This window comes from Dasypus novemcinctus, chromosome 5 (genome assembly GCF_030445035.2).
Source record: "Dasypus novemcinctus isolate mDasNov1 chromosome 5, mDasNov1.1.hap2, whole genome shotgun sequence".
NCBI lineage: Eukaryota > Metazoa > Chordata > Mammalia > Cingulata > Dasypodidae > Dasypus > Dasypus novemcinctus.
Window position 1 is genome coordinate 131,733,488 of NC_080677.1, and position 70,488 is coordinate 131,803,975.

The 70,488-nt window shown below is 47.6% G+C and overlaps 2 protein-coding genes across 7 annotated transcripts; one reads left to right on the top strand and one right to left on the bottom strand.

Annotated features, from left to right (window-relative positions):
• The first annotated feature begins 1,726 nt into the window (after window positions 1-1,726).
• On the top strand, window positions 1,727-10,110 carry CHPF2 (chondroitin polymerizing factor 2). 2 transcript variants are annotated; one of them, XM_058298007.2, is made up of 5 exons: window positions 2,008-3,890; window positions 4,358-4,922; window positions 5,034-5,102; window positions 5,555-5,737; window positions 6,519-10,110. In XM_058298007.2, exons 1-5 carry the CDS (start codon window positions 3,610-3,612, stop codon window positions 7,824-7,826), a joined length of 2,406 nt encoding a protein of 801 aa, XP_058153990.1. In that variant the 5' UTR covers window positions 2,008-3,609; the 3' UTR covers window positions 7,827-10,110. The 2 variants fall into 2 exon arrangements, with proteins under 2 accessions (XP_004458351.3, XP_058153990.1); XM_004458294.5 differs by lacking the exon at window positions 5,034-5,102 and having other exon boundaries at window positions 1,727-3,890.
• Window positions 8,125-41,514, bottom strand: SMARCD3 (SWI/SNF related BAF chromatin remodeling complex subunit D3). 5 transcript variants are annotated; one of them, XM_058298009.2, is made up of 14 exons: window positions 41,424-41,514; window positions 39,240-39,380; window positions 14,619-14,830; window positions 12,753-12,795; window positions 11,852-11,974; window positions 11,612-11,734; window positions 11,255-11,350; window positions 11,007-11,108; window positions 10,592-10,753; window positions 9,576-9,673; window positions 9,259-9,394; window positions 8,785-8,907; window positions 8,555-8,656; window positions 8,125-8,307 (listed from the first exon to the last, which is right to left on the bottom strand). In XM_058298009.2, exons 2-14 carry the CDS (start codon window positions 39,276-39,278, stop codon window positions 8,254-8,256), a joined length of 1,413 nt encoding a protein of 470 aa, XP_058153992.1. In that variant the 5' UTR covers window positions 39,279-39,380; window positions 41,424-41,514; the 3' UTR covers window positions 8,125-8,253. The 5 variants fall into 5 exon arrangements, with proteins under 5 accessions (XP_058153992.1, XP_012380514.1, XP_071071452.1 ...); XM_012525060.3 differs by having other exon boundaries at window positions 11,576-11,734; window positions 41,424-41,509; XM_071215351.1 differs by lacking the exons at window positions 39,240-39,380; window positions 41,424-41,514 and adding an exon at window positions 20,768-20,853 and having other exon boundaries at window positions 11,576-11,734.
• Between the last annotated feature and the right edge of the window lie 28,974 nt (window positions 41,515-70,488).

The window sequence follows — 70,488 nt, forward strand, 5'->3', positions numbered from 1 at the left end:
TTGCTGAAGGGAGGTCAAATTGCATTATAAAGGAAGATGAGACCAAAACACAGAATAACACCCCCTTTACTATTTTGAAATAAAATTCATAGTTATGACCTAACTATGCACATAATTTTAAAAAAAAATTATAGTGTCTTAACCATAACAGAAAGGAGAAATAAAAGAAAATCCTTTATAATAAAATAATGGTATTTCAGTATATAAATGCTTGGTTGTAATCATCCTAGAAAACATGATTACTAACATGCTTGTACCTATATGTAGGATCACCTTGAATGTGAAAGTTCAAATGCAGATTGATATAAATCTGTTAGATTTAGTGACTCAAACACCATGAATGACATTCCTGTCAGCTACATAGTTTTCTAAAATGGTGAAAAACTTTTAGTAAATTCCTGAATAAAACAAAATACAATCTTCTTTCCATCTACATGGTATTTCCATTTCCTTGAAAATTCAGCACATATTAAACCCCTGTAAAATTACTGTTATGTTTATATATAAAACACAGGTTCTAAGATCAGATGATGATAAGTAGTTTTTTTCACCTACATGAATGTTCCCTAGGACAATCAAAAGTTGCGTAGGATCAGGACCATTGTACTATCTTGCAGTGTGTAAGACAGTAGTGTCCTTGGCTCCCCCCCCACCCCCCACCCCCGCCCCAGTCATTTGGCAACAAAATTGTCCCTTTATGTTTCCAAATTGCCTCCTAGGGATGGTGCCATGCTGATTGGGAACTCACTGTTGCAATTCTAAGAACCTGCCTGCCCTCCACTGCCCTCCAGTCTCATCTCTGGCTTTCTTCCTCTCTCACCATATTCTAGCCGCCCTGGCCTTCTTCTCTAGTCCAACATCTTTCTTCTTTCAGTGACTTCGTGTACTCTTTCCTTTGCCTGAAAAACTCTTCTCTCCAGTTTTTGCTTGGACAACTCTTACTGAACCCTTAGCTCTCTGCTTTTACTTCCTCAGACATTCCCAAATTCCAAATCCAATTTATTTTTATTTTTAAACATTTATTTTTCTACCCCACCCCACCCCACCCCACCCCACCCCACCCCATCCCGGCTGCCTGTTCTTCTTTGTCTACTTCTGTTGTTGTCAACTGCATGGGAATCTGTGTTTCTTTCTGTTCCGTCATCTTGTTGTGTCAGCTCTCCGTGTGGATAGCGCCATTCTTAGGCAGGCTGCACTTTCTTTCGCGCTGGGCGGCTCTCCTTATGGGGTGCACTCCTTGCGTGGGGCTCCCCTACGTGGGGGACACCCCTGCGTGGCCGGCACTCCTTGTGCACATCAGCACTGCGCATGGGCCAGCTCCACACGGGTCAAGGAGGCCTGGGGTTTGAACCACGGACCTCCCTTGTGGTAGACGGACGCCCTAACCACTGGGCCAAGTCCGCTTCCCTCCAAAATCCAATTTAATTCTTCCTGTTATGCTTTCCCATTGGGTTCTGTACTTTTTCTATAATGATATTTATCACAATTTGTGATTATGACATTTATAGTTTTGGTATGTGTGTGTTTAATAGTCCCTGAGAGAAGGGACCATGTCTGTAGTGTCCACCACTTGTTGATCCAGTATTCATTAAGATACCTCCAAATTAGTAGAAGAACAAGCATTTCTTAAATAAATGAATGAACGAATTATGGGATTCCCGAGTGGATCGGGATAAGTCCTCCAAGACGCAGAAGCGTGTTTATTAACGGGTATTTTTTTTTCCAGAGAAGACCAGTGAAGTGGAAGATCTACGGCACCTTTGAGTTCAGTCTGTGTTCACTCGGATTAGCCTTTGTAGAATACACGTTTATTACCGTGAGGCCAGCACCAACCACGTCGCTCCGAAGCAGGAACACAAGCCTGAGAATGAACGCGAGCGACCCAACACCGCGGCAGGCGTCTTCCAGACGGAGCCGAGACGCGTTCCCGCGTGGGGGAGGAGGAACCATAGAGGAGGAACCTGAGGAGCGAGCGGCCGGATGCGGTCACCATAGAGACCAGTGACTGACAGGGAACGGAAGAGGAAGGAGCGGGCTGGGGGTTGTGAGGTGGCAGCAGCTGCAGCGGCGGAGCCGGCCCTTCAGCCGAGCTTTGGGGTCTGTTCCCCCTTCCCCGTCCTTACTTCTGCAAGGGGAGTCAGGGGCGCTGCTTCTGAGAGCAGGAGTTTCCCATTTCTCCATCCCCACGTCCCCAGCTCCTCCCCAGGACCGGGCTTGCCGAGACAGCCGCACCCCGGCCGGAACCGGGCTGTTCTTTATCCTTCCTCGGTGCGCACCTGGCCCTGGATGCAGGGTCCTCTCTTTGGGGCTTCGGGTGGTCACCTCATTGTCCAAGTGTCCACCGGCTCAGGCTCCCCCGCTAGTTCAGTAAGACCTGTTGCTCCCCGCCTCAGGTCTGAGAGCCGGGGTCTTTTCCCTCTCCCTATACCTTTCAACGAAGCGCGATCTTAATTCCTCCCGCCCGCCGCCCTTCCTCTAAAGGCTTGTCGTACCCATTCTTGCTCTCAAATCAGAACATTCTGAGCTTAATTCTCCCTTCCTTCTTCTCTACACCTTCCTGATGTGATTTTATTTCTGTTTTGAAACTAACAGCTAAAACTAGCTTTTGGCCTTATTTCTAGGACTAGAATTTCTTTAATCGCTGAGGGGTAGCCCAGGCTATTGCTGTTCCCCTGGCAATATATCTAATATATATCTAATATATCTAAAAACTGAGCTGAGCTTTTGTTTGCCTTATACAGAATTCCCATCCCCCCCCCTTTTTTTTTTTTGGTGCCTCGGGCCCTTTCTGGTAAGACCAGATACCAGGAAGAATTACTGTAATTTGTCTGCTCCCTCTCAGAGAAAGGTGGGGCAATACCAACCTCGCCGCATCTGGAATTTGGGCAAGAACCACCATGCAAAATGGCTCCAATAGCCATTGTGCTTTTCTGAGAGGATATGAGTGCTGAGTCACCATATTTGTCTACCTCATTTGGGTGGGCAGAACTTCTGCCTGCTTTGCTGGTGGCTCTTGACCACTCCTAACTTGGAGGAGGGGCTTACCCTAGCTGTTGTGACCCTTTTGTTGGGCCAGCCTTCAGCAGTCAGTCAGCTATTCCTTTAAAACAGAGAATTGTACCTGAGCCAGGTGTTCGTTAGTTAGGAAAGGCAGACTGAGGCAAGTTTCTCTGGTTGGTGGCTGTTGTTTTGTTGGATCACGTGCTTTTCCCTAACTTGTTCTTTATCAGTGGCTGCTATCTCTTAGATCCACATAGTGGATCTACATCTGTATAGTCCTTCTTTTGGGGTTAAGTCTGGCAGTATTGAGTTTTGTTTCCTCCCCTTTCCCCTGGAAGACAGAACCCTTATCCCAGTAGTGAGAGAAATTGATTATAATGCTTATTACTATTAAGGCTGAGAGTTAGATCCAATACCTTGACAGCTGCCAGGCAGAGGGCATAGTGAAGACAGGACAGTCAAGCACCCTGGGGAATGCTAGGCCTGGAAGCATACATGCCTTGCTCTGTTGTTGACCTCATTGACCCAAGGTTCTCTGGTTAAACTACTTCTGGCCAGGCACCCAGCAGCTCCATTGATCCTTGAGGCTGTGCCTTCTGGGGCACCCACATGGCAGGGCAGGCCATCATGCGACTGAGCTCCCTTTTGGCTCTGCTGCGGCCAGCGCTGCCCCTCATCCTAGGGCTGTCTCTGGGATGCAGCCTGAGCCTCTTGCGGGTTTCCTGGATCCAGGGTGAGGGAGAAGATCCCTGTGTAGAGGCTGTGGGAGAGCTGGGAGGGCCACAGAATCCAGACTCAAGAACTCGGCTGGACCAAAGTGATGAAGACTTCAAACCCCGGATTGTCCCCTACTACAGAGATCCCAACAAGCCCTACAAGAAGGTGCTCAGGTGAGAGCTATGTGTGTGTACAGACCCCAGACACTGGACCTCACTTTAGGGCTGCTGTAAGTCACTTGCCTCTGCTTTTCCATTGATCGCCATCCTGTTAGGCTTCTTGAGATAATCTCCTGTCTTATTACCCGTCATGGTTTTTTGCTTTTTTTTTCTCCTCCTCTTCAGGTCCAAGGAGGTCTCACCCATTGGTGTTAAATTAGTATTCAGTGTTCTTAAACAGGGCAGGAATTGCATCTAACCTATCTACTCCATACTTAGAAGATCTCCCCTCCCCAAAATATTTACAGTATTAGATACTCATTGGACACTTACTCCAATAGCCAATTAATATGCATGAGGAGGTGTCTCCCTTCTCTTTTCCCAACTCTTACTCACTCATTGCTAGGGGTATGTATATATAGAACAAGCTAGGTTCCTAAAGATTAGGGATTTGACCCCCCGATACTCTGGTATCTCCACAGGACTCGGTACATCCAGACAGAGCTGGGCTCTCGTGAACGGTTGCTTGTGGCTGTCCTGACTTCTCGAACCACGCTGTCCACTCTGGCCGTGGCAGTGAACCGCACAGTGGCCCACCACTTCCCTCGGCTACTCTATTTTACTGGGCAGCGAGGGGCCCGGGCTCCAGCAGGGATGCAGGTGGTATCTCATGGGGACGAGCGGCCGGCTTGGCTCATGTCAGAGACTCTACGCCATCTTCACACACACTTTGGGGCTGACTATGACTGGTTCTTCATAATGCAGGATGACACATATGTGCAGGCCCCCCGCCTGGCAGCCCTTGCCGGCCACCTCAGTATCAACCAAGACCTGTACTTGGGCCGGGCTGAGGAGTTCATTGGTGCTGGGGAGCAGGCCCGGTACTGTCATGGTGGCTTCGGCTACCTGTTATCACGGAGTCTCCTGCTTCGATTGCGGCCACATCTGGATGGCTGCCGAGGAGACATTCTCAGTGCCCGTCCTGATGAGTGGCTCGGCCGCTGTCTCATCGACTCTCTGGGGATTGGCTGTGTCTCCCAGCACCAGGTAACAAGCCTTTTAAGTTAATTCCAGTCCCCCTACAAGTTAATAGTGACTGAGTGCTTGATCTCCAGGCTGGGTGCTGCTGGCTCATTTCTATCATTTTACCCTTTCTAGCCACTGGTCTGTCCCTTTGGCAGTCCCTTGCTCACCTTTGACAGTAATAGAGCCCTGGAGTCTTCAAAGGTAACATCTTGTCAGGGAATCTCTGGCCAAGACAAATTTATGCCCCTCATCACCAGTCCTCTGCCCCCACCCCAATATACTACATGACTGTTATGAAAAATCTGGGAGTTTCCTACAAATCGCCACTACTCCCGAAGAGGCAAAGACCCAAGTGTGGTCTAGACCAGAGTATTGGGAGTACTTTCTGTCTTGTGGCTTTTATTCCCTTGAGTAACTGGGATTCTTTGGGGGAAAGGAGTAGCATTAGTTGCCTCCTTACTTTCTCCTGTCTGAAATCCTGTCTGAAATAGTGGAAGTAACAACTGAGGTTAAGGGTAACGCTAGAATGAGCTCCTACTTCCCTCTATTCTAAAGTAGCAGTAATAGGTGTGAATGGTTGTGTGTGGCTAAGGGCGGTTTGTGACCAGCAGATCTCAGCATGTGGCATTCATTAGTCTGATTGGTCCCTCTAGGGGCAGCAGTATCGCTCATTTGAACTGGCCAAAAATAGGGACCCCGAGAAGGAGGGGAGCTCAGCTTTCCTGAGTGCCTTTGCAGTGCACCCTGTCTCCGAGGGAACTCTCATGTACCGGCTACACAAACGCTTCAGTGCTCTGGAGTTGGATCGGGCTTACAGTGAAATAGAACAACTGCAGGTGAGCTAAAGTAGAGCAGGTAGGCCAGAGAATCAGAGGGAGGTTGACATGTCCAGGCTTACAGTGAATAGGCAGCTGAGCAAGTGGGGAGGCTGTGCTAGGCTTAGTCTAATGGAGGAATAGAAAGGATGATCATCCCTAAATTTAAAACTACTGGGAGAGAAGGATTTCTTGCATGTCTAGGTCAATAATACGATGAGCTCCTGGAATGATTTGAATGCATTTAAAGATGTTTGCAGGTGAACTTCGAGAATCAGAAGGCTCAGTACAGGTTTAGACAGAAGAGTTTTGGCTCCTCTCCAATAATTTCTCTCCACCGAGGAAGCAAAAATCCCAAAGTTCTTGAATTTCTAGAACTACCCTAAAAAGGCCCAAGGGGAGAAGGTAGAAGAATTCTCTGATTTAGTGAGGGATTTGTCAGAGGTGGAGTATAGGTGAAAACAAGTTTCTGATATGGGAGATATGAATACTTGGAATATGGGAGAGAAAACCTGTTGAGCTTTATATTTCAGGATATTTTTACTTTTGTGAAAGCACTTTTTTCACTTTTCCTTCTCACAGCAGTCATGTAAGGTGGGTATGATTTCTATTCTCCATTTTACAGATAAAAAATATAAATACAGGGAATTGAATGATTAGGTAAGGGGCACCTCATAAATGTTGGCGGAGTTAGGACAAAACTCAGCTTTTCAGGCTCTAAGCCTAGTAAACTCAGAGCCAGGAAACTAGAGCTGGGTAGGGATCCTAGATGGTGCCCTAACTGTATTCTCTCCCAACCTAGGCTCAGATCCGGAACCTGACAATGCTGACCCCTGAGGGGGAGGCAGGTCTGAGCTGGCCAGTTGGGCTGCCGGCTCCTTTCACACCGCACTCTCGTTTTGAGGTGCTGGGCTGGGACTACTTCACAGAGCAGCACACATTCTCCTGTGTAGATGGTGCTCCCAAGTGCCCACTGCAAGGGGCCAGCAGAGCAGATGTGGGTGATGCTGTGGAGACTGCTTTGGAGCAGCTGAACCGGCGCTATCAGCCCCGCCTGCGCTTCCAGAAACAGCGGCTACTCAACGGCTACCGGCGCTTCGATCCAGCCCGGGGCATGGAGTATACCCTGGACTTGCTGTTGGAAGCTGTGACTCAGCGGGGACACCGACGGGCACTGGCCCGCAGGGTCAGCCTGCTGCGGCCACTGAGTCGTGTGGAAATCTTACCTATGCCCTATGTCACTGAGGCTACTCGGGTGCAGCTGGTATTGCCACTTCTTGTGGCCGAAGCTGCTGCAGCCCCTGGTTTCCTTGAGGCCTTTGCAACCAGTGTTCTGGAGCCACGTGAACACGCACTGCTTACCCTATTGCTAGTTTATGGGCCACGGGATGGTGGCCGAGGGGCCCCAGATCCATTTCTCAGGGTGAAGGCTGCAGCAGCTGAGTTAGAACGGCGGTACCCTGGGACGAGGCTGGCCTGGCTCGCTGTGCGAGCTGAGGCCCCTTCCCAGGTTCGGCTCATGGATGTGATCTCGAAAAAGCATCCAGTGGACACCCTTTTCTTCCTTACAACTGTGTGGACGAGGCCTGGGCCCGAAGTCCTCAACCGCTGCCGCATGAATGCCATCTCAGGCTGGCAAGCCTTCTTTCCAGTCCATTTCCAGGAATTCAACCCTGCCTTATCACCACAGAGATCACCCCCAGGGCCCCCTGGGGCTGGCCCTGACCCTCCGTCCTCTCCTGGTGCTGACCCTTCCCGGGGTGCTTCTGTCGGGGGCAGATTTGACAGACAGGCTTCTGCTGAGGGCTGCTTCTACAATGCAGACTACCTAGCGGCACGAGCTCGGCTGGCTGGTGAACTGGCAGGCCAGGAAGAGGAGGAAGCCCTGGAGGGGCTGGAGGTGATGGATGTTTTCCTCCGGTTCTCAGGGCTCCACCTCTTTCGAGCCGTAGAGCCAGGGCTGGTGCAGAAGTTCTCACTGCGGGACTGTAGCCCACGGCTCAGCGAGGAACTCTACCACCGTTGCCGCCTCAGCAACCTGGAGGGGCTGGGGGGCCGTGCCCAACTTGCCATGACTCTCTTTGAGCAGGAGCAAGCCAACAGCACTTAGCATTGCTCTAGGGCCGTATACCTCTTCATAGTCCCCTTTTCTGCCTTCACCCCAGGAGGGCAAGGCATGATGAATGGACAGGTGGAAAGCTTGTTGCTGTATTTTTTTAAATAAGAAAATGTTATTAAAAGTGTCTTATGCCAAATGGTTTTTAGGTCTAGGGAAAATGGAGTATGGAGAAGAATATCAGGAAGGAGTGTGGAGTTTTTCAGGGGGACCCACTGCCTCCCCCTTCCCTCTTGCCCTCTTTCCCTCCCTCCCTTCTTCTCTACACAGTTTCCAATAACCACACGGCTGCTATTAGATGAATGACCTTTAATCCAGTCCCGCAGCCTCACCCCAAAGGTGTAAGAGGAGTGATGGCAAGGCCCTGGGGTACAGGGCCCAAGCCCAGAAGGTCCACAGTGGTGCTTGTTCAAAGGGGCTCCTAAGTATTGCGCACAACCAGCGACTGCTCCAGTTCCTGCCTGCGCTGCTGGATCTTTAGAGAAAAAGCAGGAACAGGGTTACAGTATTCCTGGTGGGCGATCAGGACAACCCTCAGCCCCCCTGACTACTCTCCTTGCTTTGGAAAAGCACCTGGGGGCAGGGAGAATTGCTACATGGCTGAGGTGGGTATAGTGGAGGAGTTTCACCATGTGAACTTGGCAAGGGCAGCCAACAGCTGAAAAGGGAGGCTTTTCCTGGAGTGGAAAGGGGAGGGGTGAAGTGCAAGGGACTCTCCATACCTTGCAGTAGAAGTAGCGGCTAACAGCTTCCTGGGACCAGGGCTGGTGGTAGAACTCAGCCCGGCGTTCCTCTTCAGGGTTGCCTGCTACATCTGTCATCACCTGGGAGGGAGCAGTGGGGATCATTCCTAAGCCCAGAACGACCCCACCCGACACCAGTGTTCAGCATTTACTATCTTTCCAAATGTGCTTGTCTTCCACTCCAGTAATCCCTGAGTCTCCCTCTTCACCTTGAGGTCCCGGCTCTGGGAGCGGAGCAGGTCTTGGACATAGCCTTTGGGGTCTCTGGAGAAGCTTAGCATGAAGTCCCTCTGGATCTTGAGCTGGTTTATGGACTCAATCGTCTCATGGATCTACAGGTAGAAAGACAGATGCTGTCAACCTGGCCTTGGTGATGATGGGAGAGGAGGGTAAAAGGAAGATGGTGGGAAGTAGAGGGAGGAGGGAATTCACTCCTGTTCATTTGAAGGGCAGTCCCTCAGCTCCTGATTCCTTAAAGTCCCAGGGAAGAAGCAGAGTGGGGGTGGACAGGGCTAAACTTGTAATGAGATTGAACTCCATGCAGCAATGGAAGGGCCATTTGTCCCTTTTTTTTCTCCATAAGTCCATGTTGTGGTCTAAGTCTGTATTTTGTCCTTTCTGGGTTAACCGCCCACTCCAGCTCTGGGTTAATACCTGATGCCATCTCCGGGCTCTGGCCTCACCTTACTGTCTAGAGCGCTGATCTCCTGCTGATTAGCTGTGGATAGGAGGAAGCTGCTCATCTGCCCCTTCAGCGGCTCTTCCACCTCCACATCAATGTCATAACACGCTGTTTTCTTCTGGTCTGATGGGTCCACGCTGCCGGGGAAGTCCAGTCTTGGTGTCCACCATGCCCCCAAAGAGGCCGAGGACACAAGGGCTGGGGTATATCCACAAGGGAGGGGAGGAGAGATGGAAGTGGGAGGATGTGGGAGGGCAGGGAAGGCAAGGTGGGAATAAGATAATTCCCTGTCTGAGAAGCAAGTTGGGGTCATCTCACCTGATAACGTGGTTGATGACAATTGGGTCAGGGGGTAATAGCAGAGCTGTGAGGCGCTGGGGAATCTCAGAAAACTTCAGCCGGGGACAGTCAAAAATCTGAAACAGAAGAATGGGGGAGAGAAGACATAGTACCCTTTCATGCTTGAAGAGAGCAAAACTTCTCTTCTAGATTCTTCCATTCTAGAAGGGCTGCAAGAAGCTAGAACTAAGGCCACTTCCTCAGTGCTCATAGGGATGGGACTGGGATGGGTGGTGGTGGAATGCTAACAAGGAAGGTCAGTATAGTGCAGTGTTGAGAGTTTGGGCCATGTGCCTGCCTACTTAGGTATAAATCCTGCTTCCATCACTTACTGCATAACTTTGAGCAAGTTTATAACATCGTAGGCCTCAGTTTCCTCATCTCTAGAGTGGAGATAATAATAGTACCTATCTCACAGGGTTGTTGTGAGAATTAAATGAATTAATATATGTAAAGTGCTTGGAGCAGTGCCTGGTCCATGTTAAGTGCTCAATAAATGTCACTGCTATTTTTATTTTTCATGTTTACCTGCTGTGCTGCTTTTTAAATGCATTAATAATAACCTCACTTTGGTAGAATTCTGTCAAATCGCTGTCACAGCAATTTGAATTTCCTAACTGCGCAATGGGTTAGATGGGACAGGTATTTCCACTCTATTTCACAGATAAGGAAAAAGACTCAAGTAGCTAAGTAACTTATCAAAAGTTTAGACCCAGGACTAGAACCCAGCTACTGGCTTTGTAGAGTTCTGGATCTTCCTAACTTGGGAAGGGTTTATTATAGAGTTGGCTAAAATGAATTGGCTGCAGCATAGGACTAATTCATGATAAATCCTGGACGAGAACCCTGGTCTCGTGACTGCAAGACTATGAATATGGACTGTTTCTGATAAACAGAAACCTGGAATGGATGAGTGGTCATTACCTTATTAGAGGTCATTCCCCTGCTGGATAACTGCCTGCTTCCCAGATCCCTGGATTCAGGAGAGAGGTTACCTGCTGGAAATACTTGTCCCCATTGATGTATTCCTTGTCGTGGGAGTCCTGCAGCCTGTTGGTCTTCACATACTGCCACAGGGCCTGGACAATGGCTGAGCGGCTCTGCGTGTGCAACCCCAGCAGCCGGGCCAGGCGGGGGTCCAGTTTGAACTGAGGAGGCTGGGAAAGATGACCATGAAAATTAGATAGAGGGAGTAGAAAAAGCTCAGGGCCAAGCAGCTTGGGAATAAGGGATATGTTGCCTGGGCTCCTTGGGATCATCCTTCTGGTGTAGAGAGGACAGTGGGGTTTCTTGGGGACTAGGCCCATCCTGTATAAGGAAAAAGGTTGGGGTGGGGGCCAAGGGCTGGCTATGCCTGGGCATGGGCAGGCCTGGAATAGCATTTGCAGGGTGGTGAGGGCAGGCACAGACCTGGTAGTCCAACATGAGGAGCAGGGTGCAGCGCACACTCAAGTCCCCTGGCCGCTTCACCTGGAATCCATCTGTCTCCTGGGTTGTGGGTGTCCGGTGCCACTGTCCCGGTGATAAGAGTTGGGTCACTATCATAGACCCATCTGTATTTGTGGGGTCTGGGGCTTGTCTCTGACCTAAAATTGTGGGTCCCTTAAGGGACTTGGGCCTGTGGAAGGGTGGCGAGTCAAGGGCAGAAGGAGTCTTACCTCAACTAGGTGGTTGTCAGGGCCATAAAGGTCTTTGTCCAGCTCAATGACCAAACTCTTGAAGAAGGAAGAAAACTTCCGCTTCTGCTTGCTGGGCTGTGAGAAAGGAATAGGGACCGTGGGGGCAGAACAGGGACCATGGGGGCAGAATGAGGCAAAGTTGAGAGTGGGGTGGGGCTGGTAGGATGGGGCAGCATGGATAGATACAATCCTCTTCACCCACAGCTGTCTCTCTAGGCCCACCCACCACTGGCTAGGGCTGACACCCTAAGCCTTAGTATAAATGTTTTGTTCTGTCTCTCAACTCAGCCCCATACCCACCCCAGGACACCTGGAGAGACCTGGGCCAGGACGTACGTCATCCAGGAGTTTCCCCTCTACCCGAAGCTCCCAGGAAGCAATGCTGCCATCAGAATCCTCAGCATCAGGCTTCGCAGGGTTAAAAGTATTGGAGATATAAAGACGTAGCTTCCGCTTTTGCTGTAGAAATAAAGAGAATAGTACAGAGCAAAGACTGTGTGCTCTCCCAGAGCAACCCTGCTTCCCCATTCTGGGAATCGTACATAAAGCCCTATACCTATCCCCAAACTACAGCACCTTCATTGGCCTCTTCAGAGCCTCCTGGATGTCCACCCGCTTCCGCATGATGGTTTGATCCAGTTTCCTCTCAAATGCTAGGAGGTCCATGTATGCCTGGGACTCAGGGACCAGCTCCCGAATCTGAAGTAGGAGCAAGAAGAAGGAATCAGGGCCTCAACAAATCTTGTAACATGGAATGTGGGAGTATCAGTCAATCCTAGAGTGTCATGCGATCCCAGGATACAAAGAATGTGGAGGGGAGTTGTCCAATTTCAGGGCAAGGACTTTTGAGACCCATATCCATTCATCCATCAGCCTCAATGGGCAGAGATAAAAATTGCTCTCTAGGGGAGGAGGTAGCAACTGGGGAGCCTCATCTTGTTATGCCCTTGCCCTAGAGCTGCTGGGCTTCCCTGGGTCTCTGCAAAGTGGTTAGGGGCTCTGGAGTCCCTGAGATGATTGGTGGTTGCTTGCCTCTACCCTGGCATCTCACCCAGCACCTGCACCTGATGTCCGAACCATATACTCCCTACCCAGCTCGCCTGGGTCCAGTTAATGATGTCCATTGCCTCTGGTCAGCTTCTGTTCCTTTCACTCCACTTACCAGCATCTGATCCCCCAGCTTCTGTCCTCTTTGTTTCACGCTTTTGTCTTAGGACCACTGGAATTTGATCCACCGAACCCCAGGCCAAGGATTCTAGCCCTTGGGGCTCCCTTCCTTCCCCCCGCCCCACCCCCCTCTCCCTCTAGCCTGGGGAGCCTCACTTCTTAATTAGCTTTTTAAACAAAAAGTGAAAGTGACGGTGACGCTGAAGCTTTGCTCCTGAGGGGGGAGGGGAGGGGCAGCACAGGGGGAAGAGAGGAGGCGGAGCAGCGAAGGGTGGGGGGTGGGCTGGGGGCTGCTGTGAAAGGCACTCACCCTTTGAGGGAGGATTTTGTCAGCCATCTTCCTCCTCTTGGCACTGTACATTTTTTAAAGAAAAAACCAGGTTACCATGGTGACAGATCTGGGAGTAACGAGGCCACCTGCTAAATTATCCCGACATCTCCGCCAGCCTGGCTGAGGTTCCCACAGCCCGCTCGTCTGCCCGCCCAAGGGGCTACGATGGTGTGTGTGGAACTGGCACTCTGTCCTCCCGTGGGAAGCATCCATTCTCTGGCCTGGAAGCCCCTTTCCATCTCACCACATCCACAGGACTGGAGAAATTTAGATTTGGGTGGGGGTAGGGGTGGGGGAGGTGCCAAAAGATAGGAGCTGCAATGTTTGAGGGAAGCTGGGGAGGATTTGGGGAACAGAGGAAGGAGAGAGAACAGGTTCTGAGGACTTTTTTTTTTGCTAAGCAGGGGCAAACATTCTAGTTCCAAGATGGACTGAGGCAACCATCCCTGGTTCCCAGTCCCTGGAGCTGAAGGTGATGGTGTGAAGCCGGTGAGGACTTGCAGCCCTGCCACCCTGGGCTCCGTAGGGGGACACTGATGGGCAGAGGAGCATTCATTCATGTGGACCACCTGCTAACATGGCAAGGGACACACCACTCAGGGATCCAGAGTCTGTGTGTGTGTGTGGATGCGACTGAGGACTAGGAACTAAAGAACAAAGGCCAAATGGGCTGGACCTGGGTGAGAAGCTGGGATTTGGACTCTTCTGGACTCCCTAGCTGCTTCGGACCCCCGAAAAGGAAACCGTGACAGGTCGAGATTAGAGATTAGAACACAGGCTAGAGGATGGCTCCATACTGCCCCCATGTGGTGTTCTCCACCACAGCACCATCCCTGCTCAGAATTCTATTCCAAGGCTAGGCAAACAGCTTTCATTAAAGGTGTGATTTGTTTAAAACAAATTATCTATGTGAAATGCTACATTTATACAAGATAGTTCAGGGAATTAGTATTTACTGCACCAAAGGACGATTCACTTTGCACAAGAATTCATCGTGGAATTCCTATAAATGGTGTTTCCTTGATGTGTAAAAAATATTTTATAATGAGGTAAAATGCAGACTATACCTTTTATAGGAATCCATCTGTTGTGCAAATGGAAGCATGTGTGCTTGGCTAAATACTGAAATCCAGAGGGAAATCTTTCTCACCAGGCGCCAGCATGGACTTTTGGGGTACCACCAGGTGGCTCAGAAAAGGAGATGGGCTGGCCCAGGTGGCTTAGGGCAGATCTGGCGCAGAGGACCGAATAATAGTACTTCTTCAACCTCTCAGTGCATACAAATCACCTGAGAGCAGTGCTGGGTAGAAGATGCTGCTGGACCACCCACCCACCGGGCCAATTCCCAGGCTCCGCCCCTGGATTTAGAAGCTATGGCCTGGGGGCATTTTTAACAGTCAAGCTTGGGGATTCTGAGAAGGGTCGCCTGGAGAAACACGCTTGGAGACACACAGTCCTAAAACTTCTGCCCTCACTCCTCCTGCCAGCCCGGCCCCACCCTAAAGACGGAAGCATCCCCCAGAACCTGAGGAAAGGAATGGAGGGAGGGACTGCGGGGGGAGGGGGGGGGCAAGGAGAAGGGCAAGGGGCGCATGCAGGAAAGGGGTATTGGCTGCCAACGGCTGCAGCCTCAGACGACTGTAGGAACACAAAGGAACCAGACCAGTGCCCGCTCAGCCTCTCGTTTAAGCCCACCTCCCCCGAGGGCACCCCATCCAGGATTACTCATTCCTTGTTCATCATTCTTCCTCACCCTTGGAATTCCCGCTCCTCCACCTCGTCGCTGCGGGTCCTGACTTCCTGCCCCTTCACACCCCCCTCGGCCGCTGGGCCCCCCTCACTCACCTGCGGCTCCGCGCGGGGGCGGTGGGCACCGGCTGGCCCTGGCTCTGTGCCTGGCTCTGCCCGGGCGGGGGCGCTGCTCGCTTGCGGGCGGGCTCCATGCCCGCGGGGGCCAGGCCGGGTCGTACAGCAGGGCTGCCCATGTACGGGGAACCCGGGGGGCCCATGGGCGCCCCCTGGTGGGGCATCCGGGCTCCAGACGGCATCCCGGGGCGCTAGCGGGGGGCCGGGGGAGGGGGGGTAAAGCAGAAACAGGCACCCGCCGGTCAGACCAAGGCCCCGGCTCCAGACGCGGTGAACCGGCGGCTCCTCCCGCAAGACCCCCCGCTTGTGACCCTGATCCCGCCGGGTGTGAGTGATCGGTGGGAGGGGCAGGGGCGTCGGGATCTGCGCGGCACGGGCGGAGGTGGCTTTGCGTCTCGCTCGGGAGGCTAACTGAAGCCAGGCAGATGCACCCGGCATCACCTTGCCCCGGATTTGGGGCAAGCACAGCAAAAATCAATATTAACGGCGCCTTTCAACCTTTTCAAAGCATTTTCACATCCACATGCTCCTCTGTAAGGTAGACCGAGTAAGTACTTTCAGCCCCACTTGATAGATGAGGCAACTGTGGCTCAAGGAGAAAAGCGGCCTCACCAAGGTCATCCTAGCAAGGGCAGTACCTGAACCAGTTTCCTGATGGCACCAGGGCTTTTTGCTCTCTACTGCTTTATTCTGCTTAGGGGCTGAGCTCCCTGCTCTGACTACTTTCTATTCTCTCCTTCCCATCCTTCATTTCCTGGGCTTTTCTGCATTGCACTCTTCTCATCTCAATGCATTCATCTCTCCTGGCCTGTGCCTTTGACCCTAAACCCCACTCCGTTTAGGCTGACTCCAAGGCTCTACACCCAGGTACCACAGCTTCCCTAACTTCGCCCACCCCCAGAATTTGCTCCCAAGAAGTCCGGATGTAGGGCAGGTGGCACCCTTGGCCGGGAGAAGATGGGGCTGAGGTCAGACCCTGCCAGAATTCTGGGACTGGGAGGAGGGGAGAGAGCTGGGGCTAGGCGTGGAGCTGCCAAGCAGCCAAGGGGTAGGTCAACGTGGCAGCTTTGTCTTCCGTCTCTCTCCCCTCCCATCCACTGAGCTCACCAGAGATGGCCCTAACCTGACAGACCACCTCCACTTCCCACTCCTACCCCAGTGAGGCCAGAAGCCAGGATTCAGAGGCCAAGCAGAAGGAGAGGAAGCCGCAATCATTCTTGCCACTATCCCTGGGTGGTCAGATGGGATGGAAATGAGATGCAAATGAGTCAAAGTGAAGTGCTCCACAGGCTTTTAAATCCGAATTGTCCAGATTCCACAAGAGGGAGCGGGGGAGGGCTATAGGGGATACCAGGGACTGTAAAGTAGAGGGTGAGTGGGATGGGGACTGGGATAAGGAGAGCAAGGAAAGAGATTCAGGAGCAAGGAATGCAGAACCCCTTGCCCGTTCTCATTTAAACAGTACCAACTTCACCCCCCAGGAGCACAATTGCCACTGGACACAAGGAGGAGCCTGTTCCCTGGGCTTGAGAGTCCACTTCCAACTGCCAACTCTCCCTAACCCTAATGCCCCTCCTACCCCCAGCCAGCCAGCTGCCTCTGCCCATCTCTCCCACAGTGCAACCTGCCTACCCCCCCATACACACCTGACCCTGTCACTCACACCTCCAGGGTGGCAGGCCAGAATTGGGCCCGGGCCCTGCCATTCTCCACTAGCATAGATCAGAGGCTGGGAGTAGGACTGGGGGGCTCTTGGCCACTCAAGAACCGAATTTCTGAATTGGTCATACAAAAAAAAAATCACCTCTCTCCTAGAAGGCCTTTTAAAAGGGAATCCCGCGATCAGCAGGGTTAGGACTGGCAACTCAGCTGGCAGACACACACACACTATTGGGAAGTTGTTCCCAGAGATCCTTGGGGCTGGACAGGCTTCCCCAGGGAAGCCCCTTCTTTCCTATCAGGTTCTGTCCCCATCGATCAAGTCCAGGGATACTCATTGATCTGCCAAAGAACCCCCCAGAAAACTGTACCAATCATCAAGGCCACCCCCACAAAAGGCCAAGATTCTAAAGACCCTGGCCTTCCTCACTGAGAAGGTGCTGTCCTTGGGGTCACAATCAAATTTGGCCGGAGTAAACCTGACTGCCTCCTCTATATTCAGCTTCCAACGCCAGCATCTGACGCAAGTCCTGGAGCCCCTGTCATCTCCCAGTGCCTCAGTCACCCCTTTCCCATTCCCACAACCCTCCACAGCCCTCCCAACCTGGCCCACTGCTGACTCAGCTCAAGGCCCCCATTTCCTAGGCTCCTGAAGCTTCCCAGAAGCCTTCACAGTCTCTTGTGGCAGGACAGTGCTGCTCTGTCCCTTTGATCTCTAGGCCTCGTGTCCCCATCTCCAGCCCTTCCTTCACACCTTTGAGGCTTTGAGCACATCACCTCAAGGTGGCTGAGTCTGCCAAGGGGATCCTCAGACTCCTTAGCTTGGAGTCTGTCCCTAGAAAGGGCCTCTCCCTGAACCTGATGGCAGAGGCCACCCACAAATCTCCATTGCCCCCCTGCTAGGATGCAGCGGTTGCTCAGGACAGAGTTTCCTGCTCAGTGTCTCCAGGGTCACCTGTCCCTTGCTCCTGGGACACAACCAGAGAGGGGCACTACCTCAACCCAGGAACAGACAGCCCAGCCCGGTCAATGCTATGCCCCTCGCCTCGACCCCCCAGGGCAGAGGGAACACCTGGGTCCCCGGCATGTCTGATTCAGAGGGGACCCTCCCTCACTTGACAAGCACCCGTGCAAATGCCTCTCCCCTTCCCGCCTGCGGACCCATCCCCTGCCCGCCGCCTGACGACGTGTTCGGGTGACAGGGCAGTGGCACAATCCTGGGGCTGGGCCGTCGGACGGCGCGCCCCTCAACTAGAGGGGCGAGAGCCAGGGAGCGCCCTCCCGGCCCCTCCCGATCATCCCTCCATTCAGCCAGCGCCAGCTCACTCACCCTCCCCCGCTAACTTTCCCCCACTCACCACCCCATGGACCAGAAACTCAAAAAGTTTGCTTTTCGTGGCTTTGCGCGCCCCTCCGGTAACTTCGTCCGCAGCCATCGGGGTGGGCTCAGCGGCTCCTCTCACTCACTCTCTCTCTTCCTCTTTCTTTCCCTTTTCTGCCTTTTTTTTTCTTTTTTTTTTTTTTTTCCTCCAACTCTCCCCTCTGAGTCCTGCTGGGCTCTCTCACACTTCTACTAGAGCGGAGTGGGGAGGGGGCCCCTTCAGGGCTGCCCTGACGGCCCACGGCCCACGCCACTCCTGCTCAGCCGCTGCCACCACTGCCGCTGCCGCCGCCGCCGCCGCCGCCGCTGCTGCCGCATTCCTGCACTGATAAGACAGAAATAGTCCCGGCTGCCCGGGGTCTGGCTGTTTACTCGGCGGGGACAGAAAATCCTGCCTTTTCAAAGCTGGCTGTCCAAATAGCGCAGATAAGCGGGGAGGCAAACTGAAAATACTGTCTCCTTGGCCGCTGGGGCAGCGGCACAGCAGCCGGAGGCCGGCCGGAGGGGCGCGGGGAGGCTGGCGAGGGGGTGGGGACGGGGAGGGGAGGTGGCAGAGGGGGCTCGCCGGCCACCAGGACTTTCTCCACAAATAGTTTCTCGGTTAGGGAATTCACCGGCAGGGCCAGACAGGGAACAGTCAGCTCCAGCTATCCCCCCCCACCCCCTCCAGTTGCTCCTGCTGCATTTCTGAGGCTCTTTCCCTAGAGACCTGGCAGGCCAAGTACGGAAACATTCACTGGCAAGGAATCCAGGGAGAGCCTGCCTGGGGAGGAGGCCTTCCCTCCTGCCCCGCAGTGGTGGGGTGTGCCTGGCAGGCGGGTGTCCTGTCTCCGCAGATGTGTGTGCCTCTGTCTTGCCCAGCTGCGTGGGTCTGTGTCCTTGTGTGGGCAAGGCTCTGTGGCTGTGGGTGTGGAGGGTTATGTGTGTGTAAAAACAGATGCCTTTCTTGTGTGTCTCTCTCTATGAAAGGCTCTGGTGTGTGTGTGTGTGGCAGGATATGGGTCTGTGTCTTTCAGATCTGTGTGAGTCTATTTCTGGGTATGTGAGTCTTTGTTTGTCTCTGTGAGAGAAAGTGAGGGCAATAGGGGAAGTATTTCGGAAAGAGGGACAAGGATCGAGCTCTTGAGAACAGGAAGAGAAAATGTGAGGGAAGGCACGGAGCCGGGGGGTGGGTGCTTGGGAGGAGGGGTGGAAAGAATGAGGCAAGGAGGGCTTGAGGGTGGGGTGGGAGTGGGGCAGCTGGAGGAGCTGGGGCAGCTGGGTCTGGTGGGGCCATCTTCAAGACCCCCCCAAAAAATGCAGGGGTGTTGGGAACCCCAGAAGGAGTGGTGTGGAGGGAGAGGGCAGCCCTGGGGGTGGAGGCAGGACAGGAAACAGGAGGGACAAAAACTGAGATTCCCAAGGAGGGGAGCTGGGGCCCCGCCCATGTCCCCAAAGACCACACCCCTCTCTTCTCCTTTCTGCGGGGCCCACAGGCTTTGGGGGGTAGTGGGTCAGGTTGATGGGCCTCTTGGGGCTACACTGTCAGAATCCAGGTGAGGGTAGGGCAGTGCCCCAGGGAGTTTGTTGGAAACCTTCTTCGAAGTCAGGCCCTGAAGACCTGGCATTATACTGGGGGTGAGGGGGGGGAGTGGTCCTGACATCAACCCTTCAGGGTGACTTTCTAGCTCAGGAAAAAGAGATGTTCTGCCCAGCCTGATTTCCCTTGGGCCCTGGTTGTGCTCCTGGTGGCCCCTGTCCATTTGTGTGTCTGCTGTCAGTCCTCCAACAAACCAGAGAGGCATCTGGATCCGAGATACCTGTCCACCACCCTGGCTTGGCAGGAGACCTAGAGATTCCTTTCCCTCCAAATCTCCTCCAGGCCTTCACCCCAAACCCACACACGCAGGGAGACTTGCTCCTGGCAGGCTGGGGATGGGTGGGTGGGTCGCCTCCATCTGCCATCGGCCATGAGGGTGGCTGCTGGTAACCAGGAGAGGGTTATGCTGCCTGAGGGGCATGGAGTCATGCCCCAGCAAAATCCTACTCTCTGCTCCAGCCTGTCCACTAGCCTCCAAAGCCCCCCACTCATTCTCATCCCTAAGCCTCTGCTCCTAGTATTCTTTTGCCTGAAGCGTCCTCCACCTCCCCTCTAGCTGTCCTATCCTTTGAAGCCCAGTGCAGGTCCCACCTCCTCCAGAAAGCCTTCCCTGATCTTTCTCTTCTCTGACTGCCTGTTACTCATCTACCCTGCCTCAGGAATTGACACTGGATTAACTAATGCTTGATGTGTACTGCACTCCATGTGTGTTAGGTTTGGCTTCCCTAACTAGAAAGTCTAGAACTGGTCTTTAAGTCCCACTCTTGCCCCCCATGCCTGGGCACAGGGACTCAATCATACAAAATGCCTGATGATGCTCGCCGCCACCTAAAACTCAGTGGGCTGGTGTACTGAACTCACGCTGCCTCCTACCTTAGGGTGTAAGAGTCACCGTGGCCACCCTCAGCCCCTGTGGGAGCTTCTAGCACAGGAAAGCTAAACCACAGGCCTTGGAGGTTCTGGGGGAGGGGAGGGTAGACATCTCTAGGCTCTGTGCAAAGTGCAGAGTTCTCAACTCTGGGAGAGACCTTCTGAAGGAAAAAGAAGAGAGCATGAGGAGGTGGGATGGCCCTCCAGCTTGGGCAGCTGGGAAGTTTGAGGGAGGGACAAGAAGGAGGGCGGGGCGAGAAGGAGGGTGGAAGACTCAGCACTTGGGAAGGGGTTGGGGATCCCAGGGATCAGGACTCGAGGATGGGCAGTTAACCTGTCTTGGCGATGGAGGAGGTGGTGGAGGTGGTTAGACCAAGGCCGATAGAGATGCTCTGAGTTGCTGGTGAGTATCACTCAACTCCACAGGTACCCGCCCCCCCCCAGCCATTCCAGGACCACGGTCTCTTCCTGCAGCCTCTGCTGGCTTTGCCACCCCTCTAGGAGACACCCTTAGGCCTGCACAGACAAAAGATATCCCACACATACACACTGGCCTCCTCCACCCCGTTCATACACCCGGCGCACAGACCAATAATGCCAATGCCGGAGGGACAGGGAGCCACGTGGATTTACACACACCTCCACATCACATTCACAGCAGCCCGAATTCACAGGGCACCCTCCATCAGACACGTTTGCATGCTGCGTTTTCAAAGGCGACCGTAGGTGTGCAGACACAGGGGCGCCTTCAGGCCAGAAAGCAGCGGCGGAGACACCAGTGTGGGCATACCCGGCCAGGGCTCCCTCCGCACGAAGGCCGGATCCCCAACGGCTCAGTCCCAGGAGGGAGCTCCAGCAGTCGCCGCAGCCACACCGTGGGCTTCCGCAGCCGCTGGCTAGGAAAAGAGACCCAGGAAAAGCCCGGATTCCAGCGGGGAGAGGTCCCTTCCTCCCAATCCCCCGGGCCCTCAGCCCCGGTCCGGCGCAGACGGCGCTCTGGGTAGGAGAGTGCGTGCGTGTCTAAGGAGGGGGCCAGCTGCCTGCCTGTCCCGGGCAGAGGCGCCGGGCTCTGCTGGGCAGCACGTCGGCAGCCCCGAGCCGGAGTCCCCCCTGCCGTCCCCCCATCTCTCCTTCCCTCACTGAAGCACCACCAGCACCAAATGGCAAAGCGCCTCTCTCCACGCAGGGAGAAAGATGCAGCGCGGCCTGCCGGGACGGGCTGGGGCTGCCTTCCCCCGCCTCCACCTCCACCGCACACCCCCACTGCCGGCTGTGCGCGTGTGCGGGGTTGGGGGCGCGTCTCGGCTCGGAGGCCGCCGACCCCCTCCACCCAGCCCGGGGGTCCCCAGGCAGCTGCGGGAGCCGGACGGGAGCCGGCCTGGGCATGCGCACTGCGGCCTCCCTGCCGGTGAAGGTCAGCCCAGGGCCTAGCTGCAGGACTCAAAGGCGGCGGAGGGAGGAGGAGGGGGAGGAGGGATGCGGGGAAGAGACTTAACTCCTTCCCTTCGGGAGGATGGCCACCCAGGCCTAGGGCCGGAGCCCTGCCCGCATCCACCGCGGCTGCTGGGCAAGTCCCATCCCAGGGACCCAGCTCAGGGAATTGGGGGAGGGGGGGTGGGAGGAAGAGAAGGGGAGGAGAGAGAATGGGAGAAGGGAGGCTGGAAGGAGAGAAGGGAAGCTGGGAAGGAGAGGGAGGACGGAGAAGGAGAGGAGGGGAAGAGAGGAACAAAGGAAATGAAGGCTGAGGAGGAAAGGTCTGATGGTGTGAGACCTTCCCTGCACCCCCAGCGACAAAGCTTTTCTTAATGGGGTAAAATGAGCCTTACAGATCAGTGTGTGTGTGTGTGTGTGTGTGTGTGTGTGTGTGTGTGAAGTGAGCCGACTTGGAGCGCTCAGGCTGACAGACCCCTGGCATTTCTGTGTTTCGAGGACCTCTAGGCTCTGCCTAGAACCAAGCCCCCACTTTCTCTTCTGGCCACTAAACCCCAGGGGATGCCAGGGGACCCAGAGGCAGCTCTGAGCCAGCCTACCTACCTGAGCCCCAGGGAACCTTTTTACTAGATCTTGGGGGCCAGCTCCTAGAAGTCGTTAGAGGGAGTCTGCACCCCAACCCCACTGCGGGGAGTTTCCTCTCACCTCCAGACCGGGCATTTGGAAGACGGGCTCAGAGGCACCGTCATGCCCCATCACTACCCGCCCTGTTCTCCCCAGGTCCAGAGCAGCGCCTGTGTGCCTCCCTGTTTGTGTAAGAACATTTCTGTGCCCAGGACTCCCTCTGCTGCTATCAAAAGCACTGTCTGTCTCCGTGTGACTTCTCTCTGTGTCAGCTTTGCAAACGCAAAAATGCGGATAGAAGGAAGCCAAAACAAAGAGAATAGTTGTGTGACCTTGGGCAAGTCGAGGTATTTTCCAGCTCCCCAGTAAAGGAGGTGCTGAGGCCAGATTCCTGGGGCCCTCCCTCCTCTGAAATCCAAAGATTCCTGGTGATAGAGACAGGAACCAAGTCAAAAGAGGAGAGAAGGAAAGGAGGGGGGGGGGGGGACAGAGAGACAGAGATGCAGAGAAAGTGATGGAGAGACACAAGAAACAGATGACCAGAGACACCCACAGAGAGAAAGAGGCGTGCCTAGGAAATGGGCCTTGCTAGCTGAGAGTGGAAGCCTCGTCTTGTAGCAGCAGCTCCCCTCCTCCAGGAAGTCCTCAGGGGCCCCACGCCCCCTTCTGATTCAGTGTCTCTCCTGGTCACAACACAGAGCCCTTACCATTATACACAGCACCCTGCGAGCAGGGGTCCTATCTTACTGTGGGGTCCCCAGTGGACTGCACAGGAAGCAGTTGCCTGGTAAAGGCTGGATGAATGAAAAAGTCCTCCTTCTCGGATTGCCTGTGTTCCCTCAATCCCTCCACCCTCACCTGTGCTCACAGACGCACAATAACTGTGTCACCTGAGAGAGGAAGCACTGGGACCTTTGGGGCTTTGAGCCTCCAGACCTGCTGGCCCCACAAGTCAGGCACATTTTGCATTCAGAGCCAGTTCTCTCATTCCCCTCATGGCTACCAAGTAGGGGTGTTTTGTTGTCGTTCCTGCCCAGCAGCTGATGGCATGGACAATGAACCACACAGGCCTGGCCCCCGATTCTGGGAGGGCAAGACTGGTCCATGGGGTGTTGTTTATAGGAACCTGAGGGATGCTACAACTGTCCCTTTCTGCCCCCCAACCTACACGGGCAGCCTGTGAGGGGTAGAACACTAGGTGTGGCTCTGCCTGCTGGGACAGCAGGGCCACCTCTGCTGACTCTGGAGGCTGTGCTTTGCTCTGCTGGCCTGTGCCCTGCCAAGGGCTGTGTCCCACAGAGCCATCCTCACTCCCCGCCCCATCCCCTGGCAATGTCAGGGGCTTAGATGTGACTGACATTTCGCCAAGTGAAAACTCAAGGGGGATCTGTGGCTTCAGGATTCTAACAGCAGCAAGACTTTCCCTCTCTCCTCATCCCAGGAGCTCCCACCGGCCTCCTGGCTGACAGCCAGTGTTGGGGAAAGCCACCCATTCCCCACAATATCCTGTCCCTGGCTGTAGCCATCTCTCTTGCCCTGCTCTGCCCCTGCCATTTCCCACAGGCTTCAGGCTCCGGCTCCAGGCAAATCACCCCAGCTTATGTCCCAGACATCTTGCCCCCACTTCAGATCTAGTAACAGAAGCTGGTTGAGTCCTCACTGCCTGCTCTGCCTGGGGAGCTAGGGCCCCAGATTCGGGGGCATCCTCACGGCTTGTTATGGACTGAGAGTTTGGACACTCAGCTTCTAGGCCACGTTCTGCTTGTGTCTGGTAGAATGGCCTTGGGAAAGTTCCTCCCTGGCCTGCTCTGTCCTCATCTGTGAAACGAGGATGCTGCTGCTTTCCCTCATCTCCCAGGAACGCCAGGGAAGGCCCTTAGCCTTAATGCTAGGGGAAGGCTCAGTGCCTTTGTGCCTGGGTCCCCGGATCTCCCACCTGCCTGGGCAGGGAAGGTCCTTGGCTGCACCTCTTCCAGCTGTATGGGTTTGCTGCCCTTGGCTCCCAGGCCCCAGGCCTTCCTTTTCTGCAAGCAGGAGCCCCATCCCACCATCTGCGACTCCTTTCTTCTTTTCCACAGCTCGCTGCTCCTGGCTCCCTCATTACCAGTGTCAGGACATGCTTCCTGGTGGCCAACGCACCGACTCTCACCCCTGGGAAGTTTCTGAGGATTTGCGAGGGCAGGAACAGGGCTTGGTTACTGCTCTGTCCAAGCTGCCAGAGGGATTTCTGGCAACCACTACAGAATCCTGGGGTGTCACCTAAATGAGAAAAATTGAATATAGAGAAAAAAGTTCATCTGCATTTCCTCAACATTTGGTGGGGGGTGGCAGGGAATAAACCAAATGGCAGTGGACAGTGGGATGTATAAACAAGATCTCCATGTAAACAAGGCAGGTACCTGGCCTTGCCGGATGTCTTCACCTCCAAAGCAGGTGTGAGGGTGTGCCCTGCTCGCAGGATCTAGAACCACACTTCCTCCTCGGCATCCACAGGGGCCAAGGGAGCCCGAGACCCTCCCCTGACACTCAGCCTTGGTGCCTTTATCTGCCTTGAGTCCACCAGGTTTGATCTCATTATGCCCTTTATCGTCATCACTTCTGTGAATCTCCTCTTTACCTTCTTGCAACAGAAGCCTGCTCTCCCCTGAGGACACTGCTTCCCCCAAAGCCCTCTCATGGGGTGGCTGTGTTTGGCCCCACTGCCTCCCTAACATTGGCCTGGGGGTGGGCTTGGGACCCTCCTTGCCCCTCTCTGCGGCCTCCAGACCCTGGCTTTGAATGTTACCATCATACACAGAGCCTTCACTGCCTGCTGATTTGAGCTCCTGGCTCGTTGCCACTCTCTCTAGCCCTACTTCTTGCTGATTTTCATTATCCGCATGGAGAACCTTTTTTTTTTTTTTTTTTCTTTGAATGAGGTTTACTTCAGTTAAGGTGTGACCCAACTCAATCAGGATCATCTTAATCCTATTACTGGAGACCTTTATAAGCAGACAAATTCTGACAGGTAGAGAGAAAGCCAGAGGGAGCAGCCAGAAGCTGATTATCAACGGAATCCAGAAGAGAAAGGTAAGGTCAGGAAAGGCTGCCATGTGCATTACCATGTGACAGAGGAGCCCAGGACAAGGCTCACCAGAAGAAATACCAAGAATGCCAGTCTTTTGGAAGAAACCATCACCTTGATGATGACTCGGTTTGGATTTCTAGCCTGAAAATTATGAGCTGGTAAATCCCCAATGTTTAGCTCAAACCATTGAATGGTATGTGCTTGAGGAGCCAAAAAAATCTAAAACAATCCAAAATTAAATTAAACAAATCAATAAGGGAACTCTGCTATATTATCTAAGAACAGTACCCATAACCCTTTGGAACTCAAAAGGGAAAAAAGTTCTAGGTTCTGCCAACAGGCAAAAGAGCATACAGTGTGGTGGCAACATAATTGATAGAGGAATTAAAACAAATATACCACACTAACACAAGGTAAATGGGGAGGTATTTGGGAACTCTCTATTTTATGTATTTTTGCATGATTTTTCTGCCAACTTATAACTTCCGCAATGTTTTAGTTTGCTAAAGTTATTGGGAACAAAATACTAGATATGTGTTGGTTTTTATAATGGCATTTACTAGGGTAAAATCTTATAGGTTGTGAAAATGTCCAAATCAAGGCATCATCAGAAACGCTGTCTCATCAAAATTTGGCTGCTGGATCTTGGTCTACTCCCACATGGCAAGACAAAAGGTCTGTCAGTCTCTCTCTGCCTTCTCCTTCAGGCTCACCTTCTCTTTCAGGTTTGAACTGTGGGCCTAACTCCTTGGGGGACCTCATTGCTTTAAATTCTCTGCCAATTCCAACCTCTGGCCTCTTTTTCAGCCTCATGGGGTTTCTTCTTCTGAAGCTGTAGGTGATCCTGGAGTCTTCTCTCACAAGGTAGGGTAAAATGGCAGAGCTCTTTCTCTGTGTTCTCCTCCATTTATAAATGGCTACAGTAAAAAGATTAGGACCTACCCTGGACCCTGCAATCTAATCAAAGGCCCTTAACTAAAGAAATGTAATCAAAGGTGATCTAACCAAAAGGTCCCTGGTGAACCAATATACCTCAGTATTTGAGCACTGGCTTCCAAAATACAAGTTTCCGGTTTCAATCACTGGCACCAATACCTACAACAACAACAACAACAACAAAAGTCCCTTAACTGAATTAGCTTAAGAACATATTTTTCTGGGGGCCACAGAAGTCTCAATACAGAACACATAATAAAAAAAATTTACAGACATGCCATATGGCACATGGCATATGTTAGAAAATAAAACTGTATTAATTGGTACAGAGCTTCTCATTGGGGTGATAGTAAAATTTTGGTAACAGATTGTGGTGATGGTAGCACAACATTGTGAAAGTAATTAACACCACTGAATTGTATATTTGAAAGTGGTTAAAATGAGAAAGTTTTAAAATCCAGAATTAAAAAAAAAATTAAAAACCATGGAACTCTACAACATGAAGAGTAAACTCTAAGGTAAATGATGGACTACAGTTAATAATATAATTATAATGATATTGTTTGATGAATGAAACAAAGATACCATACTAATGCAAAACGTTAATAACAGACAATTGTGGAAGGTGGTAAATGACAATTCGGTACTTTCTGCATTATTTCTCTATAATCCTACAACCGCTCTAATAAAAAAAAATAAAGAAAAAAATAACAAAAAGATACACTTGAAAAACTTCATTCTTTTACTTCTGAACCTGATATTTTTAAATATTTTCATGCACACACAAACAATTACCACCTCCCCAAAGGCATGAAGATGTACATCTCAATGTCTTTTCTATTAAATCTTAGCTGTATGCAAAAGGAATAGTGGTCTTCAAGATTTCATGGAGATTGGGAAGGAGAACAATAGAACCGAACATCATTCTATCAACAAGAACATATAAAAGCTAACACTTTAGAAACCTGAAACCAGTTATCCTGGATGCATCAAGGCCTTTTTGTCATGTGGCTTGAAGCAAACTTGATTTCACAAAATTCATTTTTTCTGAACTGAAAAATGGAATTTACTGATAGTGTCATACTGGTGATAATTCCCACACTATATTCAAGAAAAATACTTCGCAAACTGTAAAGCACTCCATAAATTTAGAGTGCTTGGCACAATGCAGGTACTCAGTAAATGTTGAATGAATGAATAAAAAAATAGGAAGGAATAGTCCTAGTCTCTCTTTAGCCATCTCTTCATCACTGATGTAAACAGAATATATGCTATAAGTTACGACTGGTAAATATCTTCTCTTATTGAGATATTCATATCTGGAGAAAGAATCTGACTCATTTCAGAAGATTACTCTCTAGCACAATTTCTGATTAGTATTTTTATAGTATTAAAACTGACTGCATTCACCAGTCTTAAATTTTTTAGGGAATTGGTAAGCAAAAATTTATCTAATTGAAGTGTTGATTTCCCCTAATTATTTTTTCTTTATCATGACAACTACTATCTACATTTAGAATAAAAATGAATACCAACCCCAAAAATGAATGGATTACTTTGGTAATGTGGCTATAGGAGAGTCAAGAGCATGGCATTTCCTGCTCCATAGAGTCCAATGAGTCAAATTAGAAAATTGAGTTTTTATATACATGGTTTGCTCTGATTTATGAATTAAAATTTAACATCTGGGAATAATTCAGAACAATTAGCACTTCATTGCTAATATTTTAGATGACATATCAATGGTAACAAACTATGTCCCTCAAAATTATTGTAAACCTTGGGCTGGGAATCTCCTTTTTGCCTGATAGTCTAAACTTTTGTTTTGTTTATGCATGCTCATGTATGAATGATATCTTTCAATAATTTTTTAAATGAAAATAAGCCCCCTAGCCGCATGGAGAACCTTTTGACGCCTCTGATCTCCCAGTTCCTTGGCCACCTCTCCTTCATGAGCCTCCACCCTTCCTCAGCCATCCTTCCAGGGCCATCTCTTAGCTCTTGGCATTCCCAGCAGCTGCAGATCCCCATAATCTCAGCCGCATGCACCCCACCCTGTCTCCCATCTCCTGTCTTTCCAGCGCGCTGTCCAGCTCCCTGGCCCCAAATCCTGCGACTCCACTACACCCATTTCACTGACCGGCACTCCTCATCACAGCCGCTCCCTTGCATATACTCTTGGCTGTCTTGCCCTTCTTTTCTTTCTCTTACTTCCTTAAGGGTTAAATCCAGCTTTGCCAACTCCTCACCTGCCCCAGTGCAGCTGACTGGCTGGTGGACAATGCACAAGTATCCGGACCAGTCTCACTTTAAATTCATGAGCACGAACTCCGAACTTCAATTGGCCCTAACGCTGCCCAGCAGTCACACTCTGTTTCTGGAGTCCACTCACGTCCCTTCCTGCTCCTGCTCTCCTACATGAGTTTTTCACATCTCCCTCCTCCAAAGTCCAAGCCCTCCTCCCCATCCTCACTCCCTGCTGAGGACCTTGCTTCCTACTTCACTGAGAAATCAAGGTCTCCAAAGAACTTACAGAAACTCCCACCACATCTTCCTGTACCCTGCCTGCTACCACATGGATGAATTATCTGTTCCTACCTAACCCAGCCCGTCTGCTCATGTACATCCCTTCTCACTTACTCAAGAACACTTCTCCAGCAATTCTCTCCTACATCATATTAGCAACTTTCCCCGCTCTACTGGATTATTCCTATCAGCGTGCAAAAGTACTGTTATTTTCCCCATATGAAAAAATCTTTCTTAACCCTACTTATCTCACAGTACAGGTGACAATAAGTTTCTCAAAGCAGTGGCCTACACTTGCTGCCTCCAGTTCTTCTCCCTGAAGCACAGTCCCGTCGGGCATGCCTCCCTCTACTCCGCTCGGTGATGGTGGTGGGACGTGTGGAAGCTCTGGGGTGCTCGCCGCTGGTGAGGGGAGGTGGGCAGCCAGGGCTGGGCAGCAGTGGTGGCAGGGGCGTGCAGGGCTGCAGAGGCCGGGCGGTGGGACTAGCTGGAGTAGGGGTGCGTTGAGGGTTGAACTGTGTCCCCACAAAAGATATGCTCAAGTCCTAATCTGCAGTACCTGTGAATGTGTCCTTAATTGGAAATAAGGGTCTTTGATGATATAATTAGTTAAGATGAAATCATCCTGTATTAGGGCTGACCCTAAATCCAATATAACTGATACTCTCAAAAGAAAAGGGAAATTTGGAAAAAGGGAAGACAGTCATGTGAAGATGAAGGCAGAGCTTGGAGTTCTGCTGCCAGAAGCCAAGGATCATCCACCTGGGGCTGGAAGAGCTGGAAAAGGCAAGCGAGGAAGGACTTCCCTGAAGTCTCGGGAGGGAGCATGGCGCCGGCGACACCTTGATTTCAGGCTTCTGGCCTCCACAACTGTGTGAGAATCAGTGTCCGTTGTTTTAAGCCATGCTGTTTGTGCTAATTTGTTATGGCACCCTAAGAAGCCAAGACAGGGAACCGTAACAGAATGCCAGGGCTAGCTGTGGGAACAAAAGGGCTGGAGGCCTCCCTATAGCTCTGTACCTTCCCACGTGAGGAAAGCTGGAGCGAGGCGAGGGGCTGGTATTTGGCAGCCCACGGGCCCAAGGGATTTGACAGTGGCAGGGAGTCCAAGTGTTCTTGGGGCCCTTGGTCTTTCCCGCGGCAGGCACAGCCCAAGGGTTTTTTGTTGTTGTTGTTGTTTTGTTTTTTCAGTCTAAGGTTTTGAACCCCAGTCATCTCCCTGTGGCTGCTGGTCACCTAGGTAGGGCTCATCTCCCTCTTCCATGTGACACATTGCCAAATTTTGAAGGCAGCTCTCAAAGTCCTCCCCACACTCCTCTTGTGTGGATGAAGCTCTCGACTCCTAAAGAGGGCCTTCCTATGACCTGCTTCCCAGTCCATTCGCCCGCCTGGCCTCTCACCTCCCGACAGCCTCTGGTCTGCAGGGAAGCACTTAAAGCACGGCCCTCAGAACCAGGTGCTCTAGTTAGCATAATGAACAAGTTCCAGCCGGACCTGAGGCTGGAAGGCTTGGGTCTGAGTTTTCATTTAGTCTTAGGATGACATAAGTGCCAAGTCTTGTTGGTATCTGGGAGTCCCAGCCTCTTCATCTTTAGAATGGGAATACCATCATCGCACCTTGCTCACTGGGGTGTTGGGAGAGGCAAAATAATAATGAGAAGACAGATGTGCAAACTCCCTTTAAGTCAGAGCCCTGAGTAAGGTCGTCGCTATTATTAATTTATCACTCTCGGGCAAGCACCCATCAGACTTCGGACTTTATTGAACTTCCTTTCATTAAAACCTCAATTCTTTTCCTATTCTGACTGTGCCAAGATATGTCTCCCCATCCCACAGTTGTAAAGTTGCCTTTTTGGACTAAGAACAGACACCCTTTTTTTTTTTCTGTTAATATTCATTTTGTAAGAATTAGTTGATTATTCTGGCTTGTTAAGAGTAACAAATCTGAATTTGTTATCCAGTATATTCACCATTTCTTTCGCTACATGTCACTCATAAATCCAGTGAGCATAACCTGCTACCTTCACCCAAACTATTGCTAGGTGGATTGAAAAGGGACAGGAACCAGGACAAAACCCTCTCTCTGGAGGAATACAGATCCATTTATCAGTACCCTTTGGGCTTAGTCTTCAATTGGTGGCAAATTTACTTAATTTTAGTACCAGCCAGCCGGCAGTATGCTGGAGTGTCATGTTGGTGGCTTAAAAATCGGCCATGGTAAGAGTATCTATATCACAGAAATTGGCAAATGCTACAAATCAGAGCTCTGCTTCCTCTCCTAGCTAAGGGCCGGCTGTGAAATATTTACCAGCACACCGCTGCATGCAGCCCACGTTTATCTATGATATTCCTCAAGATACTGGGATAGACTATGCAACCTTCAAATTAATGCATATATCCTCATGGGGCTCAATAGCCTACAAAACACTTTAATATGTTCTCACCTCTCAACATCCTAGGAGTTGGAGGGGACAGTTGTTACTAGTATACTCATTTTAAAGACAAGGAATTCACAGCTTGGAGAGTTCTCTAATCATTGACTCAGACATTTAGGGAATTAGCTTCTGATCACAAGGTCAGTGTTCTTTTCAGCTCACCTCCTGATGGCTCCCCTGTTGACTGGCAAAGTTACCCAGAATTGCCTCAATGGGCACAGCTCTGGGTTTAAAACACAGACAAGTTGAGAGTGGAGATTCCATACTCGCCCCCAGCACTTCCCATTTGCAGCACATTGTTGAATATTAATGAGCAATGCTTCTCAAAATAGGGTCCCTGACCCTATTTTTTGGGGGGCAGGTGGTCCCCAAGTTTTTGACAAGTCCCTTTGCATTTCATGTATAATTTCATTGTTGACAAGCGTCTACCTTGTCATTAAGTGACAGCAACTCTTAATGCAAAGTTTCTCAAACTGGGACCACTGACCCACCCTTCTTCACCGCCACCTCCCAGCACCCAGGCCCTCACGTTCTTCAGAAGAAGAAATGCTTATTTAGAGCTCTGGACCTGAGGGCATGGAAGAGCCACTTTTGATGAGGATAAGGAAAATTCAAGGTGAATGTTACAAATTGGGCACAGCAGGCAGGTTTTTGCTTAGCCCACACTGTGTTTTCAACACTTTGATTAGGTACCAACCTCAAAAAGTAGGAGATATTACATAAAAAAGCCAGATTTCCAGGACCTCTGAACATCTGGGAACACAAGCCCACCAAGGTGAATTGGAAACAATCAGATCGCGTTGAGGAGGGGCTGTCCCTTTTACAAGGGGCGAGAGTTCAATTCCTACCATTCCCTTATATTAGAAGCTGCAGACACAAATGCCCTAGGAGCCAGACAGTTCATGTAAATGAGAGGAATGGGCTTCCAGTAAGATGATAAAAGCCTCTGATATTTAGCTTCAGTGATGGGGATAAAAGAGGAAGGGTGGGCGCTGTGTCCCTGTGGTGGCTGACAGCCTCTGAGGGCCAGATGTGGAGGGGTGTACCAGTTTGGGACCTCTGCCCTAACCACCTAACCATTGGGAACAGTTAACTAACCTCTCTGTGCCTCACTTTCCTCATCTTAAAAGTGATGATGACGATGATAGCATTTACCTCACAGGGCTGTGGCGAGGCTAAATTAGCTAAACAAGGGAACGTTCTTAAAACTCGTAACAAGGGAAGCGGATAGGGCATCCACCTACCACATGGGAGGTCTGCTGTTCAAACCCGGGCCTCCTTGACCCGTGTGGAGCTGGCCCATGCGCAGTGCTGATGCACGCAAGGAGTGCCCTGCCACGCAGGGGTGTCCCCCGCGTAGGGGAGCCCCACGCGCAAGGAGTGCGCCCCGTAAGGAGAGCTGCCCAGCATGAAAGGAAGTGCAGCCTGCCCAGGAATGGCACCGCCCACACGGAGAGTTGACACAACAAGATGAGGCAACAGAAAGAAACTCAGAATACCGGTGCTGCTGATAAGGATAGAAGCAGTCACAGAAGAACACACAGCGAATGGACACAGAGAGCAGACAACTGGGGGTAGAAGGGGAGAGAAATAAATAAAAAATTAATCTAAAAAAAAAACAAAAACAAAAAAACCCATAACAAGCCCTCCCTCAGCCAGGGCTGTCATTATGGTGTCTTATTCCCACCCCCAGCCTGCTTCGCTCTTGCTTCCCGCAGGTCACCATGCCTGCGATTGCTGCTCTACTCTGAGATGCGGCTAAGGAAGAGAGGCATGGGGAGGAGGGAGAGGTCTTGGAACATGGGCCTACTTTTCAAAGGGTCTCTAAGACAGGGTTTTCTCCTGAAGGATGAGACCAGGGTTAAGATGAGGATGGGGGTGGTAAAAAGAAGGGGTCAGAAGGGAAACTGAGGCAAGAAAAGGCAAATGTAAGGTGATGCTTCCTGCTGGGGGGATGGTTATAGCAGGAGTTTTTAGACAAGGAGCTGGAAGTCTCTGCTCAGACCACCTCTGAACCATACCTCCCTTGCCACAGTGCTAGCTCCTTCCAACTTGGTTCCTGTTATTGATTTGGCTGCTGAAACTGGGGTGACTCTGTCCACAGCCAACCAAATGCAGTCTCCAAGCACACAGGGCTCTCTCTTGGGCTGCTCTGGTGTAAGTGCTTTTTTTTTCCAACTAAAAACTTTTTTGAAGGCAAAGAAGGCAGGCCTCTCATATAAGCAGATTTTATCAGGCTAGATGGAAGCTGATGGCTGGAAAGATGGGCTAAAACTAAAAAGATACCTCTGCCTTTGAGTTCATAAGACTCATCTGTCAATATAGATCCAGGGAGAATAGACTTTTCCACCTGTGGGCAGACAAGCCCTGGGGGCTTTTAGCTGATTCCAGGCCATTAGGAGCCAGTGGTATACCACCGGCAGCATAAGAGCAGGCTGGGACCTGGAATCAAAGGAGACACCAGTCACTTTAGACTGTGCTCTGTGGTACCTTCAGAGACAACTGGAGCAGGGGCAGTGCCAAGCATCACATTTTATCACATGCAGTCACAAGCGATGTTTTTGGGCATTCCTGGGTGCCAGGTCCTGGGCACAGTGCTTCGTGTTCATCTTCTCCTGAATGTTTATGGGAAGGGCATTTCACCCCATCTTACAGATGAGACCCTGAGGTTCAGACTTATGTCCATCTTCCCAAGCCCACAAAGCTGGTAAGCGGCAGAGCTGATCTAACCTAACCCATGCGGCTGGAGCTAAAAGCACCTGTGCCCACAAGCATTCTGCGCCTCTCTCTGGAACAAAGGTCGTGAAACTGTACGGGCTCACAGGTAAGGAATATTTAAGGACACCAGGGAGGGAAGTGGACTTGGTCCAATGGATAGGGCATCCGCCTACCACATGGGAGGTCCGCGGTTCAAACCCCGGGCCTCCTTGACCCGTGTGGAGCTGGCCCATGCGTGGTACTTATGTGTGCAAGGAGTGCCGTGCCACGCAGGGGTGTCCCCCACATAGGGAAGCCCCACACGCAAGGAGTGTGCCCCGTAAGGAGAGCCGCCCAGCGCAAAAGAAAGTGCAGCCTGCCCAGGAATGGCACCGCACACACGGAGAGCTGACACAACAAGATGACGCAACAAAAAGAAGCACAGATTCCCGGTGCTGCTGATAAGGATAGAAGCAGTCACAGAAGAACACACAGGGAATGGACACAGAGAGCAGGCAACTGGGCGGGGGGGGGGGGGGGGGGAAGGGGAGAGAAATTAAAAAAAAATAATAATAAAGACAACAGGGAGGAGATGCAGGCAGTCAGGGAAAGCTGCCTCTAAATATCTGAAGGCCATCGACCTCATGGATGCAGAAAGGGGTTTATTCTCAGTAATCCCAAAGAGCAAAACCAAGGCCACAGGCAGGAAGGTTCTCCCTCTATATAAGAACAACAACTGAAAACAGGAGCGTCCTTGAAAATGGTGAGCCTTTCCCACTAGGGGGGCTGCAGGAGGGAGACCTGCCGGGCTGGGGCTGAGAGGATGCATGTGAGTCAGCATAGGTGTTAGTGGAACAAGGTTGGCTGGCAAAAAAGACCCAGCCTTTGGCTATGGTGGTATAGAGCAGGTGAGGGCAGACAGTATAAAGAGGGGTCTCAGTCACCAGAGCCACCTCTTTCTCTCCCCCCGCTGCTTCATTCATTCACTTGTTCATTCAAAAAAATATTTTCATGTACTGTTCTGAACAAGATGGATACAGTCCTTGCCTTTATAGAGCATTATGAGGAAATACTTTTAAATTTTTGGTAAGCGGGATAAGACAGAAGAAAGTGGGAGCTGGGAAAAAGTCTCCCTTGAAGAAGTGACATTTAAGTCAAGAATTGAAAGATAAATAAACTTCTTAAGGTGAAGGGAGCTGGGAAAGACTGCAGGCAAAGGGACTAGCACGTGTGACAGCCCAGAGTGAGTGAAGAAGCTCGAAGCCTACGAGGAAATGAAAGACTGAACTGCTGAGGTTTGTTTTAGGAAGCCCGTCCTGGCTATCCTGGTGGGTTGAGAGTTGGCTGGAGACAGTAAGAACAAATGTAGGGCATCCAGTTAGGGGACCGTGCCAGGAAGAATACAAGGTGGAGTGGACTCAGACAATGACACAGGAAATATGAAGAGGTGGATGGAGTTGAGATATATTTAGAAAATCAAATCAAATCAAAGGATTTGGTGATCGTTCAAATATGGAGCAATAAGCGGGGAGCATCCAAGGTCAATCCCAAGTTTGCACTTGGGCAGGGATGTCACTGTCCAGCATTATGGTCTGTCCCACCCCTGGTGCTGAGTGGAACTTTTCAGTATCTAGTCTTTGTTTGTCCACAGGGAAACTTCTACTGTATTCCCCAGGAGAGAAGAGCTGTGGATTAATATTTCTGCTCCATCTCTCCAGACCTCTTGCTCATGGCAGGAGGATCTGGTTGATGAGGTTGTAAGGGTCTGACATCTACTGGACCAATTCCTCTCCTGGATGGGGTTTCGCCGGGCCTGCCCTTCTCTTTTGGGAAAGCCTGACTGCACAACCTCCTCCTGTTTCCCAGGCTCCAGGTAGGCAAACCCAGGTCATGGTACAGGACCCGCCTTCTACATTTGGGCCTCAGGGTCTGGCCTCTTTCTTCAGTCCAGCTTACCCTGCAGTAACATTGATATATCTCTGACAGCTTTCCCTATTTCTCAGTGGGTTTGAGATATGGAGGATAAGACATGTGACTGGCCACCTCTTATGCCCAAACTCATCTGCTGGATACACATGCTGATTGAGTTCTTTATTTTCATACAGTATTCCTATCCTAAGAATGGGATCCTGTACTTAATTTCTGATTTTAAATAAACCTTTTTTGTTGCCACTTATCAGGAACTTCGTTGTAAGTATTAACTTAGAAACAGTATTTCCTGAAAGTAGCCAATGCATTCCTCTAGTTGTTCTAAATCCTATCTTTGGATTAAGAAAGTTCAGCAATAATTACATGGCTGGACAGTATTGTCGTGGTCCTCCCCTTAGCCCTGGGAACCCGTTGTGACACTGTTGAGGACATTGTTTAACTTTATCACACATTATCACCTTTTTGTCATCACACGGGAAACTTCTTGGGGCCCTGGGGCCGGAAATCAGTGTTTTCCTTGAAAAGAAGTGGTTTGATTTTTATCTTGTGGACAGGATAAATCACATAACTGCTCATACTTCTCTGCTGGTGGGAAGAGAGAACGCTGCAGCTTTTGCAGGTCTCAGGATTCATGCTTTGCATTTTGTGCAGTAACCTCACCCCTGGCTACAGTACATTTTCCCTACCCTATTCTTCCCATGTCTGGATTTCCTTACTATATGCATCTTCACAGACTGCCTCAGTCTGGAAAAAGAGTTGGCATGGGAGATGATTTAAGTTTGAAAATCCCAGTAAAGGCGCAAGTGTGCTGCTTGCTCATGAGCATCTCAAATCTCCTGGAAGTAAGCTGAGGTCACCAAGAAAGGCCATTTCACAACTTGGGAAGCAAGTCAACAGAATGTACTATCTGGAGGGTGGAGGTGGGGGTGGGGTCAAGCTGAAGCCATTAACAACTCTTCTGTACGATCAGTCCCTTAGGAGCTACCAAGGGTCCACACATGCCTACCAGCAAGGGATGCAGGTGTCCCCCAGCTGAGCCCCCACCAGAAGCAAGCGGTGGCCTCAGGCTGACCCCTCTGGCACAGCAATTGAAGAGGTCCTCAGAATCCAACCGAAACTGTGGGCCATTCGCCCCTCTCGGACCTCTGTAGCTCTGCCTCCTCCGGTGACACCTCCATCTCATTACCTCCACCACTTAACGCTCACTGACTACGAGCACTCACTTGCAATCACACCACAGCTCTCAGGGCAAAGACAGCTTCCAGCTGCTGCACGCCCGCATTCGCCACCGCACGCGCCGTCTAGACGCCAGCATGGGCTGGTCGGCACCCCAGTGACTGAGCACGTGCCCGAGCCACCAAGAGAGAGTCAAAGCCAGCTCCACACGGCAGCCTCCACATGCTGAGCAAAGGCCACTTTTACGTTAACATGACTCCAAACTAAACTGCCAGGAACTTTCCCCAACACCTCGCCCCTCACCACTTCATCAGGTGGGGAGGTGGACACGCCTGACTTTCTGGGAATCCCAGCAGGACCCTTGGTTCATCTCGGGACCGAAGGCCACACTGGGATTAGGTGCAGCTAGGCTGCATGCATTGCCCCTGGAGGCCTCCCCCCCAATCCTCTCAGGCTTCCCCTCCACATGCCTCCTCCCCCACCACCCATCCCTGCAGTCCAGTCACCTCCTTCAAGCAAGGTCTGGAACTGCCCAGGGCACCCGCCTATTGCTGTAAAGGTGGGAGCTGGGAAACACTGGCGAGGACTCACCACGTGGGGACCCAGCTCGGGCTGGCCTTCCAGACCTCACCTGCCTCACCCATTGGCCCTTCCCCTCTCCCCAACTCAACCTCCCAGAACTTTAGCGCTGCTAGATTCTGAGTCCTCTGGTCCAGGAAGGACAAGTCTAATGTACCGCTTTACACCTTGGTGACACTGCACCTCTTTAGGAATCTGCGAACTGAGGGAGCCATCCGCACCAGGCCTAAGGTGGTGGCTAAGGTGTGAGGAAGTGGAGGGGACCTTTGTTTGGGGGCTGCAGCCCCCCAGCCCCTCTGGGGTAGCCTTGACTTTCTCCGGAAGACGGGCCGCCTTCGGTCTCCGCTGTGCTGCGTTTCCACGGTGACCAGAGCTCATTATCATCCATGTTGCTCTAATCCTCTGGACCAGACCGGGCTTTCCCAGCACCTTGTACCATTTTGACCTGGGCCTGGACCCAGGCAGAGGGGCAAGGACTGCCTTTTGGCCTTCAGAGCAGACCAGGCAGGAGGGTGAATTGCTTTGCACCCTTCTAAGGAAGGAGACGCTGTAAAAGGCCCTCTTTCATTCTGCCCTGCCCCTGCCCCCAGAGCACCAGCCCCCCCTCCCTCCTGCTTTCGGAAAGCCCACCGCAAATGGGCAAGGGCTTTCCTCATCTCTCCCTCCTTAGACCCCCAAGGCCTGCCTCTGCGGCACCTCCTGTCTGGGATGGCCAAAACCTGCTCTTCCTGAGGGCAGGGATGGGCCCCTGGCACCTGGAGGGTCCAGGGCTGAATGACTGGCACCAATAGGGCCAGCCAGAGTGGCAGGCAGAGCCCAGGCCAGGCCTCCAGCTTCAGCACCAGCTCCGGACCCCTTCCCACAGCTTAGCGGGCGCTCTGGCTGGAGGCTTTGCCACCCTGTGCCTCGGTGCTTCCTTCTGGGCACTGGGGGATTGGTCTGGGAATAGCCACGCCCTCCTCTCTGCAGGAAGGAGGCTCAGGAGCGGCAACCTTGCAGGTGCAGGACCTGAGAGCGGGTTTGAATTCGAGGCGTGCCTGGGGGCAATGCAGGGTTGTCACCAGCCAAAGCCTGCCACCTTCTCCCACCAAGAACAAACCCTTTGCCTGGGGCCCTGGAAGTCTCCTGGAGGTTTACCACAGAAGGGCTTGGGAATAGGTTTCTAGAGCCCAAGTTGTGCCAGGGGATCAGCAGGTTTCCTTCAGCTAGCAGAACACACGCGTGCATATGGGGATTGCATGTGTGTGTGTATGCACGTGTGTGCAGGTGCAGGTGCATGGGGGAGGGGAGAAGGTGTGTACCTGGGTGTCAGTGTACCAGACACACATGCTGGTGGGGAGGAAAGCCAGAGCCCAAGACCATTGCACACGAGCCAAACACTTGGCTCCAGACCAGCTTGTCCTTGGCTCAGAATGGCTTTGAGAGGCAGGGCTTAGGGATGCTGGGGGTGGGGGGACACGGACACTTGGCAAGAAGTAGTACACAGGTGGGAATGGGGGCATAAGTTCCAGATGTCATCAGGTCTGGGTGAAAGCTCCAGCTGTGGGAGGGGATAAGAAGAGGCACTGCCATGAGCCCTAAGGAGTCCGGCAGGGGCCAGAAGTGTCAAGCATGTGCCATGGGGTGTGAACATGGGCTGAGGGCCTGCTGATTCCAAGTCGGGGCCCCCGAGCTGCTGCTCCTGGGCTGGTGGGGTGGGGGAAAAGCCTACCTGTACCACGGCGGGTGGGTGCTGAAGGCCTGGAGTCATAGGTGGCAGGGTCCTGCAACTGGAGAGTCATCCAGTGCCCCCTCGGTGCCCGGGCCCAGAGCCCGTCACGCCTGCAGCACCGAGGGCCATTCTGAGAAGGATCTGTAAGAAGAGGGCGGTGGGAGGGCTGGGCCAGACCCGGGGCCCCGACTGTAGATTCAAGTGGGCCTCGGGAAGCTGGTGTGAGGCACCTGCCTGAAGCAGCCTGAGGGGGTGGCCCTGTGGCCCCAACTCTGGAAAGGAAGTCTGAGGAAGGGGACAGGGAATCTTGGAGGGAGGGGCTAGGACTGACGAGAGTGGGGAGAGGACCAGCCCTGTGGCTGGGGTAGCACAAGGAACAGTATGGGGTGGGAGCAGTGCAGGAAGCAGGATGGAGGCTGGCCCGAGAGCCCTGTCAGGACAAAGAGCTGCCAAAAAGAGAACAGAGACTCCAAGCTGAGCCCGTGACAGGGGACGTGGTGGCAGGTGGAGAGAGAAAGCTGGACATTCCAAATGAAGGGTATGGCTGTCAGGTGCCTGTGACAGGTCACTGGGACCCAGAGGTGTCCTGGGGGAGTCCTAGGGGTGGTGGGCAGTTCGGATCAGCTCTGCTCCTTCTTGACCAGCCATTCACACCCTGGGCCCCTACTGTATACACGCCTTCCTGGTTTCATCCCCGGCGCTCCAGCAGCCCACTTGTCCCCACTCCGCTTCTCTCCCAGCACGAAGAGCTGAAAAGTCTCAGGCTGGGGTTGGAACCAAACTTCTGCACTGAAATCCATGCACAGATGGTAGGAGGGGAGGGGGGCATGAGGGATGAGGACAGAGTGCTATAGGTATGGGGTATGGGTATGCGCTTGTGGGGGGCTCGAGAGTCAGGGTCATGTGCAGCTGCAGGGGCAAAAGGTGGCCTTGGCCAAGAGGCCGCTCTGAAAAGAGTGAGGAGGAAAGCGAAATGTTACAAATTAGCTGTGAGGAGGAAGAAGAGGAAGTCTGGAGGACGGGGATGCACTGAGGGTGGTGAGGGGCTGGGTGAGCCTGGAAGCAGGTGATGGGGGGAGAAAGACGCTGGTAAGCCAAGTCCAGTCCAGGGTTAGGCGGAGCCGGCCCGCAGGACAGGGAGACAGAGGGACAGCATGAATGGGCAAGGTGTCTCAGAGGAGGAGGATGCCAGCAGGGACAGGGGAGGTGTCAGGCAGTGGGGAGGATGGGAAGGTGCCAGGTAGGGGAGATGCCAGCAAAGGGGGATCAGGAGGAGGTGCCAAGGAGGGGGAAGCAGGGGAGGTGCCAGGCGGAGGTGAGGAGTGAAGGAGGTCCAAGGCGGGAGGTGAAGAGGGAGGTGCCAGGCAGGGAGGAGGAAGGGAAGTGCCAGACAGTGGGGGAGAGGGGAGAAGATGCCAAGCAGGGGCAGGTTGGGAAAGTGCTAGGCAGGGGGAAGTGACAGGCAATGGGGAGGAGGAGGAGGTGCCAGGGAGTGGGGGAGAGGGAAGGTGCCAGACAGGAGGGAGGAGGAGAAAGGTACCACGCAGGAGGATGCCAGGCAGGGGGAAGGAGGGGACTGCAGGTGGAGGGAGGATGGGGAGGTACCAGGAAAGGGGGGAGGCGGAAGAGGTGCCAGGTGGGGGGGGGGGGTAGGCAGAGAGATGCCCGGCAGAGGGCTAGGAGGGGGAGTGCCAGAGTGCCAGAGAGGGGACAGGAAAAGAAAGAGTCATGGGGGGTGTGGGGGGGGATACCAGATACCAGGAAAGGAGGAGAGGAGGAAGATGCCAGGCAGGGAGAGGGGGTGGTGCCAGGTAGGGAGGAGGGGAAGTGCCAGGAGGAGGAGGGTGCCAGTCAAGGGACAAGAAGGGAGATGCTAAGTAGAGAGGAGAAGGGAGATGCCAGGCAGGGGGAAGGAGGAAAGAGATGCCAGGCGGGGGGGGCGGGGGAGGTGAGAGGAGATGCCAGGCAGGGAGGAGAGGAGGAGAGGGAAAGGATGCCAGGCAGGGGGAGGAGAGGCGATCCCGGCAGGGGGGAAGCAGGGGGATGTCAGGCAGGGGGAAGGAGGGGTGATGCCGAGAGAGGCCAGGCGGGCGGCTGCCAGGCGAGGGAAGGCGGGGGCGCCAGCGCGGCGCGGCCGGCGTCTTGGCCCAGGGCCGTGGGGGCCGCGCGGTGCGGGTCGCTCACCTGCTCCCCCGGGACCCGGGCCCGGAGCGCGGCCGGCCGGGCTCCCCGCTCGGCGTTCGGGCTCCGACCGGCGCCTGCGCCGCCGCAGCCCGGGAGCAGGGGGGAGGCGCAGGGAGCGTCTGCAAAGAGCCAGGCGCTTAATAACGAGTTAGGGATCAGAGCAGGAAGCCTTCGCCCCGTCCATCATAAAGCAAGCGTTCCTGCCACGCTGCGACAGGCCTTTAATGGACCGGGTTTGATCTTCCGCCTGTACACAGACACATCTTAGATCCGTTGATGCACCCCCCCACACACAAATTCTCACAGTCAGAACATCATACATGACCGCAGACACACACGCGCGCGCACACACACAATCACACACACATACAGTTGGGGGAAAGGGGACTTTGGTTCTGTTCCACTTTCAGGGCCAGACTCTGAATGATGACAGCCCACCGCCGCCACCACCACCTTTGTGCACGGAACATTTCAGGCTTTATCGCAAATGACCCTTTCAAAGTGCATTCTCACTTTGATCTAATCGTGGTCCCTGGCAGAGCTTCCCTGAGGTCTCATCTCTAAGGAACTGTGTCAGCCAGGAGGAGCCCCTTCCTGAATCTCAGCCATAGGAGCCCAGTTCTGATCATCCCACGGGCTCTCCCAAGTCCCACCCCAACGAACAGGCCGGAGCTTGCCCAGTGCCTGGTACCTAGAAGGGGCTCAATTTCTACATTGCGGAATGAGTGAGTGATGCTTAGAGACTTTGGGTGAGGGCAGCTCCAGTAGGAGCCACCCACCCTGAGGGGCTATCAGGGCGGAGAGCCCAGAAGCCAGCCAAGTGTTTAGGGGCCCAGGGAGCCTGGAGCAGGAGGGGGGCAGACAGCAGGAAGCTGGGGGTAAAGGCCAAGGTCAAGGTCATGTCTACACCCTCCAGTCCCTGTCTTCACCCCAGATGCCTGGCCACCCCCAGCTTAGGTCACTCATCTCACACAATGGGCATTTTGGAGTCCAAAGGCCAGAGCGGGAAAGACCCTGGGCTCCTGCCTGGGACTGTGCTGTCCCCGTGACCAGTGGAACGTGTACAAAGACTGGGGCTCTTAAGTCCCGTTTAAAACTCCCTTACCTTCAACGGGTCAGAAACTCAAGCAGGCTCAGCCCTGGGGAGATGACCTGCTCAGTTCTTCTACCACCCCCTTCTCACCCATCACATTTCTATTTCTCTGGAGCACCTTCCTACCCCTAGCTACTTGCCCCCCCTCCGCCATAGCTTTCCTACCCAAATTTGCTTACTTAATACCCTTAATTAACACTTATCATTCCTGTGTCCCTTTTCACCAAAGGACCTGAGTCTGTGCTAACAATGTCATGCTACCATTCCTAGGAATGTTTCTCTTTTAATAAGGAACTTCTGAAGATGCAGTGCCACATACACCCAGAGGAAGGAATTTTTAAAGGTAGCATTTTGGACTTTCTGGTCAGTGAGAATGGGGAGGTGGAGTGGAGATTTTGAGGTGAGGAAGGCTTTACCCAGTGGCCTTATGAGGGGAGGGAGTGGAAAGCCATTTAAATACGTGATCTAAGGAGCTTTGAAAGGCTTCCCAGGACCTGGGCCCTGATGCCGCAAGGCCCAGCATTGGAGCTTCATTGTTTGGGCCAAGAAGAGTTTATTTAAAAGCAATGTCTTCCCTCTTTCTCAATAATGTTATTCGGGATTAAGCTGATGGTGCTTCCTTGACTTCCTAGTTGGGCAGTGAGGGCAAGCCCTTCTCTACCCAGGGTGTAATGGCTTGTCTTTAAATAACTGTTCAGTTGTCTACCTTTCCCTCTAGACTGGAAACTCCGTGGGGAAGAACTGGGGCTTGTTAGCCTGGAGACTCCAGGGCCCAGCACAGAGCCTGGCACAGTGCATGGCTCAGTAAATGTTTGGAGAAGTCAAGCAGAAAGACAAATGCTACAGAGCCCTGGGAAAGGGCTCCCGAGGGAGCTGGGAGTTCAGTCAGAGGCTGGGGCCTCCAGGCAGTGGGTTAGATTCAGGCCAGAGTTGAGGAAGGAAATTCAGTCATTCATGAGTGCCCATTGCTTGCACAGCAAGAACTTGTAAACAACCTAAAGGTTCATCAACAGGCGATGGGTTAAATGAATCATGATAGTTCTACTCAATAAATGCCATTGAATAATGGGGAAACTCTCTATACTGATATAGAAGGATCTCAGTGATATGTTAAAAGTAAAAAGCATGCTAACATTTAAAAATTTAAAAATATATAACATTTGTATACACATACATACATACACCCACAAATACATACATATAGATATATCCTCTGGAAGGACACAAAAGAAATCGGTAACAGTGGTTGCCTCTGGAGAGGGCAGCGGGGGGACAGGGGTGGAGTATGTATTCTCTTATCACTTTTAAATTTCGAATATTTCATGCATTCAAAAATAAGTTAAAGTTTTTTTAAAAAATTACCTATATCATCATTTAGACCTTCAACATATTCTGAGCATCCACTACGTAAAACCACACCACTATGGGCCTCTGACCATGCACCCAAATGTTAATTTCCCTCACTCATTTATGCCTTTCTTTGTCAAGCTTATATTACTAGATCCTGGGCACTTTACTTGGCTCTATGGGGCAGAAATGAATGAGACCCCTCTCATCCAAATGGGAAATTAATACATGTATACAACTAACCAATCAGGTAGAAGGGATAAGGTGCAATTAAATGCTCCAACCAGGTAGAAGGGATTAGGAGCAATTAAATGCTAAAGGAAAGATGGAAAGTAAGTATTTATTCACTTTCACCATATGACTGGCACTGTAGAGGTTGTTTAATCTTCCCAACGACCCTACAGGATATTATTATTTGAATTTGCAGATGATAAGCCATGAAGCTCAGACTGGGAGTGAATGTAGCTCAACTGCTTGAGCACCTGCTTCCCATAAAAGAGGTCCTGGGTTCAATCCCTGGTACCTCCTTAAAAAACAAATAAAACAAAACATGAAGCTCAGAGAGATCAAGTAATGTCTGAGGTCACGTAACTGGTACGTGGCAGAGCTGGTGCTCTGACATCCATCTAACGTCTTCCCACATGGCAAGCAGCCTCTGGGATAGGAGCTGGTGAGTTGGAGGATGTAAGAACTTTCACAGAAAAGGCAGGTTTGGTACTGGGTCTTGAGGTACCGTCATGTGACTAAAGATGAGCAATAAGGAGAACAGAGGGCCTGGCGGTGAAGGTGAATGGTATCTTCATGGGCTAACTAGTAGACTGGTGGAGTGAAAAACAAGGCTGCAAAGGTAACATAACAGAGGTGGAGAGTCTTAAATGCATGCCTCGGAGCTGGGGCTTTTTCCTAGGGCCACTGGATGCCACTAAAGGCTGCTTTTTACCTCTTTTCACAGCTGCTATAGTTCTTGGTTTTTCTCCCTGAAAGCCTGCAGCAAGGGGTATGCACGTTGGCTGTCCTCAACTCTTCATTGTCCTCCAAACCTACCCACAGATCAGGACAGGGAAGTTACAAGATTCCAGAAATTTCTCTGAGATTTAATCAATGTATGGAATCTGATTAATGTTTTCCATTTCTTAAAGGAGACTTCCTTTGCCCCACCCCTAACTGTCTAAGCTTCTGGATCTACAAAACCTGGACCTGCTGCTGGCTGAGTCATGTAGTTATTATTCTTCCTTTCCTGGACAAGGTTATTTTATTTTATTTATCTTATTATTTTAATTAAATTAAATTAATTAATTATTTCCCAGGCAACTTTTTGTTTTCAAATAGAGTTACTACTGATCTATTTTGAAAATGTTTGTTTGCTTAGTTTTTTTAAAAATAGTTATTTTTTATTTTATTGTATTTTATTTATTTATTTATTTATTTATTTATTTATTTCTCTCCCCTTCCCCGCCATCCCGGTTGTCTGTTCTCTGTGTCTATTTGCTGCGTCTTCTTTGTCCGCTTCTGTTGTCAGCGGCACGGGAATCTGTCTTTCTTTTGGTTGTGTCAGCTTTCCGTGTGTGCGGCACCATTCCTGGGCAGGCTGCACTTTCTTTCACACTGGGTAGCTCTCCTTGCGGGGCGCACTCCTTGCGCGTGGGGCTCCCCTACGTGGGGGACACCCCTGCGTGGCAGGGCACTCCTTGCGCGCATCAGCACTGCACATGGGCCAGCTCCACACGGGTCAAGGAGGCCCGGGGTTTGAACTGCAGACCTCCCATGTGGTAGACGGACGTCCTAACCACTAGGCCAAATCTGCCACCCTGCTTAGTTTTATAAGTACTTACCATCAAATCAATTATAAATTCTCTGACAAATATCTCAACATCCTCTCAGGGCATTTGGATTCAATAGGCCTTTTTGGGGCCTTTTTACCTGCTCCATTCTGGACTGGTTGCCCACAGTTGCCGTTCTGGGATGTCCGTTCACCATAATTTTGGAAATTCCCTTCACCTTTCTACTGTTCATTCATTTTTTTTTTTCAACCAATAGGTATTGAGTGCTTATTCTATGCTAGGAACTATTTTTGACACTAGGATTATAACAGTGAACAAAATAAACCAAACTTTTTTTGCCCACTTGGGGTTTACTTTTGCATTGGGGAAACAGACACCAGGAAAGAAAAGTAAAAAGAATATATAGGATGTTAGACGATGATAAATGCAATGAGGAAAAAAAAATGCAGGGGTTGACTTCTGTTTCCAGGAAGATTGAATTACCATATTTTTCCCTATTCCTCCTTCTAATACAGCCCAAATCCCTGACATTGTGTATAAAACAAACATAAGAAGGTTCTGAAAGGTGGAGAGAAGACAAGCAAGCTAGCAATCTTGAGACTCAAGTAATGGTACACTGATGAGCTGTTTTTTCTTTTTGCTGCATATATCCCAGACTTGGAGCTGAAGAAACCCAGCAATTCCAACAAGCTCAGACATAAAGAGCCTCCCCCCAGAAAATCTCCTCTCCCTAGTCAAAGGACCAGGAAAGGGGCAATCCAAAAACTCAGAAAACTTTTAGACAATTACACTTTACTACATCCAGCAAAGGCTGGGTGGGAGCCTAGACACAAGGTGATAACAAGACACACCAATACTCCCACCAGGGTGGTGTCAAAGAGGCTAGATACAGGGTTGGGACTTTCATCCCTGCCAACTGGTAAGAAGGCCTCAGTAGAGGCCAGTGGAGACAATGTGGGGATCTTGGACTTCTACCTCCATCCTGCAATAATGAGGAATACCTACAGCTCTGCACTGGGGCAGTCTCAGGGGATACCTATTGGAGAGTCAGGACTTTTACCATTGCCCACATTAATGAAGCCACCCCCACCGTGGTATCAGTGGAGACCACCTGGGAAACTAGAACTCTTACTCTGGCCCACTAGTAACAGGGAGTTCTCCTACCATATATACTACCTGAGGTTGGACCTTCTAATCCCACCTGGCAGTAAGAAGGCATTGCCCTCATCCCCTTTCCTAGATGGAGTGGTGTCAAAAAAATTCAGCTAAAATAGAAAGCTTCAATAAGATTCAGAATCTCATAATGTAATATGAAAATTTCCAGGTTTCAGTAGAAAATCACTCATGATGCCAAAAGCCAGGAAATCTTACACTGAATTAAAAAAATAATCAATAGATGTCAATACCAAGATGACAGAAATGTTAGAATTATCTCACAAAGATTTTAAAACAGCAATGACAAAAATGCTTCAACAAGCAATTATCAACACACTTAAACCAAATGAAAAATAAAAAGCCTTCAGCACAGAAATTGAATATATGAAGAAGAAACAAATGGAAATTTTAGAACTGAAAAATACAGTAACAAAAAAGAAAAGCTCAATGGAGGGCTCAATAGCAGAATGGGAGGACAGAGGAAAGAATCAGTGAACCAGAAGTTAGAGAAATAGAAATTACCCATTTTGAACAACAGCAAGAAAATATCCTGGGGTGTGGGTGAGAGAGAATACATATATTGAAATAGAGGAAAAGTTTCATATCAATAATCTAAGCTCCCACCTAAAGAACCAAGAAAAAGAAGAGCAAAATAAACCCAAAGCAAGCAGAAGGAGAGAAAATAATAAAGAACAAAAATCAATGAAATTGAAAACAGAAAAACAATACAGAAAATCAATGAAGTTGGTTCTTTGAAAAGACCCGTGAAATTGACAAATCTTTAACATGCCTGACAGAAAGAAAAAAAAGAAGCCACAAGAGGAAGAGGAAGTAAGAGAGGTAAGAATAAAAAACCAACTAACCAACAAACAAAAAAACAAAAAAAGGAAACATAAGAACACACACAAAAAAACAAAGTAAGATAGGTGAAATGGACCATTTTCTTGAAGAACAAAAACTACCACAACTCACCCAATATGAAGTAGGTAATTTGAATATTTCCAGAACTATTAAAGAAATTGAATGAATCATTTAAAAACTTCCCAAAAATAAAATTCCAGGCTTAGATGGTTTCACTGGAGAATTCTACCAAACATTTAAAGAATAATTAACAGTAATTCTACACAATCTCTTCCAGGAAAGAATAATTCCCAATTTGTTTTATGAATCTAGTATTACCTTGATACCAAAAATAAAGAGTCTAAAAATAAAGAAAATTACAAATCAATACTCCTCATGACTCTAGACACAAAAATCCTTCAGAATATATTAGCAAGATAGAATTCAGTAATATATAAAAAGAATGCTATACCACAATCAAGTGGGGTTCATTCTAGGGATGCAAGGGTTGCTCAATATTAAAAAATCAATCAATGTAATCCACTAAATATAACAGGCTAAAGAAGAAAAATAACATGATAGTATCAATCTATGCAGAAAAAGCATTTGACAAAATTCAGCACCCATTTTTGATTAAAAAACCTCTCAGAACACTAGTAATAGAAGGGAACTTCCCTCAACCTGATAAAGAACGTCTACAAAAATTCTACAGCTAACATCGTAGCTAATGGTGAAAGACTGAGTGCTTTTCCCCTTAGATTGGGAAAAATGCAAGGATGTCCACTCTCACAAGTTTTACTAAATCACCACAATATAGTGCTAAAATTTCTACCCAGGGCAATAAGAGAAAATAAAAGGTACACAGGCACAAGCCAAATTGCTCTCTGCCTAGAGGAGCCAACATCAAATCTTCATGTGTATTTCTGTCCTTCTCTCCTATTTCTTAGCAAGCTCTGTTCTTTTCCCTCCTTTCTCAATAAATTCTTTTTACTGGCCTAAAAAAAAAAAAAAAAAGGTACGCAGATTATAGAGGAAGAATGAAAACTTGTCCCTATTTGCAGATGATATGATTGTGTGTATATATAGAAAATTTCAAAGAATCTATGGAGACACACAAAAAAACCTTATAGAACTATTATGTGACTTCTTGAATTTAGGAAGGTTACAGGATACAAAATAAACATACAAAAATTAATTGTACTTCTATAAACTAGCAGTGAACACATGGACACTGAAATAAAAAATAATAAAGTTTAAATTGCTCAAAAATTAAGATACTTCGGTGTAATCTAACAAAATATGTATAGAACTTGTATGCTTAAAACTATACAATGCTGTGGAAGATATCAAAGATCTAAGAAAAGAGGAAAAAATACTGTGTTCATGGATTGAAAGACTCAACAGAATTAAAGATGTCAATTCTCCACAGATGGTTTAACTCAATTTCCATAAAAATTTCAAGGAAGATTTTTGGTAGATATAGACAAGATTATTCAAAAATTATATGAAAAGGCAAAGGAACAAGAATATCTTTAAAAGTTTTGAAAAAAGAAGAATAAAATGGGAGGAATAAGTCTACCCATTTCAAGACTTACTACAAAGTCTTGCCTAAGACTTTATAGTATTGACAGAGGGCTAGACACAGATCACTGGAACAGAATAAAGACCCCAAAAGCAAAATGTACTGCAATCCAATGGAATAAAGACAGGAGAGAGCGACAGCGAGCTGGGCGGGTCTCTCTTGACCCCAGGCAATGCAGGCGTGGAGCTGGGGAAGGCGCGGTTCTTCTACGCTCACCTCGCACTTCTTACTTCAGCAAACCTGAGCTACTTACAGGTCGCAGATACTGTGTTGGCACTCCTGTTTCTTTTATCCTCTACCTTCCTCTTTCTTACTTTAATTTCTTGTTTGGGTAGGAGGTTCTATTAATTTTGTTATTGACTGATTGATTGATTTGCTCTTTTGCTATGGCTATTGCAGTAGTCTCCTGACTGGTGTTCTTGCCCCTAGTCTTACTCCACTCCACTGGCCCCTGACAAACTCCATCACTTTTCTACATATTTTTCTGAACAATGTTTTGAACTACCAAATCTGGCATGGTCATGACTTTGTTTAAAATCTTTGCATGATTCTCTGTCCCTAACAAATTGCACCTGATGTTTGTTGACCACTTACTGTGTACCAAACGGTTTTAAGTATTTTTAAGTAATTCTTTTAAGTAATTCTTGAATTTAATCCTCACAGGCACCCTTAAATGTGTATACTATTATAGTCCTCATTTTACAGGTGATGAAACTGAGGCACAGAGAGGTAACTTGTCCAATGCCACCAACAGCTGACATGATCACAATACTCCAATCTTCTCAGAGCTGATCGTCATTCCATGCGCAAATTCATTTATTATCATTTCTTTCCATCTTGTACTTTATATTTTAGCAAAGCTGAATTACTTAAAGGTCCCAGTATCAGTCAGGCTCGCAGCAGGAAATATAAGATACAGACAGAGGGTTTAATAAAAGAAAGTTAAATGAAGGGCCTGTGTTTAAGATGTGGGAACCAACAAATGATGGTAAAGTACCCCAAAACCAGCAACAAAGGGAAGACCAAGGGGGCAAGGAAAGGGAATGGTGTTATCAGAACCAAAGGGGAGCTGAGAATGCAGAAGGTTTGTTCAACAGGGCTGTAGCAGCATGTAACCACTGCCAAAATCGCATAAATTCTCTGTGAAACCTTCAGTCTCCAGCCAAATTCAACTAGAAGCCAGAAGATAAGGAAGACCGGATGACGCAGTCTGCAGAGTCAGCCTCCTGGGGCACAAAGCAGGAAAGAAAAGGATGGAGAATGGAACAGGGGGGGGCAAACAGATTTTTTTTGGTCTGGATGGCCCGTGTCCAGAGTAAACACGATGTCCCGTCAGCCATTGAATTGCAGTGGGGTGATGTCAGTTCAGTCCTCCTTCCAATAGGAACCAAAAAAATAACATTTGTTACCAACAGTGTTTTTCATATAAAGTAATAGGAAAAAAGGAAGAAAACAAATGCCCAGTTGTTGCTGGTCATATGGGTGAGCTGACCATCACAGGTTCCTTCTTTCTCCCCCATTATGCTCCCCGTATTCTCTTACACTTCCACTGCTCTGGGTTTTACCTATTGGGGTGAGCCAAATCTTTTTCTAAAATTAAATAATTTATTGGCGTGTATCATTCTACATGAATATACATAAACAATAAGTGTATAGTAACGATTGTGAACTTATAAAACAAACATGCATAATATCATACAGCATAACATCATACAGGGTTCCCACACATCACCCCACTACCAATACCTTGCATTGTTGTGAAACATTTGTAATGAATTATGAAAGATCATCATCAAAGTATTACTACTAAGATAGTCCGTAACTTACATTTGGTGTATTTTTTCCTCAACCCACCACGCCTATTTTTGTTGTTGTTAATAAACCATACAAGTTATCTAAAGTGTATAATCAATGGCATTTGGTATAATCAGAGTTGTTGCATGAACTTGTGCACTTCAGTCAGTATTAGAGCATTTTCATTACTCAAAAAAAGAAAATAAAATAAAAAACAAACTACTATCATATCCATATATTAGTGCTATTAATTTCAAATCCTGTGATGTGCTTTCACTATTTCTACTCATTTTCAAACATTTACAAACAACTTTTTACCAATTCTGCACAGATTAAACCCTCAGCTTTCCATCCTCCCACCCCATTCTATTCTCTGATGACTTATTTTTTAGCTATTAACTCCATTAGTTTGCTCATTATATGTAGTTCATAATAACAAAATCGTTCAGTGTTTGTTCTTTTGTGCATGACTTGCTTCACTCAACATAAAGTCCTCCAGGTTCATCCATGTTGTCATATGCTTCACAGATTCATGTCTTCTTACAGCTGAATAATATTCCATCATGTGTATATACTATAGTTTGTTTATCCATTCATCAGTTGATGGACACCTGAGTTATTTCTACCTTTTGGCAATTATGAATAATGTAGCTATGGACATCGGTGTGCAGATGTCTGTTCGCGTCACAGCTCTCAGTTCTTCTGGGTATATACCTAGTAGTGGTACTGCCAGGTCACATGATAGATCTGTATCTAACTTCCTTCCTTAGAATTTCACAGTGGCTGTACCATTCTATGTTCCTACCAAGATTGAATTATCATTCTTATCTCTCTACATCCTCTTCAACACTTGTAGTTGTCTTTTTTTTTTCTTTCTAGCAGCTATTCTAGTAGGTATGAGATGATATCTCATTGTAGCTTTGACTTGCATTTTGCTAATAGCAGTGATGTTGAAAATTTTTTCATGTGCTTTTTTTGCCACATGAAGAAATGTCTATTCAGGTCTTTTGCCCATTTTTTAATTGAGTCATTTGTCTTTGTATTATTGAGTTGTAGGATCTCTCTATACATCAGGGATGAATATTAGACCCTTGTCAGATGTGTGATTTCCAAATATTTTCTCCCATTGAGTAGGCTACCTTTTTATCCTCTTTGCAAAGTCCTTTGAGGTGCAGAAATGTTTAATTTTTTTTAGGAGGTTCCAGGGATTGAACCCAGGACCTCATACATGGCAAGCAGGTGCTCAAACCACTGAGCTACAACCACTCCCAAATGTGCTTAATTTGGAGGAGGTCCCATTTATCTATTTTTATTCTTTTGTTGCTTATGCTTTGAGGATAGGGGTGGCTCAAATCTTCATTCTACAAGACCCAAGTTCTCAGTGCACCTATTGTTATTGGGTCATCACAGTTTCCCACTGACTATTATTTTTGGACAAGGAAATGCTATGAGGCATCCTAGCAAATCCTCTGTTTCCATATCTGATCCTCTTTGTCCTTATTGTGTAACAGAAACCCAGTTTCCCCTTTGGTAATCAGGATCAATCAACCCAGCCAGTACAGTGAAGTCCCTCTCTGCCTGTTGGTTCAGCAGCATAAGAAGCCCAAAGTGACCAGTAGACAACCTCAGCTCTCAATTAGTGGAATCAAGATTGTGTTCTCTGTGTTCTTTGGCTCTAGGGCCTTCAAACCCACCAAGCCCATGGTTGTGGGGATAGGAAACTAACATTCTGTTAGTGCAGGGGTTCTAAACAAGAGGTCCATGAGCTTGAATTTAAATTAAAAAACACATTATTCTTGTGGGGACGTGTTGGTGCGTGTGTGATATACTTATTAAATAATACACAGTATAGTGTGGACTTAGTAAGGGGGTCTGTGGTTTTCACCTGGTTGGGAAAGGGGCCTGTGGAATAAAAAAGGTTAAGAACTTCTGTGTTACAAGGTCACTTAGTAAAATAGTGACAGAGAATATTCTCACCTCCACTCTAGGCTTTTTGCTCTTCCACTCACCCAAATGATTATTTAATGCTTCTCCTCTCTCCTCAAGCCTCCAACTTCTTCCCAGACTACATTCCTCACCAACTAATTCAGTCTCTTGGGATACTCAGACAAAGAAAAGGACCTGTGTATCGTGGCTATTGGGGAACAGCCCCATATATTGGCCATTGGTTTATGGCATATACCACATCCTCTAGGGCAGCACCCAAGCCTTGCAGGATGCTGTCCTCCGATTGGTTCCATAACTGAACCTTCAGTAGGCTATTCCACAGTTTCATCAAAACAGCTGCAATTTAGTGATGGGGCACAATGTAAGACCAGTGAATTCCATAGGCATGAAATCATTGCCACATTCCTTTTGCTGTATAATGAGTTCCTTGGTTGGAGATGATATTCTGTGGGATACCACGACAATGAATAAAGCATTTTGTAAATCATCAAATGGTTGTGCTGGCAGAAGCAGTGCAAGAAGGGAAAGCAAATCTGTCCTTAATTGTGAAGTCCTTGCAAATTGCTGGCTCCTTTCAAAAAAGAGTGATTCAACCTGTCTTAGAGTTGGCTTTTGCTAGCATTGAACATTTGGGGAATTTTAAGTGATGATGGTGATGATATCCATATTAACTCTAGTGAAGAAAAGCCCATCGTAGAGATGCCACTATGGTCCTTTTGCACATGGGTCCATTTAGCAAGCACTGGGGCAATAGGGAGAAGCTAACTGGTCAGATAATTTAGTCATTCTGATTTTTTGAGAGCTTCCTCTGCAGTGGATGCCCTCTGATGGGAACTTACATGATACATGAACATCTTCACAAAGTGCTCATTTTGAGACTTTCATCCACTCACCTCTTTTCCTAGACTTCCTAGTCACCAATCTTCGATCTTTTTTTAAAAAGATTGATTGATTGATTGATTTCTCTCCCCTTCCCCTTCTCCCCCCATTGTCTGCTCTCTGTGTCCATTTGTTGTGTGTTCTTCTGTGTCCACCTGCATTCTTGTCAGCGGCACCAGGAATCCGTGTCTCTTTTTTATTGTGTCATCTTGCTGCACAGTGTGAGTGCAGTGCCATTCCTGGGTAGGCTGCACTTTTTGCATGCGGGGTGGCTCTTCTTGTGGGGCACACTCCTTGCATGTGGGGCTCCCCTACGTGGGGAACACCCCTGCATGGTACAGCAATCCTTATGCACATCAGCACTGCATGTGGGTCAACTCACCCCACGGGTCAGGAGGTCCTGGGTTTGAACTCTGGACCTCCTATATGGTAGGCAGACGCTCTATCTGTTGAGCCAAATCCACTTCCCATCAGTCTTCTGATCTTGATCATTCGAAATTCCTGAACAGTTAATTAATCTATCATCCACTGCTCATTAATCAATGTAGCTCCATACCCCAAGCCATCTCTCCTTCCAAGCAATGTAGACAACAAAATTTACTGGCCAAATTTTGTCCACTGGAGGGTGTTCCCTTCACCACTATCTTTCAGGACTGTCCCTGAATGGAATTTAGCATGGCAGTTACTCACTTCCATTTGATGATAATGGATTATACAAACCCTTTTATAAGAAATGTCTTGATTCTTCTCTATTAAGTAAGTATAGGAGCTCCCTATGAAGACATGGGTGTGCGTTGAGAGAGAGGTAGCAAAGAGGTAGGAGCAGGTACAGCTAGAGTCTGAGCCACTGACCATGCAGTTTATTCGTGCCTTCTGGACATGCTTGAGCTTATTCTCATATATGCCATTTTATTTTAGCAATGTAATGCCAGCTGCACGCATTCAACTTTGTGATTTGGTGAATCTGATAAACTCAGCTCACACCCCAAGTACAGGCAGTTAGTCTTTACTAGGCCCAGTTGTAAGCCAGGAGTTGTTTCTCAAGTGTAGAAGTATAATTTGCAGAAGAGAGTATGACCTCACTCCAAAATCCTTAGAGCTTGTGCTGTAATTTCTCCAGTGGGGTTTGCCAGAGGCCCCATATTGCCACAGACATTTTAAAAATCACTGAGTCAGATGCGTCATAAAACTCAAATGACAAGGCAGCTTGCACCATAGCCTGGGCCTGCTGCAGAGTCATTTCCTTTTTCCAAGCACCATCCAAAACTGGCAACCTGATACAATTTCTAGGGAAGAATGGCAGAATAGGCAGCTCCAGGACTCAGTCCTTCCACTATAACAATGATTAAACAGGCAGGAACTTTCTGAAACAACTATTTTGAAACCGCAGAGGCCAGAAGAACAGGAAAGAGCAAGAGGAAGAGGTTGATAAATTATGGCAAAGAATTGTAAATTGCTCTCTCTGCACAACAGCTACCAGTGCCCATCCCCCAATCTTGTGGCAAGCCACTGCAGAGTCCAGTCCCTGACTAACTCACTGGTGACAGAAAAGGACATTAAAAATCCTCCTCTCCAAGAACAGCGGTTTGCATAGCAGATCACTGATCACAGCTTTTGACTAGCAAATTCAGATCTCTGGGTCCTGGCTCTAAGGACAGCTATTGTTTTAACCCTCTCTGAGGGGACAGTGGAGATTTAAAGATGTGGGCTGTGGGAGAAAGTTGGCTGAAGGGCTACACTTTCTGAACAGGCCAGGAAAACTCAGCTTTGGTAAATGGTTGGAGAAATTCTTGGCATCCTTCCTGACTCCCTCTTGAGGACACTGTGGAGTGGTCTTCACCACTTTCATGGGTCCATGACCCTTTTGGCTGTGAAACCCTAACTGGGAAAGACCTCAGTGGGGTGGCCCTCCTCCCAGAATTTGCCCTCCAGACAAAAGCAATGTGAGACAATAAAAGGAGTGTAAAAAAACTATAGTGGCTGAAAATCGGGGACAAAGGTTTGCTGGCTTCAGATACTCAGGAGAGGGAGGTTTGTTCCCTGAAAAACAGAGGGAATGACCAAACCCCTGTAAATAGGAGATCTCCAAAACAACTAACAAACAGAATCCCAGGACAATACAAAGCCTAGTAAGACAGGGAAAACCTGCATAGCGCATTCACCTCAGGCAGACCTTTCTGATAGGAGGGCTGAAGCTCAAGAAAATCTATGTCTTATCACTAGCTGGCTACAAAACCAAGAAACAGACATCCCAGGGAGTAAATCCCAGAAATAACATTTTAAAATATTAAAATGTACAGTGTGCAACAAAAGAGTATAAAACAAACAAAGAACTAGAAAATGATGGCCCATCCAAAGGAAGAAGATAAAAATACAGAAAACACCAATGAAGAAGGTGATAATGTGGACATACTTAACAAAGTCTTTTAGAAAATTATCTTTAAAATGCTTAAGGAGATGAAGGAAAGTATAGAGAAAGAACTGCAGGATATCAGGAAAACAATGAATGGACAATATGAGAGTCTAGGTAAGCAGCAGAAATTTTTAAAAGGAATCAAACAGAACTACTGGAGTTGAAGACTACAATAACCAAAATGAAAAATGCCCAGGAGGGTTTCAGGAGAAGATTGGAGCTAGCAGAAGAAAGAATCAGTGAACTTGAAGACGAGATACTTGAAATGAGTCAGGCTGAGGAGCAGAAGAAAAAAGAAACATCAAAAGCAAAAAATAGCTGAAGACACCTCCTGAACACCATCAAGTACACCAATATACACATTGTGGGAGTCCCAGAAGGAGAAGGAAGAGAGAAAGGTGCAGAAGGAATAGTTAAAGAAATAACAGAGAACTTCCCAAACTTAGCCAAAGATGTGAATAAATATCCAAGAAACACAGAGAACACCAAATAGGATAAATATGAAGAAAAATATGCCTACCATGTATTGATTACAGTATCAAATGCAAAGGACAAGGAGAGAGTTCTGAAAGTTCCAGAGAAAAGCAATGTGTTACATACAAGGTAGTCCCCATAAGATCAAGTGCCATTTCTCATCAGAAACCACGGAGGGGAAGCGGACTTGGCCCAATGGATAGGGCATCCACCTACCACATGGGAGGTCTGCAGTTCAAACCCTGGGCCTCCTTGACCTGTGTGGAGCTGGCCCATGCACAGTGCTGATGTGTGCAAGCAGTGCCCTGCCACGCAGGGGTGTCCCCCATGTAGGGGAACCCCATACTCAAGGAGTGCACCCCATAAGGAGAGCTACCCAGTGCAAAAGAAAGTGCAGCCTGCCCAAGAATGGCACCACACAAATGGAGAGCTGACACAGCAAGATGATGCAACAAAAAGAAACACAGATTCCCGGTGCCACTGATAAGGATAGAAGCAGTCACAGAAGAACATGCAGTGAAAGGACACAGAGAGCAGTCAACTGGGGGAGGGGGTGGAGAAATAAATTGAAAAAAAAAACCATGGAGGCAAGAAGGCAGTGGGTTGAAATACTTAAAATGCTGAGGGAAGACAACTGCCAGCAAAATCTTATATCTGATGAGACTCTTTCAAAAATGAGGAAGAGATTAAGACATTCTCAGATAAACAAAAGCTGATTGAGTACATCACCACTAGATCTGTCCTATAAGCAGTGCTAAAGAGAGTTCTTAAGATTGAATTGAAAAAGCACTAGACAGTGGTTTAAAGCAGCATAAAGAAATAAAGACCTGAGGTAAAAGCAATCATTTGGGTAATTATAAATGCTAGCACTGTTGTATTGCATTTTGGGTATGTAACTCCACTTTTTACTTTCTACAGGTGCTAATGCAAATACATAAAAAGGAATGATAAATCTAGTTTTTGGACATACAAGATACAAAGATATAAATAATAACAAGAACAAAAAGTGGTGGGAGGGACAGAGGGCTAAAGGAAAAGTATATTTACATGTTATTGAAGTTAAATTGGTATCAAACCAAATATAATTGTTATATATTTAGGATGTTAAATTTTAACCCTATGGTAACTATAAGGAAAACAGATGAAAAATACGTCCAGATAGAAATGAGAAGGCCCTCAATATGGTACAATACCAGAAAGCAAATAAATATAAAAGTAGGTTTCAGTGGAAGTTAGGGACAAAAAATGTTTAAGACTTACAAAAACAAAATAGCAAAATGGTAGAAGAAAGTCCTGTATTATTAGTAGTGACTTTAAATGTAAGTGGATGAAACTCTCCAGTCAGAAGGGAGAGCTTGGCAGAATGAATAAAAAAGCATGACCCAACTATTACATATGCTGTCTGCAAGAGACTCACCTTAAAGTCAGAAATAGAAAGGTTGATGATGAAAGGATGGCAAAATCTAAACCATGCAAGTAATAATCAAAAGAGAGCTAGGGTGGCTATACTAATATCAGTTAAAATAGACTTTACAAAAACAAAGGGACAAAGATGGTCATTACCTACTAATAAAGCGGAGAATTCAGCAGGAAGATGTGACATTATAAATATATATGCATCCAAGAGCAGAGCCCCAAAATATATGAAGCAATTACTGACATATTTGAAGGGATAAAATGATGGTTCTATATTAATAGTTGGAGACTTTAAAATACCACTCTCAATGACAGATAGAATATCTGGTCAGAACATCAATAAGGAAGTACAGGACTTGAATGATAAACTAAACCAGGGGTTCTTAACCTTTTTTGTTCCATGGACCCCTTTGCCAGTCAGGTTAAAAACATAGACCCCTTGCTAAGTCTACACCATACTATGTGTTAATAAATATATCACACTCATACCACCATATCCTCACAAGAATAATATTTTTTTTGAATTGCAATTCAAGCTCATGGACCCCTTGTTAAGAACCCCTACAGTAAACCAACTAGACTTAACAGACATATATAGAACACCACACCCAGTGAAAACAATACACATTCTTCTTGAATACACAAAGATCATTTTCCAAAATAGATCATATATTGAGTCAAAAAACAAGTTTCAGTAAATACAAAAATATTGAAATTATACAATGTATATTCTCTGACCACAATGGAATGAAGCTAGAAGTCAATAATAGAGGGAAAAAGGGAAAATTCACAAATATGTGGAAGTTAAACACCATACTTTTAAACAACCAGTGGGTTAAAGAGGAAATCAACAGTGAAATTAGGGAATCTATTCAGGCAAATGAAAATGAAAATACAACATATCAAAACTTATAGAATGCAGTGAAGTCAGTGTTGAGAAGGAAATTTATAGCTCTAAATGCTTACATTATAAAGAAGAAAGACTTCAAATCAGAGACCTAACCTCAAAACTGGAAAAACTAGAAAAAGAATAGCAAACTAAACCCAAAGCAAACAGAAGAAAGGGAACAACAATGATCAAAGTGGTGATAAATGAAATAGAACACAAACAAACAAAAACAACAGAGAGACTCAACAAAACCAAAAGGTTGATCTTTGAAAAGATTAACAAAATCGACAAATCTTTAACTAGATTGGCATAGAAAAAAAGAGAGAGGATACTAATATGAAAATCATAAGTGAAAGGGGGACATTACTACTGACCCTGCTGAAATAAAAAGGACTGTAGATACTATGAACCACTGTATGCCAAGAAAGTAGATAACCTAGATGAAATGGACAAATTCTTAGAAATACACTGTAGCAGTTTGATAGGGTTATGAATTCCAAAAATAGATATTGGATTATGTTTGTAATCTGGTCTGTACCTGGGCATGATTAAGTTATGATTAGGGCTTTGATTGGGCCACATCATTAGAGTGTTGAGTCCCCACCCTTTGGTGGGTGATGACTTGCACATAAAAGGCATGGCAAAGAGTTGGAGGGTTCTTAATGTTGGAGTTTTGATGTTGGAGTTTGGTGCTGAAGTCTTAAGCTGGAGCTCCAAAAGAAAGAGAAGAAAGCCCCAGGAAGAGAGTAACACTGAGCCCAGGAGGAAGCAAGTCCTGGGAGGAGAGGAACCCTGAACCCAGAGGGGAGCAAGACCCCGGAAGAAAGGAACCCAGGAAGCCTGAACCCCCACAGACTTTGGCAGCCATATTTCTCCAACATGTGAAAATAAACTTTGGCGAGGGAAGTAACTTATGCTTTTATGGCCTGGTATCTGTAAACTCCTATCCCAAATAAATACCCTTTATAAAAACCAACAAATTCTGGTATTTTGCATCAGCACCTCCTTGGCTAACTAATACAGAATTTGGTACCAAGGAGTGGGGAAGTGCTTTTGCAATTACCAAAATGCTGGAATGGTTTTATAAATGGGTAAGGGGTATTTTTAGAGGAATAGTGAGATACTTGGAGGAAAAGACCTACAGTGCTTTGAAGAGACTGTTGATAGCAATAAAGAGACTTTTTATGATGCCTTAGAAGTAAATGATGAAACTATTATTGGAAACTGGAGGAAAGGTGATCTGTGTTTTACAGTTGTAGAGAACTTAGCAAGATTAACTGCTGGTGTTTTATGGAAGGCAGAATTTGAAAATGGTGAGCCTGGGCATTTAGCTGAAGAAATTTCTGAAGTAAACCCTGATAATGTCACTTGGCTTCTGTTTGCAACTTATAGCAAAATGTTAGACAAGAGAGATACACTGAGGACTGAACTGTCAGGCACAAAGAAAACAGAAACTGATTCTGGAAATTCCAAGTCTCTGGAAATTAAACTCCCAGAAGAAAGTGCCCCATTGGAGGACTTAACTAAACTTGTAACTTGTAAATCAGGATTGAAGATGCAGTTATCTTGGAAAGACTTGTGGAAAGTCTTACTGTCTGATGGCTTGGATCCCTGCTTTTTGCATGCTAAACCAACAAGGTTTTTGAGAGACCTGTGTGAACAAAAACACTGTCAGCTTGGACTAAAAGGGACATGGAAAGGAGAGACTGAAGGAGAAACAGCTTTAAGAGGAAAACCATGGAAGCTGAGATCTGGAATTAAGACATCACCGTGGGCCAAGAGAGGAACCCCACTCATATGTACAGAGAGGGTGAGTTTGCACTAGCAGTTAAGAGGGTGGATGTTCTCACCCAATGTTCTGGGACAGTTTTGTCACCCCAGGGTACAGAAAGGGTGGAGCATATTCCCCAAGGATTATGGTGGTTAAGGTCAGCATCCCATAGGTCTGAGAGGGGTGATTTGTGCCCCATGGATTAGGAAAGGCCAAGTGGTCAACTTGTTGCTCTGAGTGAGTTGGGCCTGTATGCCAAAGGTTAGGGGGAATGTTGTCTTCATGTCATTGTACTAGGAGGGGTCAAGACTCTAACCTAAAGATTGGGTAAGGTGTGGCAATCAACCCAGCACTCTTGGAGGGTGAGGTCTGGAGCTTGGTTGACACCCAGATGCTTGATAAGGGTAGGACCAAGAAAATGGCCATTAGGCATTTTGGAAAGGGTGGGTTCCCATATGGTACCAAGGAGAAGAAACCATCATCTTAAGAATGACTCTCAAACTTTGAAATAGAATAGAAGATGTCTTGTAGGTCTACTGAACTGTAGAGAAACTGTGACTCATGTTTCCCTCCAAATTTCTCCTTATTGTAATGAAAATGTTTTTCCTTTGTCTGGTAAATTGTTTTGTAAGCTTCAGAGGTCTATAGTAGACAGGACTTCACCCCAAGACAAACTGTATTTCTTTAAATTGATTGTGGGAAGTGGATGTGGCTCAACTGATAGAGCATCTACCTACCATATAAGAGGTCCAGGGTTTGTATCCAGGTCCTCCTGGCCTGTGTGGTGAGTTGGCCCACAGTCAGTGCTGCTATGTGCAGGGAGTGCCATGCCATGCAGGGGTGTCCCCTGCATAGGGGAGCCCCACGCACAAGGAGTGTGACCTGCAAGGAGAGTCGCCCCCACAGGAAAAAAGCACAGCCCACCAGGAGTTGCGCTGCACACATGGAGAGCTGACACAGCAAGATGATGCAACAAAAAGAGACACAGATTCCCAGTGCCACCGAGAATGCAAGCAGACACAGAAGAACACACAGAAAATGGACACAAGAGAGCAGACAACAGGGGCAGGGAGGGAATAAATGAAAAAAGTCTTTAAAAAAGTTAAAATGATTGTGATAAGATTTAGTACTTGCATTGTTACCGATTTAAGTTTTTTTTTAATATTGCAATGTCTTTTTGGAATTCAGAGGTTAAGTGTAGAAGGTTGATATGGTTATGAATTCCAAAAATATTGGATTATGTTTGTAATCTGGTCTGTACCTGGGCATGATTAAGTTATGATTAGGGACGGCAGACTTGGCCCAGTGGTTAGGGGTCTGTCTACCACATGGGAGGTCTGTGGTTCAAACCCCGGGCTTCCTTGACCCATGTGGAGCTGGCCCGTGTGCAGTGCTGAAGCATTCAAGGAGTGCCCTGCCACGCAGGGATGTCCCGCACGTGGGACTCCACACGCGCAAGGAGTGCACCCCATAAGGAGAGCCACCCAGCGCAAAAGAAAGTGCAGCCTGCCCAGGAATGGTGCGGCACACACGGAGAGATGACGCAGCAAGATGATGCAACAAAAGAAACACAGATTCCCATGCCGCTGACAACAACAGAAGCGGACAAAGAAGAACACACAGAGAATGGACATTGAAAGCAGACACCTGGGGTGGAAGGGGAGAGAAATAAATAAATAAATAAATCTTTTTAAAAAAAAGTTATGACTAGGGTTTTGATTGGGCCATGTCATTAGGGCATTGAGTCTCCACCCACCAAGATAAAAGACATGGCAAAGGACAGAGTTGAGGGGTTTTGACGTTGGAGTTTTGATGTTGGAGTTTGATGTTGGAGCCCTGGGAAGCAAGCTTACAGAGGAAAGACAAGCAAGCCCCAGGAGGAGAGGAACCCTGAGCCCAGGAAGAAGCAAGACCTGGGAAAAGAGGAACCCTGAACCCAGAGAGAAGCAAGACCCTGGAAGAGAGGAACCTAGGAAGCCAGAACCCTCACAGACGTCAGCAGCCATTTTGCTCCAACACGTGAAAATAGACTTTGGCGAGGGAAATAACTTATACTTTATGGCCTGGTATCTGTAAGCTCCTACCCCAGATAAATACCCTTTATAAAAACCAACCAATTTCTGGTATTTTGCATCAGCACCCCTTTAGCTAACTAATACACACATATTGATTCAAAAAGATATAAAAGATCTTAACAAACTAATTACTAGTAAAGAAATTGAATCAGTAATAAAAAACCTCCCTATAAAACTGGATAAAGATATCACAAGAAAACTACAGACCAATATCACTTATGAATATAGATGCAAAAATCCTCAGCGAAATACTAGCAATCTGAATTCAACAGCATATAAAAAGAACTATACACCATGATCAAATGGGATTTATAACTGGTATGCAAGGGTGGTTCAACATAAGAGAGTCAATTAATGTAATATACCACATTAACAGATTGAAGGAAAAAAACAAATGATCATTTCAATTGATGAAGAAAAGGCATTTGGCAAAATCTAACACCATTTCTTGATTAAAAAAAAAACAAACCCAGAACACTAGGAATAGGAGGAAACTCCCTCAACATGATAAAGGGCATATAGGAAAAAAAAAACTAACATCCTACTTAATGATGAAAGACTAAAAGTTTTCCCTCTAAGATTATGAACAAGACAAAGATGAACACTTTTACCACTTTTATTCAAGATTAACCTGGAAGTTCTTGCCAGGGCAATTCAGCAAGAAAAAGAAATTAAAGGCACCCAAACTGGAAAGGAAGAAATAAAACTTTCACTATTGGCAGATGATAAGAAATAGAAAATCCTGAAAAAAATCCTCAACAAATCTCCTAGAGCTAATAAAGAAATTCAGCAAGATGGTGGGGTACAAGATCAATATGCAAAAATCAGTAGAGTTAGAGCCAGTGTAGCTCAGTGGTTGAGCTCTGACTTCTTATGTATGAGGTCGGGTTCAATCCCTGGCCTTGGTCCTCAAAAACAAACAAACAAAAAAAGCAGTAGTGTTTCCATACACTAGTAATGAGCAATCTGAGGTGAAAATCAAGAAAAGATTCCGATTACATTAGCAACAAAGAATCAAATATCTAGGAATAAATTTAACCAAAGATGTAAAGGACTTAAACACATAACATCAAAACTTTGTTAAAAGAAATCAAAGAAGATCTAGATAAATGGAAGAATATTTTATGTTCATAAACTGGCAATTTTATCCATCTTCTCAAAGAACGAGCTTTTGGTTTTGTTGATTTTCTCAATTGCTTTTTTGTTCTCAATTTCATTTATTTCTGCTCTAATCTTTATTATTTCTTTCCTTCTGCTTGCTTTGGGATTGATTTGCTGTTCTTTTTCTAGTTTCTCCAGTTGCTCAGTCAAATCTTTGAGTTTAGCTCTTCTTTTTTAATACAGGCATTTAGGGCTATAAATTTCCCTCTCAACACCAACTTCGTTGCATCCCATAAGTTTTGATAAGTTGTGTTCTCATTTTCATTTTTTCCCAACATATTTACTGATTTCACTTGTACTTTCTTCTTTGACCCACTGATTATCTAGCAGGATGTTGTTCAGCCTCCACACATTTACGAATTTACTTTTTTTCCTGTCTATTATTGATTTCCAGTTTCATTCCATTATGATGTGAGAAAGTGCTTTGTATAATTTCAATCTTTTTGTATTTATTGAGAGCTACATTGTGCCCTAACATGTGGTCTATGCTAGAGAAAGATCCATGGGTGCCTGAGAAGAATGTATAACCCACTGAGTTTGGATGCAGTGTTCTGTATATGTCTGTTTGGTCTAACTCATTTATCATATTGTTCAAGTTCTCTGTTTCCTTTTTAATCTTCTGTCTAGGTGTTCTTTCTAATGATGTGAGTGGGGTGTTGAAGTTTCCAACGATTATTGTAGAGATGTCTATTTCTCCCTTCAGTTTTGCCAGAATTTGTCTCATGTATTTTGGGGCATCCTTGTTAGGTGCATAGATATTTATATCTTCCTGGTTGACTGTCCCTTTTATTAATATATAATGGCCTTCTGTATCTCTTATAACTTTTTTGCATTTAAATTCTGTTTTGTCTGATATTAGTATAGCTACCCCTGCTCTTTTTTGGTTGCTATTTGCATGGACTATCTTTTTCCAACCTTTCACTTTCAGCCATTTTGTATCCCTGGATCTAAGGTGAATTTCTTGTAGGCAGCATATGGATGGCTCATGTTTATTTACCCATTCTGTCAGCCCTTATCTTTGGACTGGGGAGTTTATTCCATTCACATACAATGATATTACTGCAAACGCATTATTTACTTCCACCATTTTATTCTTTGATTTTTATATGTCATATATTTTTGTATTTTTACTCTTTTGTTTACCCTTTCTGTTCTTTTTTTTCCTATACACTCCTCCAGACCTCTCTCTCTCTTTCAATTTCAGGTTCTAAGGCTTCTTTTAATATGTCCTGCAAAGGTGGATTCTTTTTTGCAAACCATCTTAGTTTCTGTTTGTTTGTGAATATTTTACACTCACCTTCATATTTGAAGGACAATTTTGCTGGATAAAGAATACTTGACTAGCAGTTTTTCTCTTTCATTATTCTAATTGTATCATACCACTGTCTTCTTACCTCCATTGTTTCTGAAGAGAAATCCATGCTAAGTCTTACTGGGTATCCCTTGTATGTGATGGTTTGCTTCTCCCTTGCTGCTCTGAGAATTTTCTCTTTATCTTTGACATTTGACATTCTGAGTAGTATGTGTCTTGGAGTAGGTCTATTCAGATGTACTTTAATTGTGGTATGGTGCACTTCTTGAACATGTAAATTCATTTCTTTTGTGACAGTTGGGCAATTTTCAGCTATTATTTCTTCAAATACTCTTTCTGCCCCTTTTCCCTTCTCTTCTCCTTCTGGAACTCCCATGGCATATATGTTGTTGTATTTCATGTTGTCATTGAATTCTGTAAGCCCCTGCTCAAATTTTTCCATTCTTTTCTCTCTCTGTTCTTTTCTCTCTTCAATTTCAGCTCTTCTGTCTTCTGTATCATTTATTATTTCTTCTATTATTTTGAGTCTGATATTGTATACCTCTAATGTGTTTTTGGTCTCACCTATTTTGTCTTTCATTCCCATGAACTCTGTTACTTTTCTGTTCAGGATTTCAAATTCTTCTTTGCACTCACTCAATGTCTTCTTGATGTCATTTATTTCTTTAGCCATATTGTCTTTCAATTCATTAAATTGACTTTGGAAATTTGTGTGCATCTCACTGATTAGTTCTCCCAAATCCTGTGTCTCTTCTGGGGTTTTGACATATTCCTTTTCTTGGGCCATGCCTTCTATTTTCTTAGAATGGCTCATAATTTTTTGCTGCTGTCTAGGCATCTAACTAGGATGTACTTTACTCAGATGCTCAATTTCTTTCTGTTTTGTAGGGATTTAATGGCAGAAGGCTGTGTGTTACCACTGCTCTTTGATTCTTGGCTCAACCTGGATTGTTAGGATTGTACCTGCTAGTTGCTAAAAACTGGGCTCTGGACCCAGGAATTGGTTGTAGACCCACTTCCTAGGGCCTTCAGAAGGGAGGTTATAGAGGCTGGAAAAAGCCTGTCTCACTTCTATTTTTCTCATGTGCACTTCCTTGGTCTGCCGACAGATGGCGCTCTTTAGCAGCTCTCAGTTCAGTGTCTGGTCAGAGTGTATTTGTTGCCAACACAGATGGGATCGATGTGACAGAGCATCCTGCTTGGAGGCCTTGTAATTCAAACTTCTTCAGAGACAGTTCTCCAGCCTTCTCTGGCAGTCCCCTCCGGGTTCCTGGATAGGAAACACCTCCACTCCCCTCTTCCTCAATAATCGGTCAGGGAGTAGAAAAGGAGATTGGGAGAGTTGTTTATCTTTAGCCCCTTGCCTCCTCCCAAGACAAACAAAGTTGTGGCCCCACCCCGCCTGGAAGGGCTCCTGAGATACAGCAGAACAAATCTGTGAGTCAAACTGAGTCAGCCTTAGGTTATGTCCCTCCCTCTCCCATTTCCTGGGGAGGTGGATCCCCTGAGCGCCCTTCGTCTGTAGCCACAGGACCAGCAGCCCTAGAATTCTAAAGTGTCTGTGGTGTGGGGGAGGGTGCTGGCAGCAGCAGCTGCTGGTTTCTACTCACAATTCTATTGTCGTGATTCCCCTCCTTTGTCCCTTTCTCCTCTGCGTGGTGTCCAGCCTGGGCTTGGTGTCCTAAACCCTGGAAGATCTTTTTCCAGGCTGTTTCAGCCTACCCTCTAGCTATATTTCTGGAGGAGAAGAGATTCCTGAGTTTTTCTAGTCCACCATCTTCCCGGAAGTCCTCATAGCTTGGAAGACTAAATATCATTAACATACTAATACTACCTGAAGCAATTTATATATTCAATGCAATCCCAAACAAAATTCCAACAACCTTTTTGCAGAAATAGGAAAACCAATCATCAAATTTATATGGAAGTGTGTTCCGGTTGACATTATTTTATGAAACCCAAAAAAAGAAAGATTGTGTTTGTAAACTCATCTATTCCTCTGGGTGTGATAGCCTTTGATTACACTGAATTCAGTGGAGAGGTCACTGATTAGATTACTTGATGAGATTGTTTTAGGGCTCTCGATTGGACTACATCAGTGAGGTGTGACTCAGGTTGAGCCTCCACCCCCTTGCTGGGTCTGATGTAAACGGACACTCAGACACAGGAAAAGAGAGCTCAAACAGCTGAGGTCCTGGGGAGAAATGAGCCATTTGCCTGACAGCTTGCAACTGAAATTGGGAAGAAAGCAGTGCAGCTGAGTCTGAGACAAGACATCTGGTAAGCTAAAAGCGCTATGCCTGGTTGCCCTCAGCTGAGCTCCGAGAGACTGGGAGACTGTACAGCCCAGAGTTTCCCTCTGGATGGGAAGTTAGAGACCAGGCAGAAATTGCCCACCATTTTGCTTCAGTATGTGGCAGCTGACTTAGATGAGAAAGCACCTCTTATGGTGCCTTGAGTTGAACTTTTCACTGCCTTGGAACAGTATGCTTTTACCCCAAATAAATACCATTTATAAAAGCCAACACATTTCTGGTACTTTGCATTGGCAGCCCTTTGGCAAACTGAAACAAAGGGTAAGGGGCCCCAAATAGCTAAAGCCATCTTGAAAAAGAATAATAAAGTTGGAGAACTCACACTTTCTGATCTTAAAACTTATTATAAAGCTACAGTAATTAAGGGGAAAAAAAGCATGGCACTGGCATAAGGACAGACATGTAGAGCAATGGAATAGAATTGAGAGGTCAGAGATCAATTCTGACATTTATGGCCAACTGATTTTTGATAATGTGGCAAAGCCTACTCAATTGGGAAAGAATAGTCTCTTCAACAAATGGTCCTGGGTTTCCATTTGCAAACAAACAAACAAAAAAGGAGGACCCCTACCTCACACCACATACAAAAACCAACTCAAAATAGATCTAAGACCAAAATATAAGAACTAGAACTATCAAACTCCTAGAACAAAATGTAGGCAAATTTCTTCAGGACCTTGTGTCAGGCAATAGTTTCTTAGACTTTACACCCAGAACATAAGCAACAAAAGAAAATATAGATAAATGAGACCTTATCAGAATAAAAAAAATTGTTCCTCAAAGGACTTTATCATGAAAGCAAAAAGACAATCTACAAGGAAGCGGATTTGGCTCAACTGATAGAGTGTCTGTCCACCACATGGGAGGTCCAGGGTTCAAACCCAGGGCCTCCTGACCCATGTGGCGAGCTGGCCCACATGTAGTGCTGATGCGCACAAGGAGTGCCCTGCCATGCAGGGGTGTCCCCCGCATAGGGGAGCCCCATGTGCAAGGAATGCACCCTGTATGGAAAACTGCCCCATGCGAAAAAAGTGCAGCCTACCCAGGAGTGGCTCTGCACACACGGAGAGCTGACACAGCAAGATGACGCAACAAAAAGATACAGATTCCCCGTGCTGCTGACAAGAACACCAATGGACATAGAAGAACACACAGCAAATGGACACAGAGGACAGACAACTGTGGGGGGGCAGGGGAGGGAGAGGAAAAAAAAAGACAATTTACACAATGGGAGAAAATATTTGGAAACCAGTATCTGATAAAGGATTAATATCCTGTATATATAAATAAATTCTTCAACTTAACAACAGAAACACAAACATTTAACACAATTAAAAAATGGGCAAAAGACTTAAACAAACAGCTCTCCAAAGAAGATATACTAATGGCCAGAATGCACATGAGAAGATGCTCAATATCATTACCCATCAGGGAAATACATATCAAAACCACAAGGAGATAAACTTCACACCCATTAGAATAGCTGCTATTAAAAAAATAGAAAATAACAAGTGTTGTAGAGGATGTGGAGAAATAGGAGCACATGTTCATTTCTGGAGGCAATGCAAATGGTGCAGCCACTGTAGAAGACATTTTGGCAATTCCTCAGAAAACTTAGAACTACCATATGACCTGGTAATCCCACTACTAGGTCTATACCCCAAAGAATTAAAAGCAGGGGCTTGAGCAGATATTTGCACACCAACATTCATAGCGGCATTTTTCACAATTGCCAAAGATGGAAGCAAAGCAAGTGTCCACCAACTGATGAATGGATAAATAAAAGTGGTATATACACATAATGGAATGTTATTTAGTCGTAAAAAGAATGAAATCCTGTTACATGCGACAACATGGATGAACCCTGAAGACATCATGTTGAATGAAATAAGTCAGACACAAAAGGACAAATATTGTATGATCTCACAGATTTTAAAAAATTAGAATAAGCAAACTCATAGACTCAGAATCTAGAATATAGGTTACCAGGAGACAGGGTGGGGATAGAGAACGGGAAATAGGGCTTAAAATGTACAGGGTTCCTATTTGAAATGATGGAAATGTTTTGGTAATAGATGGTGGTGATGGTAGCACAATCTTGTGACAATTAACAGCACTGAAATATATACCTGAATATGATTAAAAGTGGAAATATTAGGTTGTGTATATGGTAACAGCATAAAAAAATGTAAAATATCCGTGAAACTGGGAGTGGATGTTGCTCAAGCAGTTGAGCGTCTGCCTCCCATATGGGGGGTCCCAGGTGCCTCCTAAAGAAAACAAACAACTATGAGCAGAACAACGAGCAAATGGATGAGGGAGCCAGCTCAGGGGACCTGATGTGGCTGAGTGGTTGAGTGCCGGCCTCCTGCATACAAGGTCCTGGGTTCAATCCCCATTCCTGGTACCTAAAAAAAAAAGTCATGGAACTATATTACATAAGCAGAGAACCCTAAGTTAAACCATGGGTTTTAATTAATAGTACAATTACTGAAGTTTGCTATTATCAATTGTAACTTGTTCCACACCAATGCAAGGTGTTGCTGGTGGGGTGTTTCAGAATCCTGTATTCTTTTGTTCTATAAACCCACGACTCCTCTTATAAAGAAAAAAATTTAAAAACAAAACAAAAAAAACTTGCAGTCTTATGGGTTACCCAATAAATGAACTGGAGTGGTACATCCAAACTGGTATATGTTGCCTCTGAAATCCAAAAAGGCCCACTCAGTGTTGCGCCTCTTTCTTTACAGTGGACAATGCAAGGCATGGTGACTTGCCTCTCATTTGGAAAGGACATCCTGACATGCCTCAGACTACTGGA

What these genes read in the sequence shown, in the direction of transcription:
- SMARCD3 (XM_012525059.4), bottom strand. Translation starts at nt 17,734, where the DNA reads ATGGCTGCGGACGAAGTTACCGGAGGGGCGCGCAAAGCCACGAAAAGC. An exon ending in GGGACAAGTATTTCCAGCAG is followed by an intron (nt 9,674 to 10,591) that starts GTAACCTCTCTC and finishes CTTCTGTTTCAG; the next exon opens with ATTTTTGACTGTCCCCGGCT. An exon ending in GCCGCTACTTCTACTGCAAG is followed by an intron (nt 8,308 to 8,554) that starts GTATGGAGAGTC and finishes TTTTCTCTAAAG; the next exon opens with ATCCAGCAGCGCAGGCAGGA.
- CHPF2 (XM_058298007.2), top strand. Translation starts at nt 3,610, where the DNA reads ATGGCAGGGCAGGCCATCATGCGACTGAGCTCCCTTTTGGCTCTGCTG. An exon ending in GCTGTGTCTCCCAGCACCAG is followed by an intron (nt 4,923 to 5,033) that starts GTAACAAGCCTT and finishes TACCCTTTCTAG; the next exon opens with CCACTGGTCTGTCCCTTTGG. An exon ending in GAGCCCTGGAGTCTTCAAAG is followed by an intron (nt 5,103 to 5,554) that starts GTAACATCTTGT and finishes TGGTCCCTCTAG; the next exon opens with GGGCAGCAGTATCGCTCATT.